The 51,952-nt window shown below is 38.9% G+C and overlaps 2 protein-coding genes, 1 long non-coding RNA gene and 1 other non-coding gene across 4 annotated transcripts; 3 read left to right on the top strand and 1 right to left on the bottom strand.

The window, feature by feature from the left end:
- The first annotated feature begins 22,671 nt into the window (after window positions 1-22,671).
- On the top strand, window positions 22,672-33,452 carry cops8 (COP9 signalosome subunit 8). Its single transcript, XM_003451899.5, has 7 exons — window positions 22,672-22,823; window positions 23,484-23,554; window positions 23,716-23,764; window positions 25,147-25,279; window positions 31,917-32,024; window positions 32,131-32,193; window positions 32,886-33,452. The coding sequence occupies exons 1-7, from the start codon at window positions 22,752-22,754 to the stop codon at window positions 32,963-32,965; spliced, it is 576 nt and encodes a 191-aa protein (XP_003451947.1). The 5' UTR covers window positions 22,672-22,751; the 3' UTR covers window positions 32,966-33,452.
- On the top strand, window positions 26,260-28,644 carry LOC102082093 (E3 ubiquitin-protein ligase TRIM63). The gene has a single exon (XM_074527741.1). It carries the CDS (start codon window positions 26,993-26,995, stop codon window positions 28,049-28,051), a length of 1,059 nt encoding a protein of 352 aa, XP_074383842.1. The 5' UTR covers window positions 26,260-26,992; the 3' UTR covers window positions 28,052-28,644.
- Window positions 33,453-34,701: 1,249 nt separating the features above from the next.
- On the top strand, window positions 34,702-34,775 carry trnai-aau (transfer RNA isoleucine (anticodon AAU)). The gene has a single exon. It is a non-coding gene; the product is annotated as a tRNA-Ile (tRNA).
- Window positions 34,776-43,280: 8,505 nt separating this feature from the next.
- Window positions 43,281-44,646, bottom strand: LOC109197551 (uncharacterized). The gene is made up of 2 exons (XR_002058605.2): window positions 44,450-44,646; window positions 43,281-44,349 (listed from the first exon to the last, which is right to left on the bottom strand). It is a non-coding gene; the product is annotated as an uncharacterized LOC109197551 (long non-coding RNA).
- Window positions 44,647-51,952: the final 7,306 nt, after the last annotated feature.

Here is a 51,952-nt window from a genome sequence, read left to right as displayed (position 1 = left end):
TAATTACACAGAGAATGGGGGAAGAGGAACTAAGTCCACAAAGCCCTCACAGCAAGACGTGTGTGATGGATTGAGAACGGAGCCTGTGACACATGCACTATAGAGAAAATTTTATTATATTTTAATGATGTTTGACCTAGTATTTGAGAGAACTGTGCCATAAGTACAGCTTTGGAAATTGGATATCTGGTCTGATTAAATGAGAATAAAAGTGTATCACAGTGGGAGCAAATGATAATACATTTAATTCAGTCTTTTTCATTGCATATTGAAAATATATATTAAACTGGAAAGCCTTGTCTTACGATTCCACTTTTATTGAAATTGGCCATGACTATGAAATGACTTTCAGAAGTTGCAACAGCATACTTCATTTAAGAACTCAAAGTCTAATCTTTATAAATGTTGGCCTTTTATAGATTATAAACCCATTTTGCAAATTATATGAATCACTCACTTAAACTGACATGCGGGAGCCATTATTAACTCTCCAATGGACTCCAAAGAGATGCTGTAAGCTTTTGTAAGGCAGTATAATGTTTTCTCACAATTACTACACAATTACAGGGATTTATTTTTCGCTCTTTTTATCAGTGGATATTTGGGTGACTAATACAGTGTATTCTGTCCTGCTGAACATTTTCAAGTCCTTTGTATCCCAGAGTTTTCGGTTCTAATTGTAGTTTCTTGTCCTGATCGAGTTCATTGTTGTCCTCTCTTACCCCGCTATAGCTTAGTTCCATGAATGAGCTGTAAGCAGGCAGAAAAACAAAGACATTTTTAAACTTTAGTATTATTTTTGGCACAGTTTGTGTAACCATTAAAAGGTTAAAGCATGAAAAAGTCAAGATGATCAACCTGAAGCTTATAGGGGAAATGGACCTAATTTACACCTTCTAGTGAATGTGGGATACTTGCAAAACGTTTATGAAACATTCATGGCTCTGGGGCACGCTACTTGAAAAGTAGTGAGCTTTTTAGACCTCTGTAGCTTTTCACCCATAATGGTACAAGTGTGGCACACATTGATATTTTTATCTCACGTTATATTTTGGAACGTGTATGGCGATGCATTCACATCCAAAGGCATCACTTTGTGCTGTTTTGTCACATGACAGCATCTCACTGTTACACACGAGGGATGTTTTGGTGTTACTACAGCAATACTGGATGCTGAGAGAGAAATGTCACACTGGGGTTCACAAACAACACTTGTAACAAAAACACGTAATATGTAAAATTTACTGAGTAAAGTGTATGAAATAACCAGTCAACATACATATCTACCAGTGAGACACCAACAAGGATAGAAAACCTGAGTGACACCTTAGGCTTTATATACTTCCTAGATATCTTTTAAATTTTCTTTTCATAGTTTTAAATAATTTTTTAGGTGCATTCATGTCCATGTGCCATTAGAAAGACAACAGTGTCAGTCTCAAACGCCTCTCACGTCCCACCTCTTACACACAATCTCATCACTGTGCTCTCTTTGTAAATACTGACCATACTTCTTTTTTTTTTACACCAAACCTAGGTTTGTGCTGATGCAACACCTTAGTAAATGCAGCCCCTGCATTTATGTTCCTCCATATTTATTTTCGCTTTTTTAGTTTAGTAAAAGTTTGTACTTTGGGTTAAAATACTTCATGTTTGTTGGATGTACGCTGAAAAAAAGAGATGGGTATGAAAGCCAAGTTTATAAACAATATGACCTGAGGGATGGACCTTTGATTTCTTCCTATGACAAGATAACACTGGCTGCCCTGTTTTGTCACAACACCTGTTACCTTTGGCAAAAGTACATTATTAGAGAAACACCTTAAAATACTGATTTGTTGGGATTTTTTGTTTTTTTAGCAAGAACTTTGAAAAAACTTGATTTTAAGTGGAAGAAAACTCCAGCAGAACCAGGCTCAAGGAGCAGCCTCTGGTCTCAACTGGTTTGGCTAAAAGAGAGGCAATAAACAAGCAGCAATAGACCTTAACGCCGGTATAAACTTTGGTTAGGCCCAGTCAAACAGACCTGGAAACCAGTCAGCAACCAACAACTGCTAAAATATGTATTCCCCAACTTTCCTCCACAACTGGTGAGAAAATTCTGCAGATTTCTACCAGTTGTTAAATGAAATTGGTCAAAAAGAGATACATGCTGCTGCTTCTACTGTTTCCATGGAAGATGAAGTACTGAAACTGTGTAAACTGCAATGCATCACACTTTTCATAGTTTCACTCCTGCTTGACCAGTAGCTGGTGAGTGTTCAGGGCTTTCTTAGCAAACTAAAGGCAACCAAAGTGATCAGAAGGAGATTTTTGGAGCACATCCGTCGTTCATCCAGCAACTGGTAACCTGAGAGCAAGTGCTAACCCTCCCCCAATCCCGAGAGCCTTTTTTTCCATCATTTTAATTACTGTATGTCTTCTTTCCTTTCATGTCCATACACACGGAGATCAAACCCATAGTTACTCATAATAACTGTCTTTGGTCTTTTTGCCAGCGCTTTCACCAACAGGTTTTCAAACCATAGGAGATCACTGACTGCTCCAATGACCAGGGGCATTTTTTAATCCACATTTAATTACTTAACACGTTAAATACTGCCGGGTTAAAGAAACACAGCCATGCTCACACTAATGCTAAGGCTGTGAGCACCATTATTGTAATCATAATCCGTAATTTTAAAAAACCAAACAAAAAAACATGTCAGGAGAATACAGGCAGTCAGTGGTGAGTGTATTATTCCTAATAAAAGCCATGCTAATTCAAGTAGGTCTCTTTGTATGTCTATCCGATAAAGTTTCAATATATGGATGAATTTAGGCAACTGAAAAACACATATCACCTGCCAAGAGTTCAATTATCTCTCGGTATTAAGACGCTTTTCTGCAAACTGATTAGCAGCCTGCCAGTGATCGGATCAGATATAAAGATTCCTGCTGACTAGTCCATAACACTTCATTACTCAGTGCTTGTTCTAGGATGTGAAAAACTGAGCAGGAAGCGTTCACTGTTCAGCTTGTAAGCACAAAATAAAAAAATAAAACACTGAATTAAATATGATTGACATCAAAGTAATGTGTGCCTCTGTTCTGAAACATTCACTTGTACACCTGGGTGTTTGCAGACCTGTACTCTGGGACCGGAGCTGATGCTGTCTAACTGGTGCACTCACACTTGTTTTCCCACTCATTACTCACTCGATGGGTGTGAAGAAATCTCTTGTGCGGAGCTCCAAAACATGCGTCTCAATGCATACTATCTTGTTTTATTATTTCTCTGATTGCTTTGGAGTGTGCAGCATGACACAATTGTTACACCAGCTGAATTCTTCACACTCTTGCTGTCTATGATTGGCTCAACTTACAATACAAAGCACCCTGACTTCATTTTTTCTTGTCAACACATTTGAAAAGAAATCAGTTGGAGCTTTCCAAGCCTGAGAGTTAGATGATTTCTGCACCTTTCTGACACGTCAAATGATCGCTAACAATCCAATTCCCCAACTTTTTCCTCTGTGCCCTTCAACCGGTTGTTGTTCTCACTTGCAGCTATTTCTGTTTTCCAAAAGTTTTGTTTCTTCAACTTCCACAGACATGAGATGTAAATTAATTAGCATCATGCACCTACAGTAAGTCTATTTATGCAGAACTCATTCGTGCCTGTGTTTCTATTTTGGGCAAGTTCATTTTCAGTGTTAGTGTACTTCTCACTAACGCAGCTCTAAAAATAAGGTGTCTTCAAAAGATGGCAAGGTTCAAAAGAGATTCTTCTTCAGATAAATTTGAAACAATGCCATCTGGCCAGTAAGAAGATTTCACAAGAGGGTTTAACTTAAAACACACTTTATTCAATCTTGCTAGTTTTATTCTTATTGTGAAAATCACAGGTTCACATGGAGGTGACAATTGGCAGGGAGGTTAAACAGGAATATTTGAGGACCTATAACCAGTCAGATCCTTCCTTAACTAATAACATCAAGTTTCAAACCTTCAAGATCTTCAAGATATCCCATCTGCTTCAACCTAAGCAGGTGGTCTTGACTGTGGGTGTATGCCTAAATGTATTGAAATTAACTCATTGGATATTTGTGTTAACGGGCAGTCGATCAGATGTATCTTATTAAGAGGCCGGTGAGTCTATTTTGGTATTCTAATTAACACTGACAGAAGAGACAATGTGAGTTTTGTGGTAGGATTTGGATTGTCCAAAGTCCGCCCATCGAAAATATATAAAAGCTAGGTTTTTAAAGGTGATCAGGGTTAGTGTATTAAATGGTACTGTCAGGAGTCAGAATAGAAACTGCTGATGTGCACAGTGGATCAATAAGTCTTCTAAATTGGAGGTAAGGGGACCTTTGTAAATTTGGCTACAGAACAAATACGTATTCAAGGTTACAGAGCAGTTAAAAAGAAACTAAAATCGACTCTCAGCTCAAACACCAGCATACTTTTCTGTTAAACAGGAGGGCAGCCTTCCTACTGAGGCTGTTAGACTGTGCCCATGTGGTTTTATGGTTACAACAAAACCCCAACTGTTTTGGTACTTCAGACGCATAGCATCCAGTTCCAAGAAAACTCATGTTAAATTATCAGACCTTCAAACAAAAACTCAGCATCAAACAAAGACAGCCTGCGGGAACACAAAATACAAGTCTGAAAGCTATTTTATATTTATTGAACCAAAACAGATGTTTAATACTAACTGAGTCTGTGTGCTAAAAAAAACTGCTGGATTTGACACATTCCCTAGACTGATTATTACCAGCCTAGTTCAGTCAAATTGTCAATAGACACCAGTAGACCATTTTCAGAAGAATGTGGTTGTTTAAGAGGTCTCACCATTAGCACACTGTGCTAAAATTAAAAAAAAAAAAAAAAATCCCAAAGAAATGAGTAGGATGGTGACTGAAATCTATCAGTTTGGGAAGAATTACCGGACTATACTGAGGGTCTGAGTTGGGGTTCTCACTGATGATGGCTTAGGCCATCAGACAGCTGAGGCGCATCTGATTTTAACCAGTGTATTCTGACTTTGGAATCAGTCGGAAGTTGAGCTTTTAGGTTTAGACTAGATGTGTCTGTCAAACAGACTGCCACTGAAAGAACATATCTCCCCTGCTACCTCTATGAAAGTAACAGGGAAACATGAATTTTGCTGCTTGATCAAAAATCCAGAAAGAAACAACTACAGTGAATTAAAGCTGGAATAAATAAAAGTCCACAGACAGAGGTCAACAAAAGAGAAATTGTAGGGTTAGGGGTGGGGCTAGAGTATCAGAGAATCAGACCTACTCATTTTATAGGGTTTCACTTTTTCACCATTCTGAAACAGAAACTCTTTTAACAGCACAAATGCAAGGCCAAAAGGAAAAAAAAAATAGTTCTGAAACCATGCTTATTTAACATGTGCTAACATGTAACCCCATCCCTAAATGGACAAGGTGGATGTTAAGACAATCTAATGAAGAGGAAAACCTGTCAATTGTATATCAGAGATATAAAGTTTTGTTTCAAGACAACACCTTCCTCAGAAACAAATAATTAGGATGCATCAAGCAGCCCGGGGAGCGAGACCCTTCAATATTAATAGTTTTTGCAGGAATGTGTTCTGTGTCTGTGCTACCAGTAATTGAAAGTCTGTCTGTGCAGTTAGCTTCAGAGAGAATTTAAACATCCCCATCAGTACCCTCATATTCCTCTGTTCATCTCCAGATGGTTCAAGTAGAGTGCAGATAAGATTTTGCATTATTGATGCACTCTGTTGGATTGTCATCAATAGCTCGGGCCATCATCGCTACCGGGTAGCCCATTTACTGTAATGTATGAATTGATGAGCACAGTCTTTGATTTCAGTTGACACACACTGAGCTGCAGTGGCCAATGGCAAGTATCCAAGGAGCCTCTGTTCAGTCCGCTGCTGGAGAGCAGAAAATAAAACAGCTGGAGCAGAAACAGCAGCAACACTGTAATCCACAAAGAGATTTACTTTTTCTTTGAGTCCCTGAAATTACATCAGCATTCTTTTACCGTGCTGAAATGTATCAGTGAGCCTTGTGTTTAAACAATTTAAAGAAGAGATAAAAGTTAATCTTTCTAGTTTTGTTACAGGGAAATATCTGCATCACTGAGTTGCAGGGAAATTTCTGGGGAAAAAACAACTCATTAAAGGTAAACATCCTTTGGTACCAACAACCAGAATATAATATATTTAATTTATTATGTCAGTGTGAACTTGTTAGCAGACAAGCTGAAAAACAAAATCACTGAACAGAAATAGCCATTACAAATAGCACTGAATGAATTATCCGCACTACGTCCTTATTTATAAATGTCAACACAAACTGAGAAAAAGAAAAGAAACTTCCCAAGGACCTCCCTATAGAAAGTAGAGCAAAGATGCTACTAACACTTTCCATGTTGGTCAAAATTTGGGTCAGTTGGAAATCCGTTCTAAGCTAAGGATAATCTGGAGGCTTGCTGAGGATCCTGTTGTCCCAAAATCCAGGCAGTGCATTCAGCTGCTATTTAACTGGTGTCTTGGTATGTGAATGTGTTTCTGCAGATGAGATGGAAACTTTTATGCCTCAAACACTTCCAATGATTCTCCAGATTCTGCAATAAAATTAACATCAGCGCAGAAAATAATGTATGTTATAATAGTGTCAATGACTCAAAACTAAACCATTTTATCTCAGGCAAGGTGAAAAGTATTATTCCCATCGGAAAATTATAGTTACTTCCATTAACACTCAACCAAATATTATCTTTAAATTTGTGCCATGATCTTCTTGTCAACAAGGAGAACTCTGCATTCTATATCCATACTAAATCATTCCTTTCTGAAGGTATCAACAGTAATATTTAAATCTAATAAGTTTAAATATCCAGGAATCAGGGTGCAAAATACCCACCATGAGTAAACTGTTGAGTCCCAGAATTTTATGACCAAAACAAAGGTCATGACCTCAGAGATAGTTGAGGTGCTGACCAGCTGCTTGGAAATGAATCTCATACAACCAAAAGATGTCTTGTAAAAGGAACTGAGACTCCTATTTCTTATGCACATAAAGACTTTACTGCCTTTTAAAAAATAATTAAAGTCTTCAAGGCTTTCAAATCAAAATAATATTCAAGCTTTCAAAACACTGCACTTTTCATCAGCAACATGAAATTGTGCAGGCTGTGACAAACTGCAATCAATTTTAATTAGGCTATTTTCCTCTAAAAGATCTCTGTAGTGCCAAATAATGTCATATTTAAATGCAGTATTTCATCAAGACTTCGCTCCTGAATCAGTACGGGATGACTCTTATTTTTAGAAACCTTTGTTCCCACAAACCCAGAAGGCAGAATAAAGACTCTCTGACCACTTCCCCCACAAAATGAAACACACACATACGCACAAGCACCCGCCTCTGCATGTGTTTATGTGTGTCTGTACAGCTTTCAGGTCACTATCGCATTTTATCAAGAAACGCATGGCCAGCCTTGTGTGAAATCAAAAAGCTGCACAAATTATTTGTGTGTGCTCTGTGTGTGTGTGTGTGGGGGGGGGGACTGACATTGAGCTAAACAATATGACGGCACATATGGCTGTACATGTGTTCACACAAAGCCTTTTTTTGTTAAATATGTAGTTCTGTAAAATTTCGAATAACAGGAAAGCATGCATGCTTATGAGAATACCTCAAAATATACTTGCATAAATGCATATAATTTACATATGTGAGTTCTGCACAATACATTAAATCCATCTACATTTATCTCTGAAAGTCTCAAATAGAAAAGAATGCAAGAAAAATAAGTTTATTTAAGTAGGGGTGTTATTTACTTGCATTTCTTTCATTAAGCTGACTGTGGAACCTCATGTCTGGTACTGCATATCTCAAATGCTGCAACACTCTCAAACAGGGATGTCAAACTCATTACAGTGTCATATTTAACCAAAGATTGAACTCAAACAGCAGAACCCAGAAGCCAACAGCAATTTTATGACTTCTATTTGTAAAAATGAAATGAGTGTTTTATTTGCAGATAAGTGGTTGGTTTCTCTGCAGACGTGTAACTTTTTTTTCTGCTGAAGAGGAGAAAAGAGGTTAGTGATGGCCAAGGTGAGTTTGAGAAGATATAGCTGTTATTGTGATTTGATTCTGAGATGGTGGAGAGCAGGCCGGCGAGGTTAAATTTTTCCTTAAAGGTCCAATGACTGGCTGGAAAACTCAGGTTAATGGAACAGAAACTGTCCTCAAATCTCCCTAAATACCATGAGCTGATGACTGCAGAACAGGTGTGGGGAAGAGCACCTGAAAAAGAGAGGGTCCCCCCCACAGGTAAGCCAGTGGTAAAAGGCTTACCAAAAGGCTTTCAAAGTGAGAGAGAAAAAGAATAGGGAGAAAAAAGAAGGAAATCCTAAAGCCTACCAGGACTGTGACATTAATCTAAATTGGTCAAAGATTCAAACTGACCATATTTTTATGTATATAAAAGATAGACAAAGCGGACTGAAACGTGAAGCCAATGCTTAAGTGCTTAAAACCTGCATTACTTCTAAAGGCCAGCAGGGGGCAACTCCTCTATTGCTATGTTTTTTAAGTCTAAATGTATAGAAGTCTATGAGAGATACTACTGTGTCTTCAGTAAACATTTTCATGATAAGTATCTGATCTCAGTTGAGAGATTCAAGGCTAAATAAAAACAACATTATATAACTTTGTAAACTTTGCACCCATAAGTGCATCTCTGGGCTTCATAATGGAACATTACTAACAGGCTGCAGTGAGTGGTACATATGACAGGGTGCAGTGAGTGATTCTCTCTACATCCATCTTTTATATACAGGCTATGATACTGACAAGTCTGTCTGGGATCTGTTGTTTCAAAAGATTTTTTTTTTAAAATAAGAAAATAAGTAGGATTTTTTTTCCTGAGGCTCATGCTGGGGCAGGGCTGCTGTGAGAGGAAGCACAGCAGGGTGGAAAGCTGCAGGCGTTGGAGATGCATCATTTCCCCACATAGTGAAAGGGCAGCAGATGTTGTCTACATTTCATCATTCTTACCTCTGCCACTGTGTACAGGATGCTCCCCCTGTTCTACTTTAGCCTTTAGGAAACAGCTGATCATATTTTATATATATATAAGATAAGATAAGATGACCTTTATTAGTCCCACAGGTGGGAAATTTGTTTTGTTACAGCAAAGTGCAAAGTTATGTAGCAGAAATTAGAAAACACTGGAAAGCAATAAAATACAATAATATAAAATAAAATACCATATACAATAGAATAAAATAGAATAAAATAATATATACAATAGAATAAAATGGAAATACAAATACTGTATACAACTGAGTAGGAAAATACAAAAATACAACTTCGTCAGAAGAAGAATTGCACATATAGCAGTCTTATTGCACATGTGTGGGTTTGTGTGTTTGATCAGCTGCAAAAGTCTTTATTGTGGAGTCTGACAGCAGTGGGGAGGAAAGACCTGCGAAATCTCTCCGTCCCACACCGTGGGTGCCGCAGTCTCCCACTGAAGGAGCTGCTCAGTGCTGTCAGAATCTCCTGCATGGGGTGGGAGATGTTGTCCAACAGGGATGACAGCTTAGCCGCCATTCTCCTGTCACTCACCACCTCCACTGGGTCCAGAGGGCATCCTAGAACAGAGCTGGCCCTTCGGATCAGCCTGTTCAGTCTCTTCCTGCAGTAGAAGACACATTTGTTTTGAAATTTGTCTCAAATATTGTGCAAACAATTCTGTCACTGTACTCATCATAGAACCAGTGTGTATTACAGTATTTGGCCCCTGAAATATTTGTCCTGAAACTGTAAAACACACCCAGGACTGAACCAGCAACCTGTGCAGCAATCAGTCTTGGGGTCATTACTCAAAAACATTAATGCATTACACATTTACTTTTTTTTAACATAATAGTGTACTGCTCTTATTTATTCTGGCAATAACATAGATTGGTACATTAGTTGCTCTGCAATCACTGATGGAATTACTAGTTACCAATATAACAATAAACTTTTCAACTGCCCACATATCTACAGTAAACTCTAATGAGGATATCATTAAGATCCTTCTTTTAGCAGCCTGTTTAAAAAGTCCCACAAAGCTAAAATCAAAGTCTGTGACTGGCGACCAAAGAGCACAGAATAATGTCTTACTCTATCAACAAGTTATTTACAGATGTACAGTCTAGGGTTGGGCGATGGGACAAATATATCGACTATCGACAATAGGCTGAACCCATCGGCGATCGTTTTTACAAGGGCCATTTATTTATTTATTTGCCCATGAGTATGTTTACTAATAATGATGGAGCTAATAGAAGCAGTCAACAGAAAAAAATAATAGCGCTGTTTTCACAGCACCCTTTTTCATCTGCGAGCAAATAAACCCTCCTCAGAGTGCGCCCAAATGCTTGTTGATGGAGCTGCAGAAGCTGGTGATAGCCTAGCATACTCGTGGACATGCAAATTAGTCGTGTTTGAGTACTTTGCTCGCACTATACGTCTGCACAAGTGGCACACCGCTTTGGTTACATCCTTAGGTTTACCTCTTTCATCCCAAATGGGTAACTTTATATATTTTTTAGTGCTGTCAGCGTTAAAACGCCGTCATCACGACTAACGCGATTGACAATTAACCTATCTGGAGCGCAGACTCAGTCAAAATCCCTGAAATGTCTCTGTCAACGCATTTCGGGCAGATTGTCCAAAGTTTGTTCATTCTGCACTCTAGATGGGTTGAGCGCGTTAAAGATTTTAATCGTGATGACCGCGTTAACACTGACAGCCCTATTTTGGGGGGAAATTAGTTCGTCCATGTTTGGACTTCTGTGTTGTAAATGCCCAAATCAATCCGTGCATGATTACATTGCTTTGCCCTTCAAAAAGTCTGTGCATGCGTGAATGTATCGCCCATCGTCGATTATTGGACTGACGATTGTCGGTTGGAAAATTTTTACATATCGCCCAACCCTAGTACAGTCTGTAATGTTGAGTGGTGATCAGTGGTTGAGAGGAGGCAGTAGAAACCTTAGCAGGATAGTAGGAAGAATACACGATCACACTGGCACTGGGAATTCCACAGTGTATCCTTTAATGCACATTCTCTTCATCAACCATACAAGGCCCGGCTGAACGGCTGCTGCTTATCAAACATGACAGACAGTGTTCACCCGTAAGTTGCAAAGGTTTACTGGAGAGGTAAAACCTGTATAGTCCGTCTCTCTCCATGTATTTGCGTGCAAGCATGTTGCTCCCATAAATCACAGAGAGGACAGTGGCGCACACTAATGACCTCATAACCCCTTGACTTATGTTACATTAAAGAGACACCACACCATTGTGACTGTTACAAGTCCTTTTAATCTCTGCTCAGTTGGCCGTTTAACTCTGTGGGTTTGATCCTCATAAGGGTCCCTATCCAAAACTTAATTCTGAAGTGCACTAATGAGTGTATGTTCTGAATGGCAATAAAGTGTCTGCTGTATTCTTTTGTTGCCTGTTTTGGTGGTTTAGGTGAAGTGGGCATACCCTCAGCTTAAGCATCACTCAATACCCCCACACGCTTGTCCGTTTGTGCAATAAATCAGAAGTAAGTGTGACTACTCATAGTTTGTAAATTGTCTAAATCATAAACTGCGAATGAGTAAATGAGTGTGAAAAAAGACTGATTTCATTACATGATTTTAAAAAATCACAGCAATTTCTTTATTAATTGTTTAATTAATTATTAAAATTATTTGTTATTCATTTTTGTAAGTATTTATTTAAGTCCCATTTTTAAACACTTATTTTTTAGTTAGAAATGAAGTGATGAAGAAGGGAAATTGTTTCTATGCAGTAAGTATTTAGAGGCCTATGAGTCAGCCTAGTAGAAGCTTGGCAGGAAGAGATTAGCACCATCCAGAGAAATGTCAGTAAAATAACTGTTAACAATGTGAAGCCGGTGGCCATAAGCAAATGTATCAACTTTGCTCCAACTGCTTCAATCGCTTGCCTCAAAGGATATTGTTGAATTACATATGACAGGGTGCTAAATACATTAGAGGGCCATTTATGCAACTAAGGCCTGGAATATCCACAAGCTGTCAACTGACAGCTACAAAGTGATGCTCAACAATGGCGACAGAGCTGTAGGTATCACTTTTCAACAACTCTATAGAGTTGTTGCTTTTAGACAGAGCCATTTGCTCTCTGCTTCCATACTGCTGTTGCCAGTAGCAATGAAAAAGGAAACCTGTGCTTATCTTTAAGACACCAGCATCTGACAGTATGGGAATGAGAACAGGCTGTTTTAACAGAATGGTTGGATCAGTAACAATACCAGTATTTTCTTATCACTTGTCTGTACTGTTGATGACATCTGTCACCATTCCAAAATCCCCTTTTTGAACTTTAAGTCTGTCTTAAGTACAGTTAAAGGAAATAAAAACTGTTCTCACAGACAGTGCACCAATAGATTAATTCAACTTTGACTGTTAGAAACTTTAAGCAATTGCAATACTTAAAGCCACCCACACATGCATTGAAACACATAACTTTAAGAAAAATTTGAGATAATTCCACTACAAATCACACTAAGTTGAAAGTGCTGAGGCATTAGGCAATATGTTTTGAAGTAAAAAGCACTTAACTGTGAATTATTCTGCTTTGCATCTTCATGTTGATGGATTTCTCACGCATTAAAGAACAGGAGCCATTCAGAGAGCAGTTCAAGGGGAAATTACATACACATCAAACATGTTTCATTTTGTCAGCTTCGAAAAAAAATTATTTGGAGCACTCTAACACACACTCAGAAGCACATACACACACACACACACAAACATCCACACCAAAACAGTAAAATCATAAATATTGCATGTCTCTATCGCTTATGGGAATATCGAAAAAATCTTGACATGCACCCGCCTACCATCTGTGAATCTCAGCCCATAGAAACAGCTCTAATGGTGATGAACTGTGCCTTTCTTGGCATGAGAACACAACAAACTGGAGGATCAAAGCAGTTCGGGATGCGCCAAGATGAACTATGATATGTGGTTGCACTAAAGTGAGCTTCTTGTTGGATCTAATGCATGACAAGTGCAGGGAAACTTGATAGAGTTGTCAAGCAGTAAGACTTGGGGAGAAGTACACTTTCTTCCAGATGAAACTGTCTCAGTCAAGGCCTTTTCCTTTGACTCGTCCAGCCAATACTGAATGGTGAGTTATTGTGCTATCAGACTTCTGTTTGTGATTCTTTGTCACACTTAATCCTCTGGGATTGTATGTATACTGTGTGTAACCTGCATGGCTAAGATATAGTAGTGGCAAGCTGTAGGATTCAAGGTGGGGTGGCGTTTACTAAGAGACACAACTGCATGATTGGGTTAGTGTACAGAAACATCTGTGCCACATATGGACTAGAAGTCCCCAAGTCCCAGTGGGAGATACCACCAAAGGTGGTTGGGAACAACAGAGCTAAAGTCCTTTGGGGCTTTGAGTTCCAGACAGACAAGCAGCTGCTGACCAACCAACCAGACATAGTGGTGGCTGACAAGGGGCAGAAGACCCCTGTTATGAGAGATGAGGCATCCCCAGTGGACTGTCCCCAACCCTATTATGCTATGAGCAAAAAAGTTGGGATTATGATTATGTTCACAGCGCAATACTTTCACTGGAGTGAAACTAGGCAGCAAGTAAAATCCATCCAAAAGTAAGTGCTAAAATTAAACTCACTGGAACTTCAATTTCTTGGTTGACAGCCTTGTGATCTGGAATTTGTGTATTTCCATGTTAATGCTCTTCATGAGTGGATATGTTTTCAAGGACACACAGTATGTTTTGTAATGAGGACGTGTTCTTTTTTACTTATCCTGTAAAAAAAAGATCATACCTGCACTTCAGCTTTACTTATCTGTTTGGTTGTGTGCCTGTAACATGCTCAATGACAATAAAGATGATTTGAAAGTGTGATAAACCATAGAAAAACAATATCTGCTAGTAGTGTCACATTGATGACTTTTACAGACCCAGAAAGCAAGAGGCTATGTGCTTAATGTGTTTATTTCCAGTCAGTTGGAAAAACAAAATGTGGCAGTGCAGTGAGACTGAGCTGCACAGAGGGGAAGAGACAGGATCCATGCATGAATGGAGGCTGTGACTTGTAGAACTGATTGTAATATTTGGAAACAGTCTCACTTGGAGGAGAGGTGAGGAAGGAAGTTTTTCATCAAAGATTGAGAGGTGCCGGAGGAGAGTGCACAGGCAGATGAACAAGTAAATTCTTACTCCTACAGGTGTCAGAGGTAACTAAAAGAGCCACGAGATCCTGAATTAGCTGAGGAACAAGTGTTCTAGTCACATGATACAAGGTTGGCCCCAGGCTTCACCACTGTGGCAAGAAACTGAGGCAACCTGCGACTGAATAACAGAGTTTAAAACACAAACCTAACTCCTTAAACTGCCACATCATGACATCATATCCACTTCACTGCCCATGCCAAGATAACCTGTAGGGAACAATATAAGTATTACCACATCCCGATCACTTAATAGTGAAAGCTAACAGTGAAATGAAAGTGTCCTTGAAATAAGACTCTGCAAACTACAAAGCAAGAACTGATGTTATGAATATCCAGCCTGTGGTGCAGCCCAAACTTTCACAAGTCCCCTAGGCAGTATCCCCTTTTTCTTCGAGGTATGGAAACTTTTATTTATTTTTTATTTTTTTTGTCAGCCAGAGGCACCAAAAGTAGGTAAACGCCCCGAGAAAAACAGAAAGTGAAAATGGGAATATTCAAATGTTTGACTAATTCAAAAGAAAACCATTTAATAAAACATGTTTGGCCCTGATGGTATGAAAATTAGGTAGAACTATACTTGAGATATAAGCATGGATTCAAAACGTGACTGAATTATTTAAGGTTGATTTTTTTTTTTTTCACCTCAGGTCCTGAAATCACCAAGAACACCGTATTTTTAAATAAAGTTCTGAAGATAATAAGAGTAGTAATTTGTGCAGACTTAAAAAAGAACAAAGCACTTTGATCATGTGCAAAGGTGCACGTTGCTTCTCCTGTTTGTTGGTTTTCTTTATTCCTTAACTCTATAAACTAAACATGAATTTTCTGAGAAAACATACTTAATAACAAGCAGGTCGACCGGAACCCTTAAATCATCTATGGGAGCACTAGAAAAAGTAAAACAAATAAGGCTGCAGTGACCCTGATGTGGGATGCAAAGCAGTAACACACAGTTTGACCTGTTTTCATATAAATGTCTCATTTTGTAGAAAGACAGGGTATATTTCTCGTCTGCTGGGACCAAACAGTCAGTGTGAATGATTTATAGCCTACAGCTGTGGGGATAATACACCTGAATGAGTTAACTGGGGCAGAATTAGACCCAACGCAGCTGAATATTGATGCTTTAGTAATACTTGTTAACCTAGAAGTCTTCAGGTATTTGGCTGAAAGATGGAAGTAAATTGTCAAATGGGAGACAAATGAGTTAAGAAGTGGTCTGGTTAAAGGATAGATGGATAAATTAGCATGAAAAGTGTCTTTGTGGTAGAAAGAGTGTTCCGTTTCAGGGCCATGGGAATTAAGGTGCAGCACAATAACTCAAATAAGTTCATGATAACAAAGAAAGAATGATTAGAAAAGCAAAGACAGAAGAGAACAGTTGTTTAAAAATAAATTCATAATCGTGAGTACTGATTTGTATGCAGTGCTGCACCGAAAACCTCTTTGCGATTACTTTGAAAGCTTACAGATTGCTGCAGTTGCCTCCAGTTTGAATAGAAAACATTGACTTGTCTGCAAAGACTTGCCAGCTTCTCAACAAGCAGTAGCAAAATTTAACAAAGTGCAATGCAAACCATCAAAGTAAGAGCTGTGTGTCAGCACTTCAACACTGCAAAAACTCAAAATCTTACCAAGTATATTTGTCTTATTTCTAGTCAAAATTATCTGATTACACTTAAAATAAGACACAATAAGCTACAGGGCAACATTTCTTGAAACTAGAGATTTTTCACTTGTTCCACTGGCAGATTTTTTCACTTATTTCAAGCTAAAATATCTTGTATTAAGTGAAAAAAATCTGCCAGTGAAACAAGTGAAAAATCTCTTGTTTTTCTCTAGTTTCAAGATTCACTGTCTTGAAACAAGTTCCTTTAGCTTACTGAAATGTTGCCCTGTAGCTGATTGTGTCTTATTTTAAGTGTAACAGATAAATTTTGACTAGAAATAAGACAAATATACTTGGTAAGATTTTGAGTTTTTGCGGTGAACTCACACATTTCAGAATTTACCTTGAAGGCAAAATATCTCAACGTTTGTGTTTGTGTAACCCTTTTCATGACTTCACTATCACTTGTTGGCAAGTTTTCAGGCAATCTAATGTTTTCCATGCAAACTAAAGGCAAATTCAGCAATTGCTACAGCAAATTTCACCTAGCAACTGCCAAACACCACTCGCCAACTCCATCAACCTGTGATTACAATGGTGTCGCTGAACCGTTTCTAGGCCTGTGTGTTGGAGGCATAATGGAAAGCAATGAAATGAGCCAGAAGTAGAAGGATCATTGAGAACTGGTGACAGCTCCCATCCAGATCCCCCAGAGTACCTTTTAGAAACAACAATGAAAGGAAGAAAGTCTGAAATGAGAACGTATAGTTGTGTAACATAGACGGGAGTTTATTGATCTCTGGGTACTGAACTCCATATAAAATGATCCTCAAATAAATTTATTAAGCTTGATTGTTGATTTAAATTACTGTTTGCTGTAACGCTGGATTCAGATCCTTGTATTTCTAATAAATCATATACATAACACATACAAGGCCAACTTGAATTTACCAGCTAATGGAGAAAGGGACGACCTTAAAGTAGTGATTGACACTATGAACCGATTAAACTATTTAATTAAGACATAAATCAAGTGAAAAGTTGAGTCATTTTTCAGTAACATGACATACAATCTGACGTCTTATAGCAACCAGAAGAATTGACCCCCATGTTTATGAGTTATGGAAGTAATTCATGTAAATTACTTCCTAACTGGGTTTGCTGGCAGTTATCACTGAAGTGTTACCTATTTCCTTGGAAAACAGGATCCAAAATTGACACATGTAACACAATATTTTTTTTAAATATGAAAACGCTATACAATATCCTTAAAATTCCAAGATTGAGATAATAAAACTAGTCTCATTCTGACTGATTCTTGCGCTGAAATAGCAGCTTACAGTCAAGCTGTGTGCTCAAGTGGTTTTGAAAACCTGCAAACAAATTGCACAGAGCATTCAACAAATGGCTTAATCAGTCAAGCAGACCTCCAGCCCTATCTGGCATTTAAAAAGTGGACACTCCGTTCAAATAATAGCCCAGAGGTTACAAGTAATCATCACAGAACAATTCTCCTGTTCCCCAAGGAAATGACTCCCCAAAGCGGCTGCATTGTCCTTTTCTGTAAGCCCACAGAGTAATAACTCAGGTTGACACAACGGTGTTCACACAATGTAAAGGGGAGAGATGACAAGACTGTGTCATTGGCACTTTGTTTTTCTTCCTCCTCTTTAATATTCCTTATTGAAAGAGTTATACAATAAGGCGCATATGAGGCATTATGACAACAAAAGAACAACAAAGACAGCAAATTCAAAAATTACCAGGCTGATCTGACCAGAAATAACAGAGCTAGTCAACTGTTCAAGAGGGTTAAAACAAATGATATTTTGAGGGGGATATCTTTTGCAATCATGTGAATGAGTGCATATACAATCTCCACCATTGTCATCAGCCTCAGTATCCCTAATAAGAAAACTGGTGTTGCTCTTGGCAGTTTGCCTTCTACCAGAAAGGCTTTCTAAGAGTTGGTAAATACTGTGAAGAGATCTGCTTGACTCTGCAATCCAGCTAAATCAAGTAGCTTTGGCATCTAAGCCTCATCTACCAGTAACTTGAGAAAGAAAATGAATACATTCAAGAAACTGATTTAAACTGAAATAAACTATTTAATTTACCAGTCAGACCCTGAGTTTGGGATAGTGACTGAAGAAGAAGACCAGTGGTATAGGCAGCTTATGATTCCTATAGGCTCAGAGACACTGATCAGCTTCAAACCTGGTCAACCCAGATCTTTCTGTTTGGACCTGTTAACTAGGGTAGACTATTTTATTTAAAGACTACATGAAAATACTCTGCAGGTTAGCACAAAATAAACAGGTCAGTTTGCTGTACTGTGATGGTTTTAAACAGAACAGAACACCAGTCACACACAATAGAACAGTGTGTGACTGGTGTACAGTGACTGTGGTGCGAGTTAGGTTACAATCAAGTTTAGCAGAGATGAATCTGAAATTAAGCTGATGATGTTTACATGATTCATACCAACTTTATACAATCTAGTATAAAGTTAGTATAAACGGTTCTCCATCCCCTACACTGACTGAAACATCTACGTACATGTTGTTGGATTGCGTACAACAAAATTGTCTACATCCACAAAGAGCAGTGAACCTCAGTGCATATCCATATCAGCTGATCACATGCTGTACACTAAGAAAATTCACCTATTGTGACCCACTTTTCCCCACACTGAGTGGCTACAACTGATGTTAGGGTTCCCCACCTGCTGAATCCCACTTTAACCTCCTCCCTACTCCCCTTTTCCCCTTCAGAGGTAAAGTCACCCTCTACAATGTAGACAACAGAAAATATAGATTTTTTTTAAGCTTCCTTCTTTTCCTTCTGATTCAAGCTGAGCATAACTAATATTAAAAATTAGTATTAGTAAAAATGTATTCCCATCTTCTAATATTCTTCTAATATCTAATCTTGTTAAAAAGGACACAATAAGGTAAGATTTGGAGAACATGAGACACCTGCATTCATTTTTGTTAAGTGAAAATAAGCAACCCAACAATTCCTCTCAGTGCATCCTTCTGCCCAAAGACAGTCATGCGTTCAGTGTCATTAAACTCTTACAATTCAGAGATCAAAGACCCATTTTCTCAGTTATTTATAGAAGCCTAGCAGCTCTTAGTTGTGGAACTAAAGCCATACAACATCACATCATTAACAGTGTTTTCTCTTACAGAAATCACAGAGTTATTTTTATAATAGGGTGTTTATCTCATGGTCCTGGATTTTCGTCGTAGGACTCCTTGGGAATTCTTCTGCCTTCAGGGTCTTTTTTTGTTTGGCTTTTTTGTTTTGTACTTGGTTTATTGTCTACATTTTGACTTTAATTTATCAGGACAATTTCTGTTATTATTACTGAGTCTAATTATCCCTCAGGGTTTTGATTTCTTTTTTAACTTATGGTCTTTATATTTTTCCAGTTCTACGTATTAATTATTTTGTTGTGTTCACTATTGTTGTCTGTGTTTTCACCATTTACGTGCTGTTTTTCCTCAACTTGAAATAAAAGGTCGTTTTGTGTTATTTCCGCCTGCCTTTTAGAGCCTGCATTTGGGTCCTCAATCTGCAAGACCTGACAGTTTATGAGGCTCTTAAGATGAGTTTTTTAAAATGTTTTCCCCATGTCAACATTTGATTGAGTCAGAGAGTCTCAATAATGTCTGGAGCTGAATCTTTCACGAATATAAAAAATTAGGAACATCAAAAGTCCTCATGAATTCCACTGATCCGGCACATGGGGATTTCTTCTCAGAGCTGAACACTGAGATACATTTAGAGAGGAGAAGCTAAGTAAATAAAATCTGTTTTTATTATTATTCTTTATATTCTATTCTATGTTATCCACACTTCAGAGAAAGAAGCTGTTCTGATGTCCTTTATGTGGTGGAATGTGATTCATTCATGTGTTTATGGGATTCTCTTTCAGCATTATTAAACTATTAACACCGCTGCTTTGCATTTCTTTGATCCTTTCCTTTGGCCTACACCATAACAGGGATTATGGTCCCTATATACTTTATTCATTTATTGAGGATGTGACAGGAGGGTCAAGGTAGCACATCTGAAAACAGTCTTCTAGGTTTATAATAAGTGGCTGCTGAGAACTGTAGTACTGTGACTGTAATGTAATAGGAAGGTCCAGTCTTATCTCATGGTGAAATTAGCAGAACATTAGATGAGACTTTTCATTCTTGCCAATGAAGATTTCAGAAAGTTACAGAAGGTAATTCAGACACAAATAGATTTTTTTTTAAATTTGTGTGCATTAAAGGAATTTTAAGAGAGCAAAGCATAGATGTAAAAGCAAGTTCAAAGTTGGTAAACAGGTAAGCAGGAGAATGAGAATCAATGTAAGACACAAATTAAATGTCTAACTTAACATCAATTCCTGGAAAGCAATAAATAAGTTCCAGCTCTTCTAAAACTCAATTTCAAGGGTATATCAAACTGCTTTCACATTACAAGATCGCATCGTAGTCATATTTCTACCCTGTATACCTCCAGTAGCTCTTTAAGTCTACCTGAAGCACATCTGGGATACCTCCTGACAATCAGGGACAATGCCAGATATCTGATATGCCTTCCATGAAGTTAAATCAACAAAAAGATTCCTAGAAATGTGATAATCTGTTTGCTGTTTTGATTTTCCACTCCCTCTCGTGTCAGGGTTGGGTCGGGCAGCTGAAAATCTGCCTGTGAGTGGAATCCCGTATTTCTGCTCTTCAGCTGTCATGCCTGTTGCTGACCACACCAACTCTACTCAGCTGCCTGCCCATGAGTTTGTTTGCTAGTGCAAAACAGATCAGTGTCCCCATTCCACACATCCTCCCCAGACCGTCTAACTAAGTAATCTCGCATACTCTCCATAAAACCCCCTGGAACAATTCTGTGGAACATGAAATGGAAATTGGTCCATATGCGTTGTTTTACAAGATTTCTATTATTTCCATAGAGATTAAAAAGAGCTTGTGAAGCTGATAAATTGATTAGTGCATGTTGTGTTCAGCAATGATAAAAACAAATATTTTGGAGGTTGTGACATTAAAAAAGAGTTTTAAAAATCTCAGATTTGTCAGTACAACTAGATTTTTTAAGTAATTCAAAAATGTTGTAATTAAAGTGTGAAAAAGATGTCTGAGGGGTGTTTTTTGTTTGTTTTTACACATTTAGTGTTCCTTAAGATTGCAAAATACCACCCTCAATGCAGATAAAAAAGTCAGAAGTTTGGAGAATGATAAATTTTCTATATCAACAGTAGAATATCTGTCAAAATAAAGAAAACACATGAGAGCTGTGTCTCAGTTGCCAAGCTAATTTTTTAGAGGTGGATGGGATAAAAAGGTATGTGTAGTCACCACCATCAAAGGCAAAGAAAAGATCAAAAGGAATTAAAATAGAGGAATGCCCACCACTGGCGGGAAGATCATTAGTGAATTAAGAGAAAAAAAGTATCTCTCAGCACTGGGAGTGTTTTAAAGAGTGATAGTTTCCCTGGTAGAAGTACCAATAAATCTAAACTTGCACGTATATCTTAACGTTGCCGAACCACAGCATTTAATAATAATGACAAGAACTTTTATATGAATAAAACTCATTAAACTCTAAATTTACTTAAAGAAACAATAGTTACTGCAAATATCTTTAACAACGAGTCAGACCTTCGTCTCAGATTAGCTGGCTCATTTGTTGTACATAGCTTGTAAGATTTTTCCCATTTATAATATATTTAAGCTCATTTGCAAGTATCACATTTTCAAAATCTAGTAAAAAGCTGTCATCATCTTTCTTTCATTGTCCACAAAAATCTTAGTATAGTTATGTGTTTGATGAACACTGTAGGAGTTTTCTCGATTATTTTTAAAGTGTTTTCCTCTTAATCTTTTGACCACACAAAAAGTGCATAAATGTGCTTATTTATTCCTGATATTAGCTTATTACTTACTGTTACAAGATTACACACACAACGCTCCTGTCTCTGCACAAGTGACAACAAGCCAGCAAAACAACACCTGGTTGTAAGCTAACATTATGGCTACTAATGTTAGGCTCCAGTGTTCTAAAAATCACACATATCCCTCTGATAAACAGTTTGATTGCATTGACTCCAGTCTTCCTCTGTGTAACTCAGACATGTTTGTCATACAGCTTTGGGGGAAAATGTATTAGGGCAGCTTTAGGGTGAAATTTGTTGCACTGACAGGTTTTTGCTCGTCACCAATGGCAAATATTTGTTTTTTAGTGAAAAAAAAAATGCTAGTTGTCATTTTTTCAGAATCCCACAGCTCTGAGTCTCCTCCAGCAGTGTCCAGGATCTCCATTTGGAAAAAAATGTGAGGCCATAGCATGTGATTCACATAGACATCAAACCATTCTATGACCCATTCTCATGCACTGTGTAAGGGTCATTGTCAGACTAGAAGAGACAACTTGTGTCATAACAAAACAAATTTGATCAATTAAAAGAACTTTTAATTATTAGGAGTGACCTTTCACATCCAAAGTATATCAGCAAAATTGTATACCCTCAGGATGCTCTCTGGATTTAGGGTTTAGATTTCTTTGATTTGTGAATGCAGACTTCCTTTTGACTTTTCTATTAAAATTATTTTTCTTCTTATATGTTCTCTCTTTTGTTTGGAGTTTATTTATCTATGCTTTATTTATGTTACTATTTTGGTTCAGTTGTATTTCACTGCAGTTTGCCTTACAGCCAGCCGAGGACGCCAGTGAGCACACACCCGACGTCGGACTCGTAATAATACGGCTAAGACACCAAAGAAGAAGAAGAAGCAGAAGTTTCCGGTGCAACAGCTAGGCATCATCATGCCTACTGCTGTGATTATGGAGGAAAATTTTGATAAATTATTAGAGCAGTGTGAAGCCCAAGAGCTCGAGGTAAGGACTTTGTGATCTTAAATATGAACAGGAAGGTCTCAGAGACTTTGTGGCTTTGAAAGCATGATGGGAACGGTGCGGTTTCTACAGATTTTAGGCTAGCGTACTGGCTACAAAACCTAGCCTGTGTGTAGCCTACCTTAAAGCTCTGGGAAATCAACTTATCAAACACGTTAACTCGTAGGCGAAACATTCTCACGTTAAAAATGAGATATAGGCTGTAGCAGCGTGTTCATGTTGGACTGCTCTTTGCTTGATCTTTGCCTTTACCTGCCAGCAGATAGTAGGAAGTTAGCGGTCATAATCTCTCCGTTAAATTGGAACATATCTGCAGGTTATGTGTTTGATTTAAGAACCTTTAAGTCTTACCTGTGTTGACAGTCTGTCTGTCTATCTGCCTGCCTGCATGCAGCTTTCGGACTGACAGTTTATAGTATAAGAATAAGTGAGCGAGACCACTACTGTAATGTTAGCAGGAGCTAAAACTATTAACTGGACGCTTGCTGTTGGCTGGGTGAACATCAGCGACTATTTTTTTTTTATTATGACAATAATAAGACAATAATAATAACCTGTTTTCTCTGAGAAGTAACATTTGTTCAGTTTTCCGCTTGTTTTAGCTCCAATGTTTAATCGCACACCTGCATTTCTTTGTAACAGGCTCCAGGGGGCATTGCAACACCTCAGGTCTACGCTCAGCTGCTGGCGCTCTATTTACTTAATAATGACATGTAAGTCACTGATATCTGATGTCTATGTATTTATGTTAAAAAATACATTTAAATGTATATTTTTGTCTCAGATTGCAGGCAGCTGAACTCAATTTAGTTGATGAGCCCCTTTTTGCTGCCTGTGCCTGTATCTGTATTATGAATGTGTGTTTTCCTAACAGGAATAATGCCAGGTATCTATGGAAGAGGATTCCCCAAGCAATAAAATCGGTAAGCTTGTTAAAACATGTGTAAACACTGCTAAAGAAATAACATTTGAGCATGTAAATGTGAACAGTAAATGCTGTTTACTTTAAAATCCAATGTTGGTTTTATTACATTTTTTAAACCTACTCATACTGTCATGTATACAGTTACTAGACACTTTGTAAGGTACACTTTGCTAGTACTGTATGGACCCTCTTTTGTCTTCAGAGCTGCCTTAATTCTTCGTGCCATAAATTCAACAAGGTGCTGGAAAAATTTCTTAGTGGTTTTAGAGGTTTTGGTCAATGTTGACATGAGGTCATCACACAGTGCAGATTTGTTGGGTGTTTATCGATGACAAATCTCCTGTTCTGCAACTAAAACGCTGTACTTGCTTAAGATATGGTGACTGTGGAGGCCATTGGATTTGCCTTCCTATCAGCTCAAATCAGTGTGACCATTCTCCTCTAAACTCTGTCATCAACAAGAAGTGGCACTCATTTGATATTTTCCTTTTTTCTGAAAATTCAGTGTAAATCCTAGAGATGTGGGGAAAAATCCCAGCAGATCAGAAGTTTCCTAAATACTCAGACCAGCCCATCTGACATCTCCAACCATGTCACGTTCAAAGTGTCTTGTGTTACCTTTCTTCCTCATTCGAATGCTCAATTTGAATAGCATTTTGTTAATGTCATGTGACTGGTTAATTTAATGAGAAAAGACAAACTTGTGGAGTGGAGAAGTCCTTTAATGACTGAGCAGCCAGATTTATCATAGCATGACAAAGGGATGGTACAAGGAGCCAATGGAGAGAGGCTAATATGGAATAAAGATTTCTTTTTCTAGTCTCTGTTTGCTTTGGAGGCTTTTCAGGGAGCTTTCAGAACAATCTGATAATAAGGAATTGTATTCCAGCTCCAGCTTAGAAGTTAGAAATGTATGGTCTGTGTTTTTCATCAGCTTTTTGCCATTGTGGTGCCTGCACCATATTTAATATTAAGGGCAAACATTTTTTACCACCCCGACACAACCAGTTTCATGTTTATAGAAAAGTTGCTCAACTGTACATGTAAGTAACTAAGAACACATGTAATTGGAATTTTTACTTGTGTGACAAAATGATCTTAAGTCCTGGCAGATCAATTTGCCCCACTGGAAAACTTTTTGGACCTGCTAAGACAACCAAGAGCACTATGAAATAAATGGAATTATGGTACTGCCAATCAAGTCATGACTTCTTGCAGAGTCCAAGAAAAGACAATTTAAGGATGATGGAACCATTATGATCCAACAGTCTTACATATATATTGGGGTGTGAATGCTCTTCACAGTAGCATTAAAACCACTGCCTGGTCAAGTGTTGCATTCTGATTGTGTTTGAAATGCTTCTCACTTGTTTCCTGCAGGCAAATCCTGAATTAGCAGCTATTTGGGCAGTGGGCCAGCGTATTTGGCAGAGAGACTTTCCAGGGATCTACACAGCCATTGCTGCTTATCAGTGGTCGGAGAATATTCTTCATGTCATGGAGGCCCTTAGAGGTAACCAAAAAATGTTAAAAACACCAGCTGACTTCTCGTGCATCACATTGACCTGTTAAAAAACTTTTCAGATTAATTATACTTCCACAAATTCTTTATCTAATATATAACTTTGGCTCTGTTGAAACTAGAAACTAAGGCAACATATTCTGTCAGCACGTTTAAGTGAGTTCAGTATTTTAAAAAAGTTTCCTAAATGATTTAGAATAACTGCCAGCAGGGGGCAACAGCTGAACCCAGTCAGGGCTATGATGCAACAAAGCAATGGGAAAATAAACAGAAACCCTCATGGTCATGAAGGGTACATCAGATATCCACAACAGAGTACTTGCATATTAAGAAGGTGGTTGCATACCTACATACTTTCGCCTGTTTTTCACATCACCTTCTCAACTTCAAAGGAATGATTTTCTAGAAACATCAGGTCATAAATTTATATCATCTGATCGTCACAGTTCTAGCTGCATTTGTATCATGTGTCAATTACATTGTGCAACAGTTTAAGAATAGCTTCTCACATATGTTTATGACACTGTGTGTTGATCTGATATTAATGCTCAGTACAGTATGTCATAGCACAATTAAGCAACCACTGGTCATAACTGCTTAGTGGACGTGTGAATAAACATTAACAAAAAATGCGCAACAGTCAAGAACTGCAGCATTTATTCAAGATTACAATCAATGCAATCTGACCGTACTTCCAGGCACTTAGTGTACTGAGTGTATCCATGACTATCATACTGCTCAGACTAATTAGAATATTGCATAATATATATTTTTTCCATCAATGTGTTAAAAGAATACATTTCCAAACATATAAATTAATCTGAATATTTTTTAATAAATCTGTTTAAATCAAAGCCACAAAAGGAAGACATTAAATATATTGAGAACCCAAAAAGTAATCAAATATATCATCATCTTACCTTAAATTTAATTTAATTTAACAGTCTCACTAAAGTGTGGATTTTATTATTAAAAGCATCAGGTTCCAGTGCTGAAGTATAAGCATTGCAAAAGAAAGAGACCAGCAGATAAATTGTCATTTAGAAAAGAAGAGGCTTAAATGTTGTGTCAGTGGTAGTTTAATAAACATAATTGATCCTCAGCCATTTGCTGTTATCAGTTAGTTTAATCTAAAACATATGAAAAGTGTTTTTCTGTAGTATATGTGTACAGTCACTCCATTTACTAAACAGAACCGGTTACATAAATTGGCACATTGAGCAGATAAATTAAAAGAAATCAAATGGAAAAACAGCCAAGTCACAGGATCTTGACACAGACTTGTTTACCAATAATACTGAGCCCCCTTTCTCAGGTCGAGCTCCTCTGAGCCGGTCACATGGACCCTGTTTGTCTGTGCTCAGTTGGCCACTTGGGTCACTGTTAGAGGGGACTCGGCGCCCACTGGGACATGTGACACATGCTGCAATGGGTAGAAGGGGGCGTTTCTGTGAAAAGATCCTAGGCTAGCAAGCGGGTAGGAATGCCTGGTGGAAAGGATCGGGTGTCACCAGCTGTGAGTGTCCAGTATAAAGGACAGAGCTGCTAGCTCTCAACCAGAATAGATATCAGCATTTCAAGTACGGCACACCGACAGGAGAAGTTCTTAGACGCTGCACTCTGTTTTAGCGACTCAGCTTTTAGCTTTCTCCTTGTGAGAACAGAAGGCTTGCTAGTCTAGGTGTACACATAAAACTTTACGAAATGGACATCCAGAGGACAGGATCTGTGGTTCGGCCCCCAAGCCCCATGGATAGCCTTGAGAAGCAGCTGAGCTGCCCCATCTGCCTGGACATGTTCACAAAGCCTGTGGTCATCCTGCCTTGCCAGCACAACCTGTGCCGTAGCTGTGCCAGTGACCTCTATGATTCGCGCAACCCGTATCGCTTTTCTGGCGGCGTCTTTCGCTGCCCTACCTGCCGGTTTGAGGTTGTGCTCGACCGCCATGGTGTGCACGGGCTTCAGCGAAACCTGCTGGTGGAAAATATCATTGACATCTACAAGCAGCAGCAAGAACTAAGTGGCAGTGGAAAGACGGAAACCAACCTGAAGCCTAAAGAGTCCAAAGAGCCAAAGTGCCAGGAACATGAGGATGAGAAAATCAACATCTACTGTGTGACCTGCCAGACACCCACCTGCTCCATGTGCAAAGTGTTTGGCCAGCATAAGGACTGCGAGGTGGCCCCTCTAACAACTGTTTATGAGACCCAGAAGGGTGAACTGAGTAATGCTATCGATACTCTGGTGACCAGCAATGGTCGCCTGCAGACTCTGCTCAATCAGATGGAAGATGCCTGCCGTGCTGTTCAGGAAAACGCTCAGCGTGCCAAGCAGGGCCTCGCTGAGCGGTTTGATCTGCTATATGCTGTACTAGAAGAGCGTAAGGGCATTTTACTTGAGCAGATTGGGAAAGAGCAAGATGAAAAGGTGGCAGCTCTGCGGGCACTGGCTCAGCGTTACGGTGAGCGACTGCAGGCCAGCTCAGAGCTGACAGATACGGCTGTGAGGGCATTGGAGCAGAGCGGAGCTGCTGAGTTCCTGTTGGCTTCGAAGGGCCTTATCACACAGACCAAAGATGCAGCCAAAGCCTCGCTGGGGGAAGAGAGGCCCGAGCCAGGCTTTGAGAAGATGGACCACTTCACTATATCAACGGAGCATGTCGAAAGAGTCCTTGGAAAAATGGACTTTGGAGTGGTTGGAGATGATGAATTTGAGGATGCAGAGGAGGAGGAGGAGGAAGAGGAGGAAGAAGAAGAGGAATGATGAGAACTGAAGTTGTTTTGAACTTAAGTACTCTTGAAGGTTTTTGAAATAGGGCAGTGTTTGTCTGAGGACTCTGAATTTAATGTTGAATGAAATATTAAGGAGGTGAAAGAGGATGTGGGCTGAAACAGTTTGCCCTGTCAGTGCAATATCTAATTTCAGTGTCATATTCATACTTTTTCTTAAGTTCTTTTTATACTTTTGTACCTCTAAGTCTGTTAAATGTAGAAACAGGTAGTATTTAGGACGGTAGTATTTTTAGGATTTTAGATTTCCTTTCTCACTTTGTTTTGTGGAATTGGTGATCAACTGACCTCGCTGTAATCACCAAGTCTGTTTTTACTGGTAATAAACCTGCATGAATTGAAGCAGCAATGTTCTTTATTTTTAGCTCAATGTAAGCCCAACTTAAAATATTGATTTATTTATATTAAATAAATGGGGTTTAAAAGGAAAGAAACCCCTACATGACTATGATTATTTTGGTGCTACAGACTTTTGGAGTGCTTCCATCGAAATGGTTCCCAGTCTGTTGCTGCTCTTACTTGGCAGTGGACTGTATTTAAAAATAAAGGCCCTTGCCATGTCCTGTCTGCTTTGCCTTTGCTGGTGAAAAGTGGGGGCTATTTTTAAGAGGTGAGATGGTGAGAGGTGATAGCTCACCCTGGAATAGACTGACAGGGAAGGACAAGCCAGGTCCCGTTTCTCCTGCATAAAACTCCCATCCTCCCACTCACTGATGTCTTACTCAGCACCTCCAACCCAACTCTGAAGTGTCGGAGGGGCATACTAAGAGAGGCCCGTCCAGTTGCCACGCAAGTCATTCCCCAGAGGCCAAGAGGCCATGGTAAAAATATACATCTTCCCCGAGGCTGGGTTACAGAAAAAACCCCTTCAGATGACCGGCCTTGTTGGGTCGGGAGCATTTGAATTTACAGATGGTCAGCTGCCAGAAAGTTGTTCTAACACAAGAAGCAGTTTTATAAGCTGTGTCTATTTTTAATAGATGGGAGTTTTTCACTTAGTGATGCACAGCATAAAGGGTTTCATTTGGATTTCTTGATTTAAGAGGCTGTTTGAATCAGAACAGTATTTAAATAAATAAGGATTGTGTAACGTTTCAGTGAGACAGAACACCCCCGCCAGAATATGATTATGAATTATTAGTTTATACAACTGCTGACTCTTTGGGATAGATTTAATGATCCCCACCACACACAAACACAAACCCACGCTGATCTCAGTCATTAGAATCACACCATTCTTTTTTTTTTTTCTTTTTTTTTTTTTAAATAAATCAATGGAAAAAAACAAATTGGTGTATCTAATGGTCAAAATTCCCAAGAGCTGGACCCACAGATCACCCCTCCGCCCATGCTTAAATGCCACCTACAGTCATGACTTTGGTTAAAACTCAAGTGCAGCTGTTGCGTAAACAGTGTTGACATATTTTCCAAGACATGTGTTCAGCTTCTTTTTGCCTCTTTTCGATAAGTGCAGTAACATTTAGGACAGGAAGCTCGTTGGACATCACAATGGGAACGCGGTCTTGACAATCTCCGGCCTTCCCCTACACAGCTGTCTTTTCTCATCCCACTTGTTATTGTTACTGCTGCTAACGGCTGCAGCAGACATGAGGCTGATTGTTGGTATACACACAACCCGTTGCTAGGCTATAAAACACCAAAGGCCATAACCCCGAGGCACTTACGTGATAGCTGCTGTAGCAGCAGCGAATACCTGCCAGCTTGTGTTGTTTTTGAAGCCCTGTCACTCCTACGGTAATCTCCACAGCACGTCAAGTCAGGCTAGATAAACAGGGCAGTTTGGAAGCCGAAGCCAGAGCCTGCTGATAAAGCCTTCAGCGGGTCTGTGGTGTGAGCACATCCGTGATTCGGCTTAAGCATGCTTCATTTAACAGATCTTTAATTAAGTGTCCTTGATTGTGGAATTCATTTTAGCTCGAGTCAAAGTTTCCTGAACAACAAAATGCAAGATTTCACTTAAAGCAAACCCAGATGGTACAAGGAATTAAAGACAGACAATTTTTTTGTTAAGACTAGCTTTGTTTGATTTTCCCAGAGCGGTTCCTGTTAGAGCTGTGTGTCATTGTGTGTTTGTTTGGGCTGGGATGAAGTGACTTGCCAAACATATACAGTTACCACAAGAAAGGTGAAAAATCTGCAAAGTCAGCAGAGTGAGAAACAAAGAGCTTCTTCCAAGGTCAGTCCACTGTCTAGTTGTAAAGAAATCTGCATCAGAATTTGTTAAGTTCCTTTCCCACCACATTCTCTGAAATTTGGTCCAGGAGGCGTTGTGTAATCTTGCAGATGGATAGAGAATCAAATACCATCACTTGACATTTACTCAGGATTTAACAATTTTGAAACTAAGACTAAAGCCATGATGCAGCTGTTCAGTTTTATTAGGATGATACCTCTCATACTTAAAACATGAAGTTGGGAAAACACATTACTGATGATGTATGCATCATCAGTAATGCTTGTATGTTGGGAGTGACAGATCTGGGTTATGGCATAAGTGAGACAGTACTACAGATGGAAAATCCTCTCCAGCAGCATTGACATTTCAGTATTAAGTGATGCCCCAGGGATGAGATCAGTGATGCGCGTTACATGAGTGCAGATGACCATAGCAGAACAAAGCCTCTGAATATCCATAAAACTAAATCAATGACATGAAAGTGTTAAAGTCAGTGGAAGAACACAAATTATTGCCTGAAAATGCAATAATGATTAGGCTTGCATTTATTGCATTGCATATTCTAAACGGAAAATAGTATGATAACAAAAACAAAACAAGACAAAAACAGTGTTCTTAATGCATGGTGAGTGATCCCAGGTGACCTGCAAAAATCATCAGATTTTGTGTACATCAGCTTTACTTTTTTCATTCAACCCATGCAAAATATTTCCAGAATTACAGACCCTCAGAGTGCAAAGGTGTGGGTTGAAATTTGGAGCTTTATTTAAATCCGCTTACTGTTCCAGGACTTTAACTTTGTGAGTACCAAAGAGATCCTCATGACATCTTCAGAGTTGAGGGAAAAATAAAAGAACGTTAAGTTCTGTTTATAAACTGGAGCCAAATCAATTTTACACCCACACTGAGGGCCATGGTCTAAGGAGAAAATGTTTCTGTTCAGCCCTGTAACCTGTTTGAGCATCAGTATCATGGGATATATCATAGTTGAAATAAACTGCACCAGTGTAATGTCCATGAGAAAAAACAAGCTTTGTTTAATGTGTTTCTGATCATTCAAAGAGGAAAAAAACTTCAAGATTAGCATGCAGACCAAACTCTAAGAGCTCATATCTTCATGTATGATTGCTAGCTTGTGAAAACAAGTTATACAAGGTCTCCCCCCCCCACACACACACACACACACATTTTCATACCAGCTTTTTAAATATAATAAAGTTGTGCTCAGAGGGAAAGATGTATTCAGAATACTTTTTAATATATGTTTCATATCTAATTTGAAACAGCCTGTGAATACAGATTATTTGTGCTTTGTACATTATGAGATGAACAGTCTGTTCAGTGGTTCATAATGATCTGATCTGTTTCTGGTTCTCAGAGCTTTGTTCCTTAGAATATAATAAATCACTCCTGAACAATTGTTCATCACAGCATATGACCTCCTGTGCTGTTGCTCATTAGAAGTGCTGTTTACACGATACATGTTGCTTAAATATCATGTTAAAATGCTGCAACATCATACTCTCCTCGTGCCTGGAAGCTCCCAGCAAGTTGCCCTGTTTGCTGTGCACTTTAAATAGAACCAGAGCCTAGATTTAGCTCATATGCACTCCATATGCACCTATCTCATATGTCTTCACAGAGAGCACACGGCAGCGGGCGTACAGCCTGGTGGCCCAGGCGTACACTTCCATCACAGCGGAGGATTTTGCTGCCTTTGTGGGCTACTCTGTGGAAGAGGCAGTGAAGGGTAATGTTATATCTGCTGTTTTTAGTCAGCCAGTAATCTTGCTCTCAATTTTATCACATTACTTTATACAGAGTTATTGAGCGTATTTTTTCCCCTCACTTCAAAGGTGTGGTGAGCCAAGGCTGGCAGGCAGACCCCAACACCAGGATGGTGATGCCCAAAAAACCAGGTAGGTGGCAGTGTTGCTCTGTTAAACTGTGACCAGGACTCAAAAGGAACCAAGCATCCAACTCCCAACTTTCTCCTCCCCGGGGATTTTATTAGACACATAAAAATGTTGTGAGCACAGATTTAGGACTTGGGTCATGCTGACATTGTTTTTCCTTGAAGTTCATGAAGTATGTGATTATCGTCCATATAGCCCAAGTTTTATCACTGTCACATGTCCCCGATTCAAAGCGTCAAGGACTAATCCACGGGTTTATTGATTTATGCGGACATACCAGGAGGACATCTGTCCTATCTGTAATCATCAGAACTTACTGCATGACTGAAGCATCTGCTGCACACATGCATGCAACCAACCCACCCACATGAATCCCCCAATTTTCCTTCCTTAGTTTTTATTGGCTCTTTTAGTTGTTGATCTCACACAGGAAACGATTCTGTTTGAGATGGATGTAAAATATTGTGCTGGCCTCTCAGGTAGTTGTTGTTTAACAGGTCGGGAGTAGTCTTGAGCTCACTTCTAGATGTGAACAGTAGGTCTTACTCGAATCCCGCTCCCTGCTGATCTTCAGAGTCAGAGCATGTGGGCTGTAGAGCTAAAACTGGAGAGATGTAAGAAGATCGATAGCGTTTGGCACAAGAGGAATCCCCCTCTGACTCAACTTCTCCTCCTCCGTGTCTCTCCTTCAACAGATCCTCCCCCTGTCTCGCTGGTTCCAAATGAGCAGCAGTTGGCCAGACTTACTGACTACGTGGCTTTCCTTGAGAACTGATAACCCACCACAGCCACTGCCACCCGTTTTCACCCGCTCGGTACTGAGGGAGACTACAAGACTCTTCATCCTTCCTGCGTCCCTGGTTGAGACTTACCAACCCCATCCCCCCCATCATCTTGCATGATTTCTCCAGGACATGGCTATTTATGTTCAGCGACTAATAAACCCTCTGCTGTTGATGTGTTGGAAATTGCAGACTGTGACATTGTACATTTTTATGCTCTTCACGAACCCACCTGATGTCTAGATTTGACCGTTTTTCAAAGGAAGCTTCATTTTCCCATCACCGACTAATTCTTTCCTCCCAGCAGAAATACACAAACCAGCTTGTACAGTCCACGCCTTCTGTTTTAGCATTTAAAGTTGGCCTTGATATAAATGTCATCAGGTAACAGGAGTCTTGGCATGCATGCATCACCGTACGGAGACCTCATTTTGAAATTTTATGTTTTGACTGGTGAATAAATATTTTGCTGTTTCTATATTTCTGGTACTGTCCTTCTGAGTTTTGTCTGTAATTGGTGTTGCATTTCAGAGTCAACATTTGCTGTAAATGAAAGTTTGTTGTCTTCTGTGGCCCAATATGAGGAAGCAGCCCTGTATTTATGTATGATTATGGACCACCAGGTAAGTTGGTATTGGAGCAAATGGATATTTATACCCCAAAATCACATAAATTGTTCTGGAAAATGAAACGAGTTGCAGTTTAATCCTGGCGGTGAAAGGCAAAACTTTAAACACAAAACAAAAACATTTTTTAACATCTATGCTAAAGATAATAAACTTCTAAAGTGATGCTTTCTAATTAACATCAGAGCAATCATGGACATTTTTGTTCTGTGAAGTCATATCTGGCTGCCATCTGTTCCTCACTGCTACAAAATAAAAGCCTGTTTAAGGACTGTGTTCTCTTTTCAGGCATAATTTGAAATGTGCACTTATCTTTTACTTTGTAGTCATTTCAACTTTTATTGTAGCTGGCACTGGAAGGGAGAGGCAGCCATTTGATATGATTTAGTGTGAAATCTTGGACATCAGAGTCATTCCTTGCACTATGTGGTTGCAAGGATCTCATTTATTTCATGGCATGGTTTGCTTTGTTTTGAAAATGCCACATTGGACACGACTGCAAGCATGAAAATTGCCCGTCTGTTTACATTTGCTGCTGTGTGTCCTTATAAGTCTGTCTCGGGCTACAGATTTGCAGCATGTAAAGGGAACTGTGAACTTAAGAGACTTCTCAGGGACTGGCACTGAACCAGCATGACCGTATCCACCAGGTTTAGTCAACACAAACACTAAAAGGTAATGGACCATAAGGATATACACACAGATGTGGGTCCAGCAAACTTGTGTGTAAACCGCCTAAGCTAAGTAAAAAGTGCTTAATTTAATTTATATCAAAAATTAATGTAGTATTAAGCTGACTGGATGTTTAGTGACTGTCCTGACATTAAATTAAGGGAACACTAGCTCAGGTCAGCTGAAATCCAGGGTTTGGAGTTTGGGGTTATTCTCCCTGATTGTGCAGGTTTCAGCTGGCAGCAGAGTTAACACTGCCCACACGGGCCAAGGACACTGTCACTAAAGGAAGCAGCCAAGAATAATTCGTATAACGCTCACTTTACAGAAAACAAACTAAAATCCCTAACCACAGTAAATTTGCACCTCAAGCATTCTAGCTACCGTGAGAGCTGCCTGATGAATGAGGGTTTAAGGCTTCCGGTTCACATGGCCGGTTAGCTCAGTTGGTTAGAGCGTGGTGCTAATAACGCCAAGGTCGCGGGTTCGATCCCCGTACGGGCCACTGTCTTTCTGTTGGTAGTGGAATATCTGACGCGCCATTGGCCTGCTGTGAGGTTTTCGCGTTGTGCATGATTTTATTGACATGCAGTTCAAACATACTTTCTGGGTTTTTTTTCCAGGTTTACTGTTACAAGGACATCAGTCTTTTCCTACTGAAGATGAAAATGCCTGTATTTACGAGTTTTACTAATTAGGGTTAAGTTTTATAACCCTCATGTTATATATTTACACTTAGTTGTTGGGCTAAGTTGTTGGGCTAAGTTGTGTTTAATTTGTTTGTGTACCTCTCTGAGCTTCTTTTTGTGATATTGTATTTGATGGAGCTGGGGTGTTTTCGGTTGCCGTAACATTAATTTCCTGTCTTTTAAAGATAAATACATTTTATATCAGTATCAAAGCAAAAAATAAAATGGCTGTTGTTGTTGTTGTGAGCAAGAAGCAAAGAGATGTGAGCCAGTATTTCAGCACTGTGAAGCTACATAATGCTACTTTTAACTAACTTAGAAAACATTTCAAATCATTTGTTTCTGGAACACTTGTTAAATGGAAATAACCATTCTTGTAAGGTGACTGAACCCACATCATGTGTGTATTTTATTTTATTTCATGCAGGGTAAATTTTGTCTTCCAATGCCAGGTTTAAACGTTCAGGGACAACGTAGCCCAAGACTGACATCTTTTTAAAGATAGAAAAAACCAGAGTCTCACTGAATCATTTTAAAAAACTCTGACTATTAACACAGAGTAATCTGATGTATGCAGAACACAATTCTCTAGGTTCATATGATACACAGTCACGACAGTGCTTTGAAGTAAGGGCACAAGGTCACACTGTGTTTCCAGAATTGGCTCTGTGCTTTTACTACCGTGGGTCAACGTTTATACCTCATGCTGGTTCAGATAACTGACACATGCATAATGCCATGTGGTATTCATGGCCTCATATCTGCTATCTGCATTACAATAATAAATTTGACCTCAGTGTTCTCACCTGCCTTTAACTGATCCAGTTTTGACACAGAGCTCTCATGTAGGAAGATTCTACAAGCACTGGTAACTTATTTTTAGATGAGGTGATCTGTGGGCTGAAAGTGCATGGAAAGTCATACACTTTCAATTATCCACCTCAGACTTCAGCTTTTTTTTCTCAGAAATGTTCACAGTCATAATATAAAGTAAGGCACTTTAATTTGTCTAGATATTGTTAGTGTAGTATGTGAGTGGTGGTACTCGTGGGAAGGGAAACCAGGCTTCATATGTTTTCTCAAACTTCAGTTGTCATTTTAATGAAAGCAATTTGTTTAATGGTTTCAGTCATTGTCTGCTCTTCTCATTTCTCACTGACTGTAAAATGAACCACATGAAACAGCAACCCTCTGAATGCCACGGTGAATATGTGGTGAAACACAGTTTCGCACTCTCACAATCTGAAGGCTGAGCAGGACTCCCTTGAGATGAGGCTCTGCTCCAGTAAACACACTCTGATTACCCAGAGGTTTGTCAGATGAAGCCAGCCAGCTTTGAATTTGATCAATTTTTTTTAGGTTTTAAGTAAATAATAATGTTACTAAACTGCAGCTACAGCAGTTAACTCGTCATGGCAGGCGTACACCAAAACCTGACCTTCGGGAATGGAGAGAAAAAATATGACAATAATTCATGCACACTCAGGCACTACTATACTTACTGACCTTAACAACTTAGGGGAGGAACATTTGTGGACACAACAGACTTTTCAATCCAGCTAAAATGATTCTGTGAATGACTTAATGAGGATTTCTAGCATTCACAGTGGTTGTGAGCAAGTCTGTCTTTGCACACACAGGGTGCTTTTTCACTCTTTTTAAGTCCTCTTCTTGTACACAACCATTTTCAAAGCAATGGAATTTTTTTAAATACACAATTTAACACAGTTAAAAAAAAAAAGGATGAACCAGTGTTGTGTATTTACTGACATTTCTTTAGTTGAATTCTATGAAAAATTGCAAAGATAAAACAGTTTGACATACATAAAATAGTATTTTTGCACCATGTAGGTGATTTTCAAAGAGGTATTAGCTGCATCAAAAGGAAACAGAAAAATATCCAACGCAGCACCTGGACATTGATCCATCGGAGGTTCACTGACACGTCATAAGAAATTGTTTCAATGGAAGGGTGACTGTCAAGAAGCCTTTCCGGGGAAACAGGGAGAAAAGGTAAAAGCCAATGGAACATGATCAAACATGGACTGGACTCCCCAGAGCATGGAAACAGTCATCATCGTGATGAAGGAGGGAAGAAAAGACAGAAACATTCAAAAAGAGAAGAAAGAAACTTGGAGAACTATTCTTGAAGGCTACTTAAAGATGTTACGAGAGTTCAGACTCAGTTGAAGAATAAAGGTGGTCATACCAAATATTGACTTTCAAGCTTATTAGAATTGCACAAACTCAGCTTTTCCCTTATATTCTGTATGTCCATGTGTTTGCACATGTTTCAGTAACTCACTGCACATATTACCCATTTTCTTCGCAAAATATAAAAAAGTGAGGGTTGGCTCATGATTTTTGTGCATTACTGTATAATTGTTTTAAACAGTCGGGAAGCATGGGCAGTATTATGTATTTTTTAGGTTATATTTGACATACTAAAATGTTGCACAGATTTTATGGTCAAGAGCCACGAGTGTTCTGTAACACACGACAGCTGCTGCTACAAAAATAACTGTCAGCTCTCCATACATGCAAATGCTCTCCACATTGCAGAACACTTTGTCTTTCACATTTTCAGTTCGGCATGTTTCGTTTGAAGTGGCTGAGATAACTGTTTCCAATTCTATGTTCAACCCTCTTATTTTTGTTTGCAGTGAGTCACCAGACAGTTTGCAGATTTTAGAAAGAATTAACATGAAAAAAAAAGCCCAAGGAAAGACATCTGGATGTTCCTGTTTTTGTTGTTAGTGGGTTTTTAAAAAATTATTATTACATTTTGTTTTGTTTAAGAAAAAAACCTACAACAGCACTTGAGTCACTGGCTCAGCATCTTGTGCACAGCTGCTTATGTTTACGCAGGAACTGTTGTGGGTGAGGTCATTTTTTCCAGGGGTCAAAAGTGACTTCTTCCTCACATGATGTTATAGACAACTGCACAGGTGAGTTGAGGCGCTTTTCCTTTTAGAAGTCTGCATTTGTTTACTGTTTCTCAAACTCAGTGGCTATTTTCAAAACAGCTTTGTGCACTTATTTCACCAGTTATTTTGAAAGAGTCTCTAACTTTTCATTTCAGTGGTCAGTGGATCATAAAAAAATGTATTTAGTATCCCCAGTAAAATCATATAAGTTTTGACAAGCTCTCAAACACCACTGGCTGAAATGCAGTCCTAAAACATGACAGAGCCTCCACCGTGTTTTACAGATAACTGCAGACGCGCACTGTTTTACCTTTCTCGTGGCCCCTTATGCATTCATATTGACAACAACCAAAATGTTTAAAATCAGGATTTATGTCTCATTCAGACCTATTACCACCGATTTTCACTCCAGTTCTTTTGTGATTTGGAATAGCCCACCCTTTTCTCCATGTTTCCCTTCCGCTTCTGATGAACAAGCTTCAGTGAACAAGCTTCAGTGAACAGTAGATGGATCAGCTGAATCAGGTGCATTTCTTATTTACTGTGTCAGGTATTTGCTGGATATTTTCCTATTTCTAATGGATGTGACTTTCAGATACTCTTCATCTGCTGCAGATAGTTTGTTTTTAAGGCCTGCCACTTCTCCTTTCGTCCTCCATTCGTCCAGTTTTCTCATTGCTTTAAGGATGCATTGCATACCGTGTCAAGATATATATAGGTTTTCAGCTAATAGCTTTTTGGGAATCACCTTGTGGTTTAAAATTATTTTGAATGCGAATTAAATTAATGTAGTATTTTCAACGTTCGCCCTTACAAATCTAGGATAGGCCCAAACGAAAAGTGTGCTTTGAGTATTTTGACATGCTTCATAATTTAAAAAAATGAGTTTCATAAAATTAAAACTGACTTATTTTAAGACATAGTGAAAATAAAATCAAATAATCCCCCTACAATGTAATTACGATCTGATCAGACATTTTTTCAAAGTAATATGGGCTGATTAAGCTTTGTGATTGTTTGTAATCTGTTTGCCTAAACAATTTAATGTAACACCCAGTCCTGCTCAGGTATCTATAAGAGCTGCATGTCGCAGCCACCGTGCTGATAAACCACTGAAACTAACTTGCTGCTGTTTTAGGAGCATCAATGGGAAGCCTGGTTGTTGATTGATGCACTGACTGCTCTGAAATTCAGTGGATGGTTCTGTTTATTTTATTGTAACATGTGCAGTTTGAGTCTGGTGACGCAGAAGGATGAGGGCAGTCATAAGTTCTGTTAGTATCTGGATCAGGTGGAGACAATCTGTTCAGCAGTCTCATGACAGTTGGAGAGTGTTTTGACATCACAGGGAATACCTTGGATGAGAAAAGAGGTTACATAAAACACTGTATACTAATATGATCCACTGGGGGGCAGTCTTCACCAACACTGATCTCAAAGTGAGTAAACTGATACAATAAATATTGTTTGCTATTTCCAGATGTCAAAATGCATTAAAGACCAGAAAAGCTCCCATCAAAACTAGTAGTATTTGGATAACAGCATAAAAAAAGAAAATTCCTCTTTTTTCACATCTCTTCTCGCTGCTCCAACCGGAGTGGGGGTGTTGTTTAAAATTTCATTACCAGCAGTAAAAGATCTTTCACGTCCACACAAAAAATGTTTCCATGTGGGATGATGAGTCATGAGCATGAGACCAGAAGAAGACTCCAAGAGGATGTGGGAGACTGAACAGAGGATGGTGATGAGAAAAAAGAAGAGGATCAGAAAGGAGGAGGAGGAGGAGATGAAAGCTGGGGCTGTGGGAGCCAAAGTGAAAGAGCTGGTAGATGTGAGGAGGGCAAAGGGAATATTACAGAGGCATTGCTACAGGAGTGCCAAGTGGACAAATCAACAAAAGATAAAGAAATAAAATTATATCATTCTCACGAATAGTGCAGCTGTTTTCATGACCATATGACCTCAGTTAAGAGTTCCCAGATAATGGCCATAGGGCTCCGAGCCCTCACATGTCCAATCCAAAAGATTTCCCAATCTACTATTAAAAGTGGAGATATCCTGTAGGAGCAAACTTGGTTTCGACTGTCCCTCTGCCAGCCAAACCTGAAAGGTTCTTTTATGAGTCCACTGTGTTTCATTCATGTCCTGCTCCCGGGGACATCACCTTTGGACTCTAAGTAATTAAAGAGGAAATTAAGGTAGGAATATGAATACAGATCATCGGTAGAGTAGAGTAAAGACAAGCAAAGGTGTGTTGTCATTTAAAACAGCTTTAAAATTGACTCGATTTTAAAAACAAAACATTTTTTAATGCCATTAATTATAAATCACCACTGAGTGCCAGAAATCTTTTTTTAACTAGGACAGCTTCAGTGTTACACAATGCTTAAGCTGAGGGAATGACATTGCTAAGGGGCACACAGCAGAGACTCTTGCAATATGTGAGTCTCAGCCAGCTGAAACATTCATTATACACTTCTACCCCAACTGTCTGATTTAGTTATATTTGAAAAAGACTGTAAATTCTAGATATTTGGGGGTTTTCTGCTTTAAAAGAAAATATGTCTGGCAAAAATCCATGTTTGTCATACTGCAAACAAAAAAACAACACTGAATGTATCCCACTAACATTTACATGTTTAAAAAAACAGAAATAGTAGAAATTACCAGTATTCCCACAAGAATTTCACTCCTAACCATAAACAGGCTTAAGATCAATACTAACCATGCTTTTAGCACCTGTCATGTTGACTGGATGACTAATAACTTGTTTTTTTAACCATTAGCGCCACCAGTAACCTTTATTTAAACAGGAAGTGAAACTCCTGGCATTAAGTAACTCTTTTGCATGAGTTTCTTTGATGGCAGAAGGAAAAGCTGGGCAGACCCCACTCCAAAAGGCTGCACACAGGTTCAAACCATGCAACCTCTTGCTGTGAAGCAATAGCACAAACCACTCTTCCACCCAAGTGTTATTTCTGTGCATGTGGAAGGTTTAGCCTATGCTAAAATGAAAATTAAAGACAGAGGCTCATTTTGTCTCATATGACATTAAATGTCAACCTATGATGTACCTAGAGGTAAAAAAAAAAAAAAAAAAAAAGATATAGAGAAAGAAAGAAAGAAAGAAAGAAAGAAAGTACAGAGTGCTGCTGCTGGTTGCACTTTGAGCACCCTGGAACAACTCCAAAAATAGCAAGAGCAAAATGTTTTGAGTGCTTGCCCCCCTTTCTCATTTCTCAATTTGCACATCCTCCATTCCTTTTCTCGCCTGCTTTCCTCGTGTCTTATTCCCTCCTTCCTGAGATGCATGTGGAAAAGGTGAGTAAAAGACACAAGGAAAGAGAAGGTGAGGCAACAGGCATTTATTAAATTGTGTATGTGTGTGTGTGCTGAAGAAGGTATGATCTGCCTCTATCAGCTTACCAGCCAGCTCACCTGCCTTTCATTAGCTCTTGTGTGTATCTTTTGTCTATTCCTCCCCAGAAAGTAATTTCAACTGTTGTGTTAACTCATAGTTTAGTTATTACTAGTCTGTCACTGCCTCTCTTGCAACATAGACCACATTCCTACCTTACCAATTTTAACCCCCATTACCCACCTACCTTTTGTTTGCTCGGTATGGGTTTATGACAAAATGCTAGTTAGCAAATGTTGAAAATGTAGCAAATAAGCTGAAAAACATGCTAACATATCACCATGATGCTACAGAAACAGCAGCAAAATCAGAAGATAATGAAAGATAAGAAAAACCTCACTCCATTTACTGAACTTGATGATGATTAAAATTTATACCCAGAATAAAGACCTGACCTCACCTTGTGATAAAGCTTTAAAGCTCTTATAGAATTGGCTCTATCAGTATATTAAACTGATTTACCTGTTTTTACTGTCTGTCCATTCACTGTAGGTTTCTTTAAATCACCATTTTGAAGTGCTTGTGTTCCTGAAGGATTAGTCCCAACATTTCATTCTGGTTAAAAGTAAGCCACAGTCTCTCAATGCCATATTATTATTTTAGCTTTCCCTGATTTCTCTGGATAGCTCTTTGGAGATTTTAAAGACTGTGCAAGGCTGAGGAACATTATGTCATGTGGCCTTATGTCCCCCCAAGATCCAAATAATAGTTTGGATCTGTCTAATAGTCAGACAATGTTATCTTTGGATATTCTGGAGGCTCAGGTTTGGGGTTTTTTTCTTATGTTTTATTGTTTTTTACTATTCTTGGATGCTGTATAAACAATTTGGACATCTCTTTCCATTGGCACTGTGTAGTTTTACAGAACACCCAGCAATTTAAAAAGCTATGCATTAGAACACATAATGTAAATGTCCATAGTCCTGTGAATATTACACAGTATTTGCATATGGAAGTCTTTATGGCCTAATTCTTAACGAGCATTAAGTTTGATGAAGCTTCACAAACGTCAGTTGTGTACATTGTGCTTTCTCATACATTTTGGGGGAACTTCACACATGCACATAAAAAGCAGACGTAGGGAAATTTCATTTAGATTTTCTATAGGGGCTCTGTAGAGCTGTTTTGCACCAGCCATGTAAAAGACCTCTGACATTTGAACATTTTCAACCACTGTGAACATCTGTGCAAATTGTTTGAGCATGTAGAAAAAATAGAACAGGGTCGTATTAACATTTGCTGAATATTAACCTACATGATGGTGTGATTAATAAAAGCTAAGTAAATATGGTGAAGATCATGTAGTTTATCACCAAGTGTTTGAGCTGCATGCTTCAGATCCTGTGTCAGAGTTTGAGGAACAGCTGCAACCAGTGTGAATATGTGTGCAATACTACAACTTAGAGAAGGTGTTTTGGGAACAGTTTGTTTGGATCACATCTACATTAATTTTGCATTGTGTTCTGAGACCGACTGAACTATATGGTGTTGGGTAGCTGCTGAGCTGGCACATGTGCAGACACCAACTTATAAAGACCAGAGGACTGCAGAAGGTCCCACATCATGTGAAGAAGAGTCTATGCATTGCATCAAAAACAAAGGATGTTTCAATGTGGACTTTTAAATGATATCTTTTTCCTTGTATTTTGTGTGCTGTAGCTGTATTTGTTCATTGGTTTCCTGCCTAAGGATCAGAGTACCATACAGTGGGTTGTTGACAGACTGATGCAAACTTAAAGATGATGTGTTTTTGCTTATTTTTTCTGCTTCTGATGTGTAAGAACATGTCAGCCTTCTTGGAAACCACCTCACCAACACCAGTGACAACCATAATTTAGCTATTGCTCACTCTTGCAATCCAGGCAGTAAGTATGCACTAAACCAGAATTTGGAAAAACAATTAAAATATAAAGGAATTTCAATGCAAATGCAAAATAGACCAGAGCTAATCTAGGTAAACATAAAGAAGAATACTGAAGATTGCGATTTACTTTGCTTCAAATTCAACAAAGGTGAAAATCTGGACTTCAGACTGTTATGGAACAAGTCCACAAAAACCACTTCCAGAGCATCTGCGGACATGTGACTTTGCACTAGTTGGCAGTCTGGAAATAAACCAAAAAACCTTAACTGACAGAGTGAGCTGCTCAAATAAAAGCTGTATTTGTTTTCTGGACTTGCTGTGCGATGGACTCTCCTTTTTAAAATGATTGTTTCCATTTGTGCACGTCTACTTAAAGTTGAGTTGTCATTGCAGCGAATTTCTATGGGTTCCTGTAGTAGAAGCCTATAAGCAGCCCTGTAAACAAGTATTTTGATCAACTATGGGACAAGATTTCCTGCAGCAATGAAGTGACTTGTTATCGTTAGCGTTCCTTCCTGTTTTCTTTATCTGAAATCAAAGCAGATTATTCTTAATTAAATTATCTACTTTGCAAACACTTTTCACACTGATGACTCAGGATGGAAGGAATGTTTTCCTGACAGACAGGAAATGGACTTAACTTTTACTGCCGTCTGATTAAAGTACCTCAGCATGAAATGGAAAAAAGAGGGGGGAAACCATAATGGCTACAGTTTGTCAATTTGTTGGCTAAACAACAAATCTTGAATTTTTGTTCCTAAGACACCAAATCACTATAACGGGGGGGAAAGATTTATGAACTTTTCATTCAGTATGAAATAACACTGGCTTCGCAAAAATTAGGCTGTTCCTGGAAAAACAAGTAGATAATTATCAATGAACAAAAAAACTAGAAAAAGGTTTTTAAGGGTCAATCAATGGTAAGTTGAGCTTAAAGGCTGTGTGTGTCTACACAGGTGGCTGACTTCTTGTCAGGTAGTATCTGACAAAAGGGTGAGCTATGTCATACAAACACAGGGGTAACATCACTCCTGTGTAACCTACAGACTATATATAAAATGATTTAATTGTCAGTCTATTCATTTTCTTCCATTTATCCAATTCAGAGTCACATGAGGGGCTGAGCTTAATCCCAGCTGTCATAGGGCGGGGGTGGGGTACACCATGGACAGGTTGGTAGTCTGTCACTGACACAGACAAACAGGTAACCATTCACTCCTACAACCAATTTCAAATCACCAAATAACCTATCCTTCCTGTCATTGGATTGTGGGAGCATACCAACTGCACACAGGAAGGCCCCAGTCTGGATTTTAACCTTGGACATTATTCATGTGAAGGTCTCCACCACAATGTTGTCGTTATCTTGCAAATGGATTCCAGCCCTATGTCTTGATTAGAGCTGGAGATGGTAGTCCCATTTGTTGTACATGCTCTGTAAACTCAACCTGCAGGTGCAGAAAATGACCCAGTTGCAGTTGCAGGTTCCAGTTTAATGTACCATCAATCTCACTGCAGACTTCCTGGTGGATCAGGGACTGCCAGCTGTAGTCCAGAGTGGTTAAAATGAAGTACATCCAACCACAGGACATGAGACTCTAGAAAAGCAGACAAATTATCTTGAAACAACTAAGACAAGGAGAGTACAAAATCAAGAAAAAGAGAGAACAATATTATATAATGCATAAGCCAGAGTGCTTTAAAGCAGGGGTGGGGAACTCCAGGCCTCAAGGGCCGGTGTTTTGCAAGTTTTAGATGTGTCCTTGATCACAACTGATTTAAATGGCTAACATGTCTTCAAGTTCTCCAGAGGCCTGGTAATAAACTAATGATTTCATTCAGGTGTGTTGACCCAGGGTGATATCTAAAACCTGCATGACACCGGCCCTTGAGGCCTGGAGTTCCCCACCCCTGCTTTAAAGAGAATGTAATTGACTCTAAATTTATGTCCTCGTGCTCTTCCTTAGTTTTGAAGCTCTAACAAATTGCCCTTAGTTTTTAGCTATACTGTAGAGATGGGTAAGAAAAATCTGCCGAAGGACCTCAGGTTTTGAACCAGCCTCATACACCAGGCAGAGAAGCCATGAAGAGATTTAACAATCAACACAAACATTTTCAGATCAGTTCTGATATATACTGAGAATCCAGTGTGCTTCAGCCAGGCAAAAAATAGGTGACGTTGTCAACTGGTTCTTGTTTGAAGCCCGAACTGTTAAACCTGCAAATAAGTATAGATGAAAGATGAAGAATTACATTCATAAAGTTTCAAATTTCCTCTTAAAAAAGAAGTTCCTAATGTTTTGGTTTGTTGAAAATCTTTATGATTCAAGCAGTCATCCACATACTAACACAGGAAGCTCTGCTAGACGTGCTCCTGAACAGTGTAATGAAGTGTTTTGACATGAAATATTTTCCTGGCAAACTGCACACTACGTCAGATTTCAAGCATCTGTCGATCTTTAAACAACCTGAGGAACGTGATGTGAAAATACTCCTTAATCTGTTTCTCTTCCACTGGAAGCAGCTGAATTCCTCTTCTGATGATGTTGCTACCTTACATGGAGGACCGGGGCCTCAAGGGGTCAGTCACTGTAAATGAGCCCAGTTCTCTTTCCCTCAGTACTAATCAGTTCACAGCCTCTGAAGTGAATTGTGGGCAGTTTTTTAATCATCTTCAAAACCCTGTTTCTTTTGTTAACAAATATTGTTGGGTCAAGAGTGCATTTATGGTTTTAATGTATGCTGTGTACAGACAAAGTGGTATGTAATCAGTAAGAGCTGCACTGTGTTTGTTGTTGGAAGCCTCAGTGGGATTTAATTGCATGATTTAACTGAACCAAAGGAAAAGGCTATGAATGCAGAACTCATTTGTGGGAAGAAATCCCAATTTTATAACAGGCGGTTTCAGTTATTTCAGAAGTTATACAGTTATCTTTGTTTCATGGAGCATAAACATAATGCATAATTGTCCACATCATAAAGTCTCATAAGTGCCTACAATTCATTACTACTCACAGATTCTTCTGATTAAAACTTAAATATTTAGACTGATTTTCAGTGTTAAGTGGCATTTTGCTCTTGTAACAATAGCTCATGAAAACAACTGGAATTATGTGCTTTGGCCACGATCTAATGTGAATTTAATTTCTATTATTCTATTATGGCAGTTGTTTTTTGTTTTGCTTTTTTTTTGGACAGATGCAACTCCTTAAGAAGCAGGTTTATTGTACAAAATAGGGACGTTCCTCCATGACAAACTTCAACTTAGCATTAGACATCAGAATCACATGAGCTTAACTAGCCCTCTACTTTATTAAGAAATATCTGATCAAAATTATCATCAGACTGCAAAAAGACTTCCACAAGTAACTTGTCAGCTTATCCTTTACTCTAAAATAATTTAGTCAAAAAGGGGGAAAATGTCCAGGACTTACTGACTTGTTCCTTCTTTTGCCTCAGAAGTCTTTGGTCTTTCACTTTAGACATTTAACTTGGCAGAGCCAAAGTTCACCAATCCATGGAGATTTGCAGACTGTATGATCAGCATTTAGACTGACCATGAATGAACAATAGCAGAAAGGCATGCTGGGGATCCCAGAGAATGCCCATTTTGAATTCAAGTAGGCACTGAGGAAGGGAAGAGCTGAGTGTCCTTGTGGTTTCCTATGTGACTCAGAAGTTGCAGATAGTAGAAGTGCATTTACTGCTCTGCTGCTCAATGTGAAACTCATTACAGGCCCCTGAATTTTATGGCTCTTGTGGAAAGACGCAGAGCCAGCAGTATGAGTCATCGGTGGATGCATGTGTGCTGCTACAGCAAGAAAAAATCCTCACTCCTTTCCCCTCCCCTTGTTCTTTTGGCCACAAATGTTATAAAACCACCAGGGACAAAGCAGGGCTCCCACGCTCAGAGTTTAACCTTGCCAAGTTCATCAGCTGGAAAGTAGTCGAGCAAACCAGAAACATAATCATTCACCAGGATCGCTTTGTCTATAAGGCCCTATTAAATGTATTTTTGCTTGGTTTTCCTAACATCAAAACACACTTTGAACCACCAATTAGTATTTCACTCATATTCAGAAAAGTTAATGCAGTTCAGACTGGTTTTTCAAGTTTCTCCAGACCGCACATTTTTCAATGATTTTCTTCAGTTTAAGTTTGTGGCTCAAACCTCAATGGTCTTTTGTCCAACAATGTTTATGCTGGCTCTTCCATGGCCTCTATATGAATCATCAGCCTGTGTGAACTGACCGCACAACCACAGGTTTAGTAAAGGCACCATATGGTGGAGCCAAAGGAGCTGGTTGAGAGAAATAAAAGTGACTCCTGATGATAATATGCTGTCATAAAGTGGATAAAAAATTGTTGGAGATCGGGTTCAAATTGTTCTTGTTTGTGATTCAGAAAGAAATGAAAAGGGTTTCAGCGGAATGACAAGACTTTATGGGCAATCTGAATACAGAAGCTTAAATATTTAACTTTTAGTGGTAGTGCACACTGTAAAAGCTAATCCATGAAAATCAAAAGATTTACTTTATTTATATTTGGCAAAACTCATCTTCTCAGATGGCCAGACAGCTGCAATATTTCTGTAGCTTCAGATCAGTTTTATTTTCACACTTTCTGTTGTGAAACTGAAACACACTTTCTGTTTCAAACCAACCTGAATTTCTAGGATTTTCTAAAAGTTTTCGAAGTTCAAAACAGGTAAGACTGTCTTCACAGAGTTCTACTAAAATGTTCTGAAGCATCTGAAAATGCATCATTGTCCATCTGTCCATCAATTCATCCATTCATCCATCTTTGTTCTCCTTCTTATCTAAATAAGGGTGAGAGAGTGTGGCTGGAGCCTACCAATAAATCATGAGCTGTCATAAGGCAAAAGGCAGGACAGGTCATCAGTCTAGTGAACCAAAATCTAAGTGAACCAAATCTCGATAAGGTGTAGTTTTTAACATGTTCTTAGGTCTTTTTGACCGCACCTTGTATTTATTTGCCGAGCAACCTATATTCATATCATGGTTTAATATACTGTGGTGTGGTGCAGTTTGTGGCTCGGCTGCAGGAGAAGGGTGGAGCCGTAGGTTCAGGGTGTGGTGTCAGCGGAGGCTGACCAGAACCTGATGACTATTGTCTGATCATGCCTTCTGTACTTGAGTAGGGTGGACCTGACGGCAGAGCTGTGTGCGTTGTGCAGAGTGAAAGCCTGCAGCTGGAAAGTTGCGCAAAGGAAACATACTTTGTGATACTGTAAATAAACATCTTTGAATGTGTGGGTACTATCATGTCACATGCACTTTAGAGAATATCTTTTATCTTCTTCAATCCAAACATACATTTTCTTCCATTTGTCCAGTTCAGGGTCGCGGAGGGCTGGAACCTAAACCAGCTGGCAAATCCACACCTACAGCCAATTTAGGACTATACATGCTTTTGGATTGTTTGAGGAGGTAGTTGGGGAAAGCCAACACTAGCTAGGATGTGGATAGGATATATAGGATAACACTAGCTCACACAAATCCCATATGAATGATTTAAACCTAGAATATGTCTGTGAAGGTTCTCAGTCATCCAGGTCATCACCAGGGGGTCCTTTGTCCCTCTTTGGGGGGATACTCCCACTGGGTTTAAATCTGGGACTCTCGGCCATTTGACCTTAGAACTGAAGAAGCTTCTCGGATGAGAGGTGAAACGTCTTCAAGCAACTTAAAGAAGTCCAGACGCTTTTCTTTATTAAACCTAGAATCTTCTTGCTATGAGGCAATGGTGGGAATCGTAATACCATTCTGCTGTCCCTTACTTTTTTCCATGTCTCGAAAATTCTGACTAAAAATTCCCATGGTATGCAATCTGCAGTTCACATCTACAAAACCCTGCAGGAAACACAGGATGTGAAAATTTTTTAAATTCATGCACAGAAAGGGACAAGCCCAAAGAAAAGTCACGAAAGTAAAATAGTACATTTTGAATGAAAAGCTTCAAAAAGCTAATGAAAGGATTGCTGCTTTTTCACATTCTCTATGACCCATTAATTACCTCACTATAACCAAAAGAATGGTTTCCTCTGTCATACAGTTCTGAGGTTATTTGTTTAGTTCAAATTCTGCCTTGTAGCTGCAAGTTGGAAGAGAGTGGTTTGCTTTGGCCTGTGCTGAATGCCCCGGCAGTGTATCACAGTGAGCCACTGTCAGTAACTCACTCCATGCTGTGGAAACTCTGACACACAATTACCAGTTTCTGTGTCGTTTTTTCTACATCAGTAAGGTCTGGCAAGTTGGTTTTAACTTCTGTAGGTTTAGTTTTACAACCTGTGAACTTGCAGTGACCAAAGCCCTGTGTTGAAAAACAAAAAAAGACTTAATCTGTGTGGGTGGCATTGCCTCAAGGATTAGTAAAAGGTGACCTATGATCCAGGAAGCTGTATCCTACATTTAGGTCATCTCCCCTGTGAAATCATTACACATAGTGTATTACACGGAGCATTTGTCCCAAAATTAAAGAAACTCTGCCAAGGTGTTCCTAATATAGCTAGCTGAATATATTTCAGTCTTGAGTCTGGAGACTGAATGTGTCACTTGGAATAGTGTTAAAATGCAGTATCCAGATAAACAGAATACACTTTTTGAGAAAGAAGAGTTAGAGAGGCAAGATTGAGAGGGTTTGGATGTGCTGAGAAGAGATAGTGGTTATATTGGACAAAGGACATACAATATGGTGCTGCCAGGCAGGAGGAAAAGAGGAAGAACACAGAGAAGATTCATGGATGTAGTGAAGGACATGCTGAGGGTTGCTTGAAACATGATAGAGAATGGAGTGAAATGGAAACAGATCAATTAAAAACAGTATTAATTTTGACAGCAAAGTTTTACTTAGTTATGCTTTTGACTAAAGCGTCATTTAGTTTTAACAATAGTTTAGGAACCTGAATTATTTTAGTTTTAGTCAAGTTTTAGTTGACTAAGTATCATAAGATTGTCATAGATTAAATCTGAAGTTAATTCAGTGGATTAAAATATGAAGTGTGAAAGTCATCAAATGCAAAATGTCTCCATATGTCTACTCTTGTCTTCCTCCCAAGCATTCAAATTTTGTCCCGTTTTCATGAGAAACAGCAAGCATGGGAGCTCCCCCCACTCCCACCCAGCTTGTTGGCTGCAGATTGAATTGTGCATGTCCAACCTTAGTGCACAAGTTTACTTCTAATTGGATCACCTCCAAACTTTTCCTGCCTTTCTTACACAACTTAAGTATTTCCGATTGGATCTCGTCTCTCTAGGACATTTTCATATCATTCTTATTCATCAAATATCAGCGTAATTTTTGTCCTCATGCATTAGTTTTTGTATAGTTATCTTGTTTTTGTCAGAAAAAAAAGTTCATGAAAACTATGACGAAAATTGTTTGGCAATGAAATGAACTGTGGTTAAAATAAGAAAAAAACTTTTGCCACCCCCCCAAAAAATTCTGATAACCCATTTGGAGCCATTATATATACCTCACATTATAATCTGTGTAAAATAACTTCTTGAAGTCTATTAAATTCCATAAAACTATCAATTGTTTTAAATTCATTTTATTTTTCTACATTTATGTTTTTTCCATGTTAACTGTTTGAAAAGAAGATTTTAAAAAGTGAAATATACTGTTCAGAACTCACTGTGGGTGGCTTGATGTGTTACTGATTCATTGCATCAGCTCTTGCATATTTGATCAGTTTGCACCACCAGTGTGCCATCGTTGCTCAAAACAAACCATTTACTCTGATAGATTTAAAGGAGGAAAATGACAACTGTGACAAGTGTGTTAGTGATAAACTCCAGAAACATGCAACCCACAAACTTGTATATTCAGTATCTCAGAAGAGGATTACATGTGTACATTTGAATTTTAACCACAAGCAATGTAACCAACCTTTGACACATCAGACTGAAAGTACAAATTCCCACCCATGGAGAGAAAAGACAGCACTGGTGTAAATACATCAAGTCTCACCACTAATTGTGAGCAGGTTTTTTTAGTTAAAGAACTGGTTTTGAATTATTGTCCTCTAGCGGATTGTTTGTGATATGCTAACAAGGTCTGAGTGTATGTGATGTTTGTCATTCAAAATATGTTAACTAAAGCCTTAACTACGGTGGCCCTGAGAGGCCAAACGGGCTGCAACTTCAGAAAACACCTGCAAAAAAGAAAAACCCTGCAAAAAGAAAAAACGTGCTAACAAGTGCGCTGGGACTGGGAGACACTTCAAAGAAGTGGAGGGGAGGTAAATGTGTTGTAATAATATGATTCTAATAATACTACAGATATCTGGAATATACATACATGTTTTGGTTTGTGCAACTGGTCCGTCGGGTTATTGTCTCCCCAGAAACATTTCCATTGTGTTTTTTTTTCCCTATTTCCTTTGTGTTTTGTGTGCTTTTGCAGCGTTTTTCTTTTTGCAGGTGTTTTCTGAAGTTGCAGTGCAGCGTTTTTCTTGAAGTTGCAGTGCAGCATTTTTCATTTTGCAGCATTTTTCTTTTTGCAGCATTTTTCTTTTTGCAGGCGTTTTCTGAAGTTGCAGTCCGTTTGGCCTCTCAGGGCCACCATACTTAACAGCAAAGTGTGGAAAACCCAAACATCCATTTCAGAGGGTGAGGTTTTTCTCCATTTATGCATCATGTCTGGAGCTGTACTAGTGAAAAAAAAATAAAAATTATATTTGATTGGTGTGGACTTTAGCATATAGAGTATTTAGCCAGATATAAGTAGATATCTGAACATCACCCTTATGTGTTTGCTAAA

Source organism: Oreochromis niloticus, linkage group LG16, assembly GCF_001858045.2.
Source record: "Oreochromis niloticus isolate F11D_XX linkage group LG16, O_niloticus_UMD_NMBU, whole genome shotgun sequence".
Lineage (NCBI taxonomy): Eukaryota > Metazoa > Chordata > Actinopteri > Cichliformes > Cichlidae > Oreochromis > Oreochromis niloticus.
Note: the sequence above shows the minus strand (reverse complement) of the source record. Positions and strands in the feature narration are given on the sequence as shown.

What these genes read in the sequence shown, in the direction of transcription:
- cops8 (XM_003451899.5), top strand. Translation starts at nt 22,752, where the DNA reads ATGCCTACTGCTGTGATTATGGAGGAAAATTTTGATAAATTATTAGAG. An exon ending in TGTCATGGAGGCCCTTAGAG is followed by an intron (nt 25,280 to 31,916) that starts GTAACCAAAAAA and finishes ATGTCTTCACAG; the next exon opens with AGAGCACACGGCAGCGGGCG. An exon ending in GGTGATGCCCAAAAAACCAG is followed by an intron (nt 32,194 to 32,885) that starts GTAGGTGGCAGT and finishes CTCCTTCAACAG; the next exon opens with ATCCTCCCCCTGTCTCGCTG.
- LOC102082093 (XM_074527741.1), top strand. Translation starts at nt 26,993, where the DNA reads ATGGACATCCAGAGGACAGGATCTGTGGTTCGGCCCCCAAGCCCCATG.